This window comes from Taudactylus pleione, unplaced genomic scaffold (assembly GCF_031769625.1).
Source record: "Taudactylus pleione unplaced genomic scaffold, aTauple2 ptg000253l, whole genome shotgun sequence".
In the NCBI taxonomy this organism is placed as follows: domain Eukaryota; kingdom Metazoa; phylum Chordata; class Amphibia; order Anura; family Myobatrachidae; genus Taudactylus; species Taudactylus pleione.
In genome coordinates, this window is record NW_028284655.1 from 5724831 (window position 1) to 5796919 (window position 72089).

The window sequence follows — 72089 nt, forward strand, 5'->3', positions numbered from 1 at the left end:
GCGAACGAGCGGCCGCTTACGAGCACCTCTGAATCAGGCCCTAAGTACTAAGCCTTCTGGGTAATATACCCCAAGAACATATTATTTTACAATTTTAATAATAATGAATTGCTGCAGTAATTTAAATGTACTTAAGCAAGTTTTTTTTTTTTTTTTTGCAGAGTATGGTGTGAACAGAGATTAATTAAATGGCTTAGTACATTAGAGTCTGCCCAAAAAAACAGTCTAAATTTGAAGGGCTTTGTGGCTGTATGGAGGATGACCCATTCATAAAAAACATTTGCCGAATTTAGATCTGCTGGCTCAATGGGCCAATCTGTTAGTGCTTGTAATTCAGGACAGCTGTCATTTATACTGATTATATATTCCCCATAGCTACAGTACACTGAAGTAAGGGTCCTCCTTGGGGTGTCTTGTAATCTGTGGTCCTTAATTATGCATGGCAAGTGCACCAAAGACATTTCCATGTTAAGCATTCTCAATTTTCAAATGTCACTAGATGCTCTGTCTGTGCATCTGTAGGCAATTTAACATATACCTTAAACTACAGCCACTTGGAGTTCCCAAAGCACCCAGATGGGCGGAGGCACACTGTGACGTTGTGCCAAACATTCACAGAGACTTTGCTGGACTACTGCAGCAGCGTTATGCCAGAAGTCCCAGTTGGTGCAGACAACACATTTGCTGACAAAGACTACATTCTGTAGGATTAAAATGCAGCAAGGCTCGAGGTGCCCTTATGGTTAATGTGACTTACATTCCCTTAGATGGTTGCTCATCTTGCTGTCCATCTTGAGAGGGGGGAGGGGGGCGGCATATCGGGCGGTCAGGCACCGGATCAATTTGTGTGTGGGGACTGCCCGATATGTCTGCCGTCAGATGGTGGATCACATCGCTGGGTTCGCATCGTACCGTCTGTACCCAGCTTAAGTCGCAAAGTCATTGATGCGCTAAAAAGTGTTATTAGATGTGATTTGAGGATAGATGTACGTGGAGACATCTCTATGTTGCACCTGGACTCTTCTGAGGGTAACGGCTCCTGTTAGACTGATCATGGAAGACTCTGATGACTTGGTCACATTGTGAGCATGCCAGCAGAGAGTAACCATTGGGCTATCTCCGTACCAGTACCAGTCCACCGAGTGGACGATTGGAGCTTAGCAGCCAGGACAGCACCATAGGTGAGCATGAATGTTGTATAACCGTTTTGGTCCATTAATCCTGTAAATTACAATTAAATGCAAGACACAGAATTATGCAAAGAGCTTTACTTTTCCCACTATTTTCCTAGGTGATTTTGTACCCAGTAGAGGTACCGGGTACATTCAGGCTACCTCCGGGTAAGGTAAGCCATCCAGCTGGGCACTGCAAAGGAGCTAAACAGAAACCTGGTGTCCTCACAGAGGTGTATAATAGTGCTGACAGATGGAGTTTTGCTCTAAAGCTGGGTAGACGTGTACTGTACTGAGCCAACGGTGTAATGCGATGTAACGATACTGTACATCGGGCGCACCGAGCACACTGCATGATCTGGTGTATGACAGTGTGATGTTTCGTTACATGCTGCATTTAACAGCACCTGGTTAAATGTTTAAAGTTATAGAATATATGTGGTTAATAATTGCTGTGGTGTGAATTTATTGATGATGTAAAGCTTTGGTAACTCTTCATTCCTTACCTTTGCCTTCCGGAGACTGCTCTTCCTGCTTCTGGGCCTCTCCACTCCCTTGATCTTTTACTCAAAAGGTATTTAAGCATATTGTGGGTGCTCACCTCAGTATTTGCCACCCTCCCTCACCACTTACATTAGAGCTGGATGTTGGTGCTGTGGCCATGGATCTGGGTTCTCCTTCTGTCCTAAGTTGTCCTTTCACCATTCGTTGGTGTCAGATGTGAGTATGCACACAGTGGTCTGCTGCCGGGTGTATTATGTCCAGGACGTTGCTCGCTGGCTTCCTTGGGTGCTCTGTAATATGTTCAAAAGGTTTTGGTATGTTTTGTCAACAATCATGTCAACAGTAATTATATAGAAGCCATAATGTCAACATGTTCAGAATGTCAAGTGTCGACTTGAAAAATAATTACACTGACAAATGTCAACACCCAATTTTAAGCCTGTTCCTAGCTCTAAAATTTCTGTTGCTGACATTTTGGTTAGTAAGATTTCATATGTCAACATGGGTGTCAACTTTTCAACGGGATGCTGACGCTCGAGATCTCTGTGGTCAAAATCACGACGCTGGCATCCTGACAGGGTTAGGATACCGATAGCTGTCGGTCTGTATCCTAACCCTCCCCCTCTCCCTCCCCGGTGCCTGACCCTAACCGCCCCTTAGTGCCTAACCCTCACCCCAACTCCGCTACTTACCTTCGGGATGCCGGTGCCAGGATTTTGATAGGTGACTGGATTCCGGCGTCGGTATTTTAAGTGCCGTCATCCCCTGTGCCGGGATACCGAACGTATCCCATTTTAACCATTGCAACATATGAAGTCAAATTTGCCCCGGAACTAACCATGTTGCAATGGAAGGGAGCTTCTGCGTATAGTAAACAAATACATAAATAGCTGCCGACGTCTAAGCTGCATAACAACCATAATGAGATTGTGTAAACCACTAAGCCGCGTGGACTGTCCACTTCACTCAGCAGTGACCAGCATGTGGCCTCCTCTCCCCAGAGTCCGGGAGAGACACAGATTGAAGCTAGGATACCCATCTGTCCAGGTATAAATCTCTGCACATTGTAAATCAGACTCTCCTGCACTGCAACATGATTTTGCCAAAGTGCAAATTGCTTCTATTTTTGATTTGCTCCCAACTCTGAATCACCCTACACTGTGTACTGTTACAATAAAGTCAAATTCATTTATATTATTCTTCACATAACCGGTCACGGACTTCTAAATGTAATATAACACCAATTTTAGATCTCATTATATTAGTCATCTCTCATTGTAAACAAATTAACATAAGCATTGAATGCTGTCAAAAGAATAGATGAGACTAGGGCAGGTGCACTCACCTAGAGCACACAATATTAGTGCTTTGACAATTTTGATGAACATCCACAAGTAACTCCTCATTGTCATGTGTGAGGTTCTCCGGGATATATCAAACAGAAATAGATGTAAACACCAAACAGTGCAAAGTGGGTAGGAAATAAATGTTGCAACATTACTCACCTTAAATAGGTGCGATCAGTGCCTTGAACATTCAGATGATGGAATAAATGTATGTCCCATTTTATTGCAGTGGAATAAAGACATACTTGACTGTAAAAATAGACATAGAAGGACATTGGGGGGTCATTCAGACCCACTCGCGAGCGGCAGTACGCTCGCAAGTGGGTCGATGGTCCCCACTGCGCATGCGCGAGACCCGGCGAGCGAAGGACTTTCCATCGCTCCGGGTCTCGCACCAAAGGGGGCGTGCTGTCGATGTTGATTGACAGCACGCCCCCTTTGGTGGGCGTGCCTGCCAGACGGAGGCGTTCCCACTAGTGATGTCAGTGGGAGTGATTTTGGCTCTGATAGAGCCAAAATCACTCCTGGGCTTGTATTTGAGAAACCCGACCACAGGGTTTCACTCGCAAGTCTGATGGTCAAGACCATCACGACCATCTTGTTGGACGCTCGTATATGCTGTGGGTGGTGACCCACAGCTATACGTGCGTCCAGCAGGACGCTCCATTTTAATGGAGGAGGGCCCTGATTCAGAGCGAGCGCTCTGAATCAAGGCCATTGTGTGGTATTCTCTGTAGATGTATGCTGTATTGCTTTAACGTGGATGGAGGAAGTAGCATCACTGCCATTCACTTGTTATTTAGGAAGTATCTCTCCAGCAATTGTTCAGCATGACTGCAGGTAGTAAAGTCACACTTCTGCATCTCTCCAGATTTAAGGTGGTGATTTGCACACAGACCACTACTGTACATGTTGACAGAAGTCTGGCTGTGATGGCACAAGGTTCTGCTGGTTTTCGACAACACCATTGCATATACTTGGCTCAAGTCCAAGAAGAAATGGTGTGTATACTGTTCTGCAGAACTCCAGGTTGTGTCTCAAAGCCACGCATAATAAGATTTCCCATCGCTTAAAACCGCTGTCCCCTGGACAGATCATCCGCATCCAATCCCATGTCAGGTTGGACAGAGTTGGGACTGTGCAGGGATCTTCCAACAGGACCAACAGCTATGTGGCGCAATCTGACAGTACCTTGTATGACGCAACAGTTGCCACCTCCTAGGGGTTTGTGAACCTTCACCTCAACTGACACCCTGACTGAGGGTGTCAGAGCACCCATAATAATTAGGTACAGGACCATTCTATGCCCTTGCCCAATCGTGAGCCCATTAAGACACCTGCTACACCACTAGCCCCGTTCTTTGTCTGAGGTCTGGGAGAATTTTCCAGGACTATGTTACTAAGGGGTCTATGTGCTATGAGGTCTATTTACTAAGCCTTGGATGGAGATAAAGTACCAACCAATCAGCTCCTAACTGCCATGTCACAGGTTGTGTTTGAAAAATGACAGGAGCTGATTGGTTGGTACTTTATGTCCATTCACTTTCTTTCTCCAAGGCTTAGTACCTAGGGGCTCTATTTACTACGCCTTGGATGGAGATGAAGTGAATGGAGCTAGAGGGCCTGATTCAGAGCTGAACGCTTTGACCAGAGAGCTCGCTGTGAATCAGGGCCCTCCTACCTGAAAATGGAGCGGCCTCTTGGACGCTCGCATAGCTGTGGGTTACCACCCACAGCTTATGCGAGCGTCCATGATGATGGTCGCGATGGTCAAGACCATCGTGACCATCGGGCTTGCGACGAGACCCTGCGGTAGGGTCTCGGTGACCGCAAGCCCTGGAGTGATTTTGGCTCTCTGAGAGCCAAAATCACTCCCACTGACGTCACTAGTGATGTCAGTGGGGCCGGACCCAGACGGTAGGCGTTCCCATGGGAACGCCTCCGTCTGGCAGCCACGCCCCCGGCACGCCCACCAAAGGGGGCGTACTGTCAGTCACCATCGACAGCACGCCCCCTTTGGTGCGAGACCCCGAGCGACGTATTTCTCGTTGCTTGCCGGGTCTCGCGCATGCGCACGACGGAGCTCCCTCCATCGTGCGCATTCGCCCAACATCGACCCGCTTGCGAGCGACCTTCACTCGCGTGCGGGTCTGAATGACCCCCAGAGTCCCAACCAATCAGCTCCTAACTGCCATGTCACAGGCTGTGTTTGAAAAATGACAGTTTAATAGCTGGTTGGGACTTTATCTCCGTTCACGCTATCTCCATCCAAAGCTTAGCAAATAGATTCCATAGTCCTCTTAATCTCCCATTTTTCAGCTTGTTTGTTCTTTGTTGCACTGTCCCAGCATCCAGCACCTGTTACACTGTCTTACCCCCAGACACCTGTCTATTGTTTCTTTGTTTGAAATGGGGAATGTAGATGTATGCTGTATTGCTTTAATGTGGATTGTGGAAGTTGCATCACTGCCATCCACTTGTTGTTCAGGAAGTGTCCCTGTAGCCATTGTTCAGCATGACTGCAGCTCTCCATAGTCATGTGGTGATTTGCACACAGACCACTTTTGCTTGCACAATACCTCATATAAAACTAATAGGGAATAGGGGACTCATAAACTTGGTTTGGAATCAGAGCCTTAAGGCGCATATCCATTAGACGAGAAAACTGAGCAATTGAACGATTACAACATCGTTATCGTTCAATCGCTCATTAATCGTGCAGAAAATGTCGGCAATGACCAGCGATACGCGTTCCCGCTGGTCGTTGTCGGCATCGCTCGTCGCCCGAACATGACGGTTAACCTGACGATATCGGCAGGTTGAGCATGTTCGGGGATGAGGGAGGGTGGTCTGCACTGAATGACATATAGTTCAGTGTGGGCACTGCACAGCATAATGAACGATAACGATATCGTTCAGTCCTTCATTGTTGGCAAGTGTATTCGCGCCTTAAAGGTGCCCACACACATACCGATGTCCTCACGATAAGATTTTATGGCCAATTTCCTCATGAACTTTCACGGGAGCTCCCTTGCCGTCGTGATCACGATTTTGGAAAAAAGACACCCAATCTGTCTTACGATCTCACAATCTATCGGATCGTACGCATCGTGAGATTGGCCATAACAAATCGTGAGTTTAAAAAAAAAATAAAACAGGCTCTTGACTATTGGTGGGAAATTTAAATAGCCATAACAATGGGAGGGGCTATCTAGGGAGTATAAAAAGCAGGCACCCTTTAAACTCTGTGTACATTCTGCTCTGCTACTAGATGAGGCTAGGTGTATTCCTGCTGAATCCTGTACATTGCTACTGTGCTCTTTGTATTTGGTTTGCCTTTTACAAAGTTTATTCTACCTGCAAGTGTGTGCTACCTACCTGCATTCTATCCTGTTCCTGAATTCTGTACTGATGCGTGTCCCTATCAGTATAGAGTGTTGGTCGCGAGGCTGGGGTCCGGGAGATTAGGAAGAGGGCCCAGCGAAGAAGGACTAGGTTGTTCTCCTTGATCTCCATCAGCAGGAGAACAACCCGGAGGACTATCGGAACTACCTGCGCATGGATGACGCCAGCTTCCAAGAATTGCTGCATCTGGTGACCCCCCACATCCAGAGACAGGACACAAGGTGGCGGAGGGCAATCCCTGCTGAAGACAGACTGGTGGCTACCCTAAGGTACCTGGCTACAGGAAAGTCACTGGAAGACCTAAAGTTTGGGACACTCATCTCACCTCAGCAGTCCTTGGGCGTCATCAATCCGGAGACCTGCAAAGCCATTGTAAAAGTGCTACAGTACCATTATTGCAAGGTAAGTAAAAAAAAACACCACACATTGTTTTCTTGTGTAAAGAAAAACATTTTTTTTATTTTTTACTCAACATAAAGCAAAAAATAGCCTTCATTTACTACAATGTGCACTGACCTGCAGGCAACTGAAAGTGTACACTAAACTGTGTGCAATATCCTTTTTTTATAACAATTTTACAAAAGAACATTATCACCAAATTTTATGAATCCCAATAGGTAGCTGGCTGTATGTGATAGGGTGGGTCAGACGCCAGTTTGAACAGGCCAATACACATATGGCACAAGTATACATTGTGGCCCCGGCTTCCAGCAATGTGTACTTGTGCCATGTGCGTAGTGACCTTGTCCAAATGGCGTCATCACCACCCTATCCCATGCAGCAAGCACAGATTGGAATTCATAAAATTTGGTGACATTAAAAGCAAGACAGAAAAAACAACCAAATTAAATATCAAATAAATTTACATCTCTGTATATTGGGGCGACTCATCTGCTGCATCCAGCAGAGCATTATACAAGGTGGTGCTGGTGCTTGGTGGGGGAGTAATATCTAACTGGGCAGGGGACGGACGGACATACCTATTTGGGGCAGGGGAAAATAGCATTGGATCTGCAATGTATGTAGAATTTGTGAGATTTTTGCTCATACAGCGACTCAATAGGTCTTGGGTTAACCTTAGAAAATTTCTTTGGATATCTGTATCCATATTTCTCAATGTGCTGTTCACATGAGCTGTGAAATCATCTATTGCATCTGGGGGTTTCTGCAGCAGCCGTTCTGCGTTTTCTAAAAAATGGTCCTCACGTTCAGTAAGATTCTCCTTTCTCCCTTGTTTTTTTTTTCTTTTTTTGGGGTTGTTGAGAAGATGAGGGTCCAGGTGGAAGTGGAGTTTCGGTGTGGATGCTAAATCCTAACACCGTGGAGGAGTGGACCAGCATCGCGGAAGATTTTGAACAACGTTGGAATTTCCCTAACTGCGGAGGAGCCATCGATGGGAAACACATCCGCATCAACCCACCTGCCAACACCGGATCATACTACTACAACTACAAAGGATTCTTCAGCATCGTTCTCATGGCAGTGGTGAATGCCAACTACGAATTTCTGTTTGTGGATGTCGGCAAGAATGGCCGTGCTTCGGATGGTGGGTCCTTCAAAAAGACGGCTTTCTACCAGAGACTCGCCAACAAAACCCTCAACTTGCCCTCACTGGACCAGACAAAGCATGGCCTAAATTACATTTTCGTTGCAGACGAGGCTTTTGCATTACATGAACATGTGATGAAACCAATTGCACAGAGGGGCCTTACCAGAGAGAAAAGGATCTACAACTACCATCTATCCCGGGCACGGCGCATTGTGGAAAATGCGTTTGGAATAATAAGCAACCGCTTCCGCATTTTCCACACCACCATCAATCTACATGTGGAGAAGATAGACTGGGTCGTAATGGCGTGCTGTGTGCTGCACAACTTTCTGCGAAGAAAATCTACTCAACGAGGACCAGTCCCAGCTAGAGCAGAAGATGTAGGAGGACATTGAACATTTGACATCTGTGTCTGCACCACCAATTACAACAACATCCACCGCACGTGCCAAAGAAGTGAGGGAGGAGTACATGACCTATATCAATGGACCAGGTGCTGTACCATGGCAGGAGGACTGTCTGTGAACTACTGACTAAATTGGACATTTGGGATTTAACAACAAAAACATTAAGGATTTTGGTTTAAACTGTGTCACTACTTACCAAGACTTCTGCAACCTCCTCATCTCCCTCACGCTCAGACATCAAGATGATTGATTCCCTTTGAGGCTCTTGTTCACTGATGAATGACAACATTTGGTAGTACCACAGTGCAGGAGTATATATTTCATCTGTAGCCGCTCCAGATTTTTTGGAGTCATCCACCTTCTTTTTTTCTTTGATGTACACTGTCCTGAGATTTTGAATCTTTTGCCGTACAGTTTTCAGGTCTGCATCAGATATGGATTTTTTCGTATACACCAAAAGTTCCTCTAGTGCGGCCAACTTGTGGGACTTATTGTGGTACTTCCGAGAACTGATCTTCCACAGACACTCTTCCGAGTGCAGAATTTCAATGAATCCTGTAACGAATGCACGTTCAGAATCCATGGACATTATCTATGAATAAGAAGAAAAAGGACATTTAAATATTTGTGTATATAGTTTTGTTAAATGTAATGTTGTTATAGTTCACATTTTTAATGTTTTAATATTATTTTTTTACAGGTTTTTAAAGGTTTGTTATGGTATTCTAATCATGTTTTCTTTTACAGGAATGTCATGTGTTTATTGCTTGGTAATATAATGTTTTTCTTTGTTTGACAGTATGGGTTTTCCACCTTTGGGCCTGTCGTTGTGGTAGAACTACAGATCCCAGGATGCCCTAAAAACAGTTTCAAAGGTGGGTGGCAGGTCATCCTGGGATCTGTAGTTCCACAACAGCTGGAGACCGAAAGGTAGAAGACCCCCAGCTTTAAATAATGTGTTTTTAAATGTAACGTATCGTGATTTTTTTTGTAAAATACGTGTTTATTTATTTTTTTGTTATATTACACACATTGGTGGGCAGTGGGAGCTTAATGCATGACCCAGCCACCGCCCGCCTCAATACGGCGGGCGGTGGCTGGGTCATGCATTTAATACCTGGGGGGCACACATTGGTGGGCAGTGGGAGCTTAATGCATGACCCAGCCACCGCCCGCCTCAATACGGCGGTGCGGTGGCTGGGTCATGCATTTATTACCTGGGGGCACACATTGGTGGGCAGTGGAGAGCACATATTGGTGATCAGTGTGGTTTTATTTAAACTGTACCAACACTCACCAAAACTTGTCCAAAACAAGAATCTAGTGTGCAGGCTCCTCAATGTGCGACTGTCTTGCTCCATACACGATGCTGCACAAGATGGCGATGGGGCGTGTCCAGGCTTCTGTCAGTCAAATTCCGCATTGTGTGATGAATCGTACGATTCATCATGAGGGAAAAAACCCTCACGATCTGCTTCCATCGTGTTCCTGGTTGGCTAATCTGCCGTACAGCACGGCAGATCAGAAAATGCGATGTACGACGAGCGGGGACGCGCATCGGCATCGTGCTCGTGACTATAAACTCACGATTTGTATTTTTTTTTACCCGATTTGTCGTCACGATTCGTCGAAATCGGCCAGATCGTGTAAAATGTCTCTATATATGAGGGCACCTTTAGAAAACACCTATTACAATAATCTTCCAACTGTTCATCATTAGAAATGTATCAAATGCATTGACTTTTGAACAGCTCTTACTAGGAATCACTACATCTCTTGGGCTGGTCCAGGAACTTGCCTGCGGGGGAATTGAAGCCTTTCGTTAAGAATATGCCAAATGGAGGAGGACATTGAGCTCAGTATCATGTGGATAGAGGAGCAAAGAGTGTGACTAAGCAGCTGGGATTCCACATAGAAGTGACTGGACAAAGACGCCCTGAGACATATTTATCCAGTTTCCCAGAAGGTCTTGGAAACCCCTGATTTTTCAGGTAGACCCCTGGTTCCCGGGAAGAGTGGATGATATCCCACTTCCTAGTGTAGTTTGCAGGATGGGGAGTGTAACAGGAACTAAGGATCTGTGGGGAGGGGACCGTGTTTACATGATGCATGTTGCCGTGGTCAATGTTGACATGCTACATGTCAACACTACGATCATGTCAATATTCTCATGTTGACACAATATACCACACCCCATAGTAAGAATGTGTCTTGCACCCACTATTTGGTAGGTGATTTACTTAAACCACACAAAAGTATTGGGAAGGCCAGGGGTGACGCATAAGGCTGAGCTACAGGCAAAGCTGTCAGCAGTCAGGGTGCGCACACTAATAAATGAATGACCACTGATCTGATCATTATTAATGTTACTACATTTTAAATATTTATTACCAGTTATTTATATAGCGCGCACATATTCCGCAGCGCTTTACAGAGAATATCTTATCATTAACATCTATCCCTGCCCCAGTGGAGCTTACAATCTATATTCCCTACCACATGCTCACATACATACACACTATGGTCAATTTTGTGGGGAGCCAATTAACCTACCAGTATTTTTTTCTAGTGTGGGATGAAACCCATGCAAGCACAGGGAGAACATACAAACTCCACACAGGGCCGTAGTGGGAATACATAACTGTAACAAGCTATATGCAGTATACCTATTAAATACACTTACTGAGAACTTAAACTGGCAGTCAAAACAAGGAATATTGTTTTTCACTAAGCACTTGTATAAAATAAGACAGAACATTCACCTTTCCAGTGCTGCAACTGGATATCAGATAATGTAGACATTAGGCTATTTATAAATAATACCCAGATAACTATATGTGTCTGCTATTTCCTCAGTATCTGTTTGTGTGAATGAGGGCTTTCTACTTTATAAGCTTCCTGTTGCTGTGTGACAGTGTGGGTTACTGCCTCTCCTGACTATGCTTTGTAAAATAAAGCGTGTTTAGTTCCTTATTCTCCTAATGATAACCCCTCCTAGTGACGACAGAGACAATCTGCTTCCTGAATGTATTTCCAGAATACAGTAATGAAAACATAGGAGATCAGTCTCATGAAGGTAAACCTTTTTACTATCTTCAAACAAGTTTCACTCTTATATAAGCAATTTTCTGCCACATTTAGGGGTCTATTTACTAAGCAGTGTTAGGAGACAGAGTGAAAAGTGATAAGGTGCCAGCCAATCAGCTCCCAACTGTCATCTTACAGGCTGTGTTTTGAAAAATGACAGTTGTTGGGAGCTGATTGGCTGGCACCTTATCACTTTTCACTCTGTCTCCTAACACTGCTTAGTAAATAGACCCCTTAGTCTTAGTGCCTACAAACATCCAAAGAATGCAATGGACTGTAGTTAACTATTGAGACATTTGAGACATTTAATAAGTGACCCTTTCTCAACCAACCCCAATATTACATTATACATTTACTTTCAATAAACAGGCCTTCTTTCCCTCAACTCTATCTTTAAATAATTTGCACCCACATTTAATAGAAATCCCACATTGTATGATAGCCCTGAGAATTCGTTAAAATCCCCCACCAAGAATATTTAAAATAGCCCCCACATATGAAGAAAAAGTAGCCCCACCAGTGGTCACAAATACCCTGACAGTCTTATATTAATAGCCCCCACATTACTTTAATACTCCCCACTTCTTTACATTAATACCCCACCACACTTCTCTGATCTGCAGAGCTTGACAGTTGTGGCAGACACTTTTCTGTCTGCTCTCTGTATGATTTTTGCAGGAGTGGGGAGCAGGGGTGTATCTAAGGGTCTGTGCGCCCCTGGCAAAGTGATGGATTGGCACCCCCCTCCCTCCATATTTTCTGAATAATTACATTCTGCCTCCCCAGCCATCCCCCTCTGTCTCCCCAGTCATTAGCCTTTCCCTTTCTGTGTCCCCAGTCAACTCTTTTCTGTGTCCCCTGCCATCCCCCTTCTTTGTCCCTAGGCAGGGGAAACAGGATTTTTAGAGGGGGGGTCCAAATATCTCTCTCCCTTCTATATACACACACAAATACAGTGTGTGTATGTATGTGTATTAGGGGTGAGCGGGTTCGGATTTCTGAAATCCGAGCCCCCCCGATTCGAGGCCGATCCGAGTCAGGCTCGACTTTTCCCGCCTGACTCGGATCTGAAATCGAGGCAAAACGTCATCATCCCGCCTTCCGGGTCTCGCGGGTTTTGGATCCTATATAAGGTACCCGCAGGGCTGGCCCTAGCCCCAATTTTTTGGTAAGCGAGTAGGTTTTTTGGCGCCCCCCCTATGCAGTGCCCGCGGTAGTGGTCCCCCCTGTGCAGTGCCCCTTGTGCCCCCATTAGTAAGCTTATACAGTGCCCCCAGTAGTAGTCCCCCCTCTTGTAGTGCCCCTAGTAGTCCCCCCCTTGTAGTAGTCCCCCCATTGTTGTGCCCCAAGTGGAGGTTTCCCCCCCATGTAGTGCCCCCAGTAGTAGTCCCCCCCCCCAGTAGTAATCCTCCCTTCAAGTGCCCCCAGTAGTAGCCCCCCTTCAAGTGCCCCCAGTAGTAGTGCCCCCAATAGTAATCCCCCCTTCTAGTGCCCCCAGTAGTAATCCCCCCTTCATGTGCCCCAGTAGTAATCCTCCCTTCTAGTGCCCCCTGTAATCCCCCCTTCAAGTGCCCCAGTAGTAATCCCCCCCTTCAAGTGCCCCCAGTAGTAATCCCCCCCTTCAAGTGCCCCCCAGTAGTAATCCCCCCCTTCAAGTGCCCCCAGTAGTAATCCCCCCCTTCAAGTGCCCCCAGTAGTAATCCCCCCCTTCAAGTGCCCCCAGTAGTAATCCCCCCCTTCAAGTGCCCCCAGTAGTAATCCCCCCCTTCAAGTGCCCCCAGTAGTAATCCCCCCCCTTCAAGTGCCCCCAGTAGTAATCCCCCCTTCAAGTGCCCTCAGTAGTAATCCCCCCTTCAAGTGCCACAGTAGTAATCCTCCCTTCTAGTGCCCCCTGTAATCCCCCCTTCAAATTCCCCCAGTAGTAATCCCCCCTTCAAGTACCCCCAGTAGTAATCCCCCCCTTCAAGTGCCCCCAGTAGTAATCCCCCCCTTCAAGTGCCCCCAGTAGTAATCCCCCCCTTCAAGTGCCCCCAGTAGTAATCCCCCCTTCAAGTGCCCCAGTAGTAATCCTCCCTTCTAGTGCCCGGCGGCTGTGTGTTTGGCACTGTGTAGCGCTGACCAAACTCCGTCCGGTCAGCGCTACACGCGCGGTGCAGACTGTGTCACAGAGACACAGTCTGCACCACTGTAAGCCACTGAAATCTGCATGGTCGCGGCCGCGGCGCCCTTCACTACGTGGCACCTTACGCGGCCGCGTACCATGCGTAACCATAGAACCGGCACTGGGTACCCGCGTTGGCGCCATTTTCTCACTCGGCTGTGGACAGTGAAGAGGGAGGGTGGGAGTTAGGGCTGGCTGTGTAGTGTAGTGTAGTGCAGAGTAGTGTTGTGCTGTGCTGTGCTGCGCTGCTGTTGTCCATAGGGGCTGTGTCCACTACTTCAAAGTCCATAGGGACTGGCTGGACTGTGTTGTGCAGTCAGTTGTCCATAGGAGCTGTGTCCACTCCAAAGTCCTGTGCAGTGTCCCAGTCCTAAAGGGGTGCTGTAGTGTTGTCCAGGGGGTGCTCTGTCCGTCAGGGGTGCTCCCCCCAAGTGCTAAAAAAATATATATTTTTTCTGTGTTTGTGAATTGTGTGCGCAGTAGCCGCACGTGCATCAACAAAGTAGTGCCAAGCGTGCGCCTGTGTCATAAGTAAAGGGCCGGCTGGCTTGACCGTTAAAGGGTGCTGTAACCCCCAAAGTACACTGCAAACCAAATAAAAAAATATTTTCTGTGTTTGTGAATTGTGTGCGCAGTAGCCGCACGTGCATCAACAAAGTAGTGCCAAGCGTGCGCCTGTGTCATAAGTAAAGGGCCGGCTGGCTTGACCGTTAAAGGGTGCTGTAACCCCCAAAGTACACTCCAAACCAAATATCAAAATATTTTCTGTGTTTGTGAATTGTGTGCACTGTGGCTGCACATGCATCAACAAAGGAGCAGCGCCAAGCATGCGCCTATGTCCCATAAGTAAAGAGCCGGCTGGCTCATTTCTTAAAGGGTGGTGTAACCCACAAAGTGCACTACTCTCCAGCAAAAATAAAAAAAATATTTTCTGTGTTTGTGTGCGCCTTTGCCGCACGTATATATCAATATAACATAAATGGAGGACCAAACTTTCTCCGATAAAAATAAAATAGGGAAAGATCAAGAACCACTTCCTCCTAGTGCTGTTGCTGCTGCTGGGAGTTGTTCATCATCCCAGAGAGGAAGTAGGAACACCACTACTTTTACTAAACAATTGACCCTCCAACAGTCCCTAGCGATGAAGATGAAGTACACGACAGCAGTCATCCTGAAGCAAAACATATAACTGAGGCCTTGACTGCTATGTTGGTGTTAGACGTGCATCCGGTATCCGCCATTAGTGCAGTGGGATTTAGACAATTGATGGAGGTAGTGTGTCCCCGGTTCCAAATCCCGTCTAGATTCCACCTGCATCCTCAAAGCAGCAGCGACAAGCGTGCGTCTGTCTGTTAAAGGGTGGTGTAACCCTCAAAGTGCGCTCCACAAACAATAAAAATATTCTTCTTTTTTTTCTGTCTTTGTGAATTGTGTGGGCTGTAGCCGCACTTGCATCCTCAAAGCAGCAGCGACAAGCGTGCGTCTGTCTGTTAAAGGGTGGTGTAACCCTCAAAGTGCTCCAAAAAATAAAAAACTATTTTTTTTATGTGTTTGTGACTTGTGTGCGATGTAGCCGCACGTGCATCAACACAGTAGCAGCGCCAAGCGTGCACCTCTGTCATAAGTCAAGGGCCGGTTTGGACATCTGGTCCGGACTGAAGGACGTGCCAACAGTTTCTGACAAGTCTACTGTCACTGCATATGATACTGTCCTCAAAGCAGCAGCGACAAGCATGCGTCTGTCTTTTAAAGGGTGGTGTAACCCTCAAAGTGCGCTCCACAAACATTAAAAAAATTATTCTTTTTTTTTTCTGTCTTTGTGAAATGTGTGGGCTGTAGCCGCACCTGCATCCTTAAAGCAGCAGCGACAAGCGTGCGTCTGTCTGTTAAAGGATTACATCGGTGACAGCATCCAAGTAGGCATGTCAGACAGTCCGTACCTGTACTGGCAGGAAAAAGAAGCAATTTGGAGGTCCCTGTACAGACTGGCTCTATTTTACCTGAGTTGCCCCCCCTCCAGTGTGTACTCCGAAAGAGTATTTAGTGCAGCCGGGAACCTTGTCAGCGAAAGGCGTAGGAGGTTGCTTCCACAAAATGTGGAGAAGATGATGTTCATAAAATGAATGATCAACTCTTCCAGGGAGACCAGCCTCCAGAACGTACAGGGGGACCTGTGGTTGTGGATTCTAGCGGGGACGAATTAATACTCTGTGAGAATGAGGATGTACACAACACTGAAGATGGCGAGGACGACATCTTGCCTCCGTAGAGCCAGTTTGTGCAGGGACAGATTAATTGCCAGCTTGTTTTGTGGGGGCCCAAACGAACCAATCATTTCAGCCACAGTCGTGTGGCAGACCCTGGCGCTGAAATGTTTGGTTTGTTAAAGTGTGCATGTCCTGGTTATACAACATAAGGGTGGGTGGGAGGGCCCAAGGACAATTCCATCTTGCACCTCTTTTTTTTTCTTTGAATTATGTACTGTTTGGGGCCTAGTTTTTCAAACTGCCATCCTGTCTGCCACTGCAGGGTCACTCCTAGATGGACCACGTGTTTGTGCCGCCCACTCGTATCTCTTAGCATAGTCATCCAGCTACCTCGGTGCAACCTTTTGGATATAAAAACACTATTGTGAGGTGTGATGTGTTCAGAATAGACTGGAAATGAGTGGAAATTAAGGTTATTGAGGTTAATAATAGCATAGGAGCAGAAAAACACACAAATTCTGTGATTTTAGCTGTTTTTATGCTTTTTAAAAAAAAAATACAGATCCAAAACCCAGAACCCAAAACACGGAAGGGTGGTTTTGGCAAAACCAATCCAGATCCAAAACACGAAGAAAGATCCAGATCCAAAACCAAAACACAAAAAAAGTGGCCGGTGCACACCCCTAATGTGTGTATATATGTATATATATATATATATATCAAACAGATGGATGGCACTCGCAGCTTTCCACAACATATGAAAATAACACGCTAGGACCAGCGTTTAATCCGTCAACATTTCGAAGTGTTAACACGTTGACGGAAACGTTGACGGATTAAACGCTGGTCCTAGCGTGTTATTTTCATATGTTGTGGAAAGCTGCGAGTGCCATCCATCCATTTGTTTGATATTACTATTGTCCAGGAAAGGCACCGGGCACGTTGATTATTCTTTATTGGGAGTGCCAGACCGAGTTGATTATATATATATATATATATATATATATATATATATATATATAATGTGTGTGAGATACACCCCCATTTTTAGTTGTGTATCTGTATTGTAACCCTTATGCCGTGCCCCATATGCAGTGTCCCTAAAGTAGTTCCCCTTCTGCAGTGCCCCGAGTAGTTTTGCCCCATATGCAGGTCCCCCTAAAGTAGTGCTCCTTATGCAGTGCCCCATATGCAGGGCCCCTAAAGTGGTGCCCCCAGTAGTTTTGCCCCAAATGCAGCGCCCCATATGCAGCGCCCCTAAAGTGGTGCCCCCTGTAGTTTAGACCCATATGCAGGTTCCCCTAAAGTAGTTCCAATTATGCAGTCTCCCTAAAGTAGTGCCCCCAGTAGTTTTTCCCCATATACAGCGCCCCTTATGCAGTGCCCCGTTGTTTTGACCCATATGCAGGTCCCCCTAAAGTTGTGCCCCCAGTAGTTTTGCCCCATATACAGCGCCCCTTATGCAGTGCCCCCTATCGTTTTGACCCATATGAAGGTCCCCTAAAGTAGTATTGCCCCTTATGCAGTGCCCCACACACATGGCCCCTTAAAGTAGTGCGCATTATGCAGTGCCCCCCACCCACGCCCAGTACTTACCTCATCACCATGCTGGCTCCCTCAGCGCCGCTGTATCTTCCTGCTGTTGTGAGGCTGCAGCAGGCTCCTCAGTAAGAGCAGCAATGCAGCGCACGTGACGTCATGACTTGTGTAAAAAAATCTTTTATGAATCATTTGCTCATACCACTGGCAGCCGCTGGTGATTGCCGTTGGCTGACAGTGGTACGAGCAAATGATTCATAGGGTGGAATTCAACTGATTACGCGGTCCGGATCTCCCGTCTAAAGTGACAGGAGATCGCGGGCCGCTATTCAATTGCCATTTTTCGCACTGACCGCGCACTGATCGCCAAAGTGCTGGGCGCGACTGCGAAAAGTACTGTTTGGGCACCCAAACAGGTCACTTTTCGCACATTTCAGCTCTCACCCCCCTGGGGCTGCAAGCTGAAATGTAGCGCTGGCAGCTGATCGCGCCCGACAGGAGCAAGAATTGAATAGCTCCGTCGGGCGCGAAGGGGGTAGAAACAATTGAATTCCGCCCATAATGGTTTTTTTTTTTTTTACATAAGGCGCGTGTGACGTCAAGACGTCACACGCGTCGTATTGCTGCTCTTACTGAGGAGCCTGCCGCAGCCACACGGTGAGTATCTGTGTGGGCTGCAGGGGCTGGGTGGTGGGGGGGGGAGCAGTACCCTAAACATCTACCCCTTGTCCACGGGTGGCACCACCGGATGGCGCCCCCCCTCGTCCGGCACACCCAGCGAGTGCCATCCTGGCCAATGGGTAGATACGCCCCTGGTGGGGAGCCACTTCCAACAGCCCCATAAGTGCCCAAACATGGAGTGGGAGCTAGCTCACATGGAGGTGAGGAGCAGACATTGAAGGGGAGAGGAATTTATCATCCACTTGCCCTGTATGGCTACGCATCTTGTCTGTAAAACTAAGCATCCTGCCCTAGTCTAATCAACAGTCAGCTGAGTCAGTGCTAAAGCTTGCACCCCTCTGTATATTTTAGCCTCCACGAGGATCATAAATAATTAGATTTCCCCGTGATAACAATGGGACCACAGGCTATGTCTTTAAACAGCGGTGGGCTGGGCTACTAGGAAATTATCGTGTCCCCCTCCCTCACCCAAAAGATAGGTTTGGGAAATGTACAAAAGTCAGCAAGTATGTCCTAATGCAGGGGTCAGGGAACTTTTTTACCTTTTACTATATAAAATATGGAAAAAAGAGAAGATGATCTCCGCACAGAAATTCAATATTCTCATATATTTCATTTACCAGTATTATCACAGATGATGTCCAAAAAAGTATTTTGTATTTTTGGATTTCTAAATCGCTCTTATTGGTGGTGCTCCCCAGAGCCAAGATACAGTTATATCCAGGAAAAAGAAGAGAAAGTAGGCTCTCTTAGTGGGGCACTCTTATGTTATACATATATAAAATATAACTTTTATTTATAGTATTTAAAATAATCCCAAAGTATACGTAAATAACAAACAACACAAAACAACATATATCCAACCAAGAAACCTTGATAAGATGGCTATCATTCCAAATGATTCAATCAAGATTTTTAATTATTTCAATGGTATAGAGACAGGATATATTTACCAGGGATTTTCTGCTTTTCAAAACCCTGAATTTTCAATCACATCATTCAATATAATTTAATGCCATATAGGTGTGTGAATACCACACTATGGAGAAAGGGCGAAAATATTGTTGAAAATAATGATAATGCTCATATATCAAACCCTATATTGGGTGTATTGGGTAAATGATTGCAATATTCCATGTAACACAGTGCAGCTATAGAGTGTATCACATGTGTATGGTTGTTCCTATATCAGAAATCATACATGGACATACTTAGATATTTAGGAGCTAATAATGCTATTCATATGTGGTGTATAGATATTCACACCAGTAATCGCACCTACCACGTTCATTACCATAACCATAAATCTCAGAATGTACATTTCCCCTGCACATATATATATATACACATATAGCACCAGTGTCCGCTTGTGGTCAGCAGTGTATAATTAATATGAGAAAGTAATCGTTAAGTTCTCTCACATTCCCATAAAGACACAGGATGCTGTACCGTATATGCAGAAAGTATATTAGACACAAAGGTCTGAGTGATGAGACACAATATGACAGACACGGAGGTCTGAATGGTAAGATATAGTGTTACCCTTCACCCTAAATTGGGTATATTGGGTAAATGATTGCAATGTAACATATAACACAGTGCAGTTATAAGGTGTATCACATGTATACATTTGTTCCTATATCGAAATATAATACATGGACATCCCTACATGTTTTTGGAACTAGTGGTGCTGTTTACATATGGTGTATAGAAATCCACTCCAATAGTCGCACCTACCATATTCATTATCATAGCCAGGGATCTCAGAATGTGTGTTACCACCTGTACATATATGCACACACATAACACTAGTGTCCGCTTGTGGTCAGCAATGTGTGACTAATATGAGGGAATAATTTTTAAATTCTCTCACAATCCCATGGGAGCATAAGATACTGTGCCATCTATGCAGGCAATATTGTGGACACAATAGGTCTGAGTAGTAAATTATAGGCAATATGACAGACACAGAGGTCTGAATGGTAGGATACAGTGTTACCCTTTAGACGGAATGAACAGTCATGGTTGGCCTGTGCACCCGCCTGACCATCATATTTGATGTCCTTAGACGCGCGTTTCGCCGGTGGTGGGCTTGTTCACCATCACATATTAACATATCGTTAAATACTATAAATAAAAGTTACATTTTATATATGTATAACATAAGAGTGCCCCACTAAGAGAGCCTACTTTCTCTTCTTTTTCCTGGATATAACTATATAAAATATATTTAGATACGCCGACATTATCCCCTTGATTTGAATGGAAGGAAATCATATAGTAGTGCCCCCATATAATGCCCCTGTAGTAGTGCCCCCATATAATGCCCCTGTAGTGCCGCTTGTACAAAAAACCCCACTTACCTTAATCCCCGCTCCTGCATCCGCCGCCGTCCTGTCCGCCCGGCTGCTCCACGGAACTATGAGAGAGACATCATGACGTCTCTCCCATAGTGCGCATGGAGAGAGGCGGAAGCTGGAGTTCAGAAAAGAACTCCAGCCTCAGGCTAACGTGGCGCTGCAGGGAAGGAGCCGGGCGGCCGCTGGTAATAACATCTCAGCGGGCATCCAGCTTAGACCCTCCCTGCGGCACAGCCGGGCATGCATATGAATCATTCTATATTATAGAATCATTCATATGCATGCCCGGCTGTCCATCCATTACCCCCAGGAATTTCATTTTTTCTCCATGTGTGGAAATTTAGCCCTGTTCCCTGGCCACTGTCCTAATGGGATGTACTATAAAATAGCTGAGACTGCACTAAGTTGAGATGCTGCTAGGACTACACCATGGTGAAAGAGATCATGGTGGAAATGTTTAATTCATTAGAAACACTCTTCAGTATATTCAATTCAGAGCTATGTTGGGTTGCGATGTATGAGGTTAAATGAGGGGGTCAAATACATAATGAGCATACAGATTTAGAGTTGGGAAGGGTGCATGTCTCTCCTACCTGGCTCCATTTTAAATTCCACTGTAAGAACAAAGCTGCCCAGTATTTGTGCCCTACATGCCGAAGCAGCCCATATTTTCCCTGCATGCTATAAGTTGGGGGTTGGGGATGACAATATCTGTGTGGTTCTAAAACAATCCACCAATCCTTATTTTATGGCCTGTCTGCAACACATTGCAGTAAGTGTTATTTGTGTAAATTTTCTCATACCTGTACAGAAGTAAGAGCGACCCAGTGATCAGGATGTATCCGCTTGGAGGTTTCCTCTTGTGCCTCTTCCTTCTGGCCTCTGCACTCATCAATATCCAAGTGTTGGGAGAGAATGACAGGCCAATAATAGGTAAGATGGAGAAGTGTGCTGTTTGCTTTACTTGTCACATGTCTCACTTATAAGCAGGAGCAATTTTCAGAACTGTTTTATGAAATAATCACCATGTTCCAGGTTTGCCCTTAATTGTTCCCAGTACTATCTCAGCCATGTCGTACAGCAGGAGGAGTTGAGTATAGTCAGCCCAGCTTCATATAGGCTATATATCCTGTGAAATGAACTTTTGCAAATACAGGTTCTGATGATGAGTTAATCGTAAACTGGCATAATAAGAAATGCTACAGATAAAAGTAGCCTATTTATGGTCACATGTAGGTGGGCACCAGTAGCTCATGGTCACATGTAGGTGGGTACCAGTAGCTCATGGTCACATGTAGGTGGGCACCAGTAGCCCATGGTCACATGTAGGTGGGCAACAGTAGCCCATGGTCACATGTAGGTGGGCACTAGTAGCCAGTACTAAATTTCCCATTAAATACCTGAGACACGTGCATTGGGGCGCCACTTGGATGCTAGTTTTAGTAGTCCGTAATTTATCAGTACGCACCTACAAAATATTTCCACTCTACTGTACTATACGCCATCGTGAGTGGAGTATAAACAGGTAGGACTGCCCCTGAAAGCTGACCTACTTCGTAAATATGTATACATAATTGAATATAACACAAAATATCATAGTCCATGGCTTTTTTTACTATATTAAATTGCAAGTCATCAAATGAGGGCTTATACCCAAAAAAGGGAAATAATTAAATTGGGCAGGGGAGGGCAGCAATTACTTGTGTACCTAGGGGTCGTTCTGAACCCCTAAATACGCCCCTACCAGTAGCGTAGATGCCCGGTTACGCAATGAATGCATCACATAGTTATATAGTGGAAGTAGCTAGGTCCCCTACAAATGTAGAATAGTGATGTGATCTCATTAATTTGTCACCTCTCTGCTTATTCCACCTGGTGTTTTGGATTTTCTGTGCACGGTTCCTCTCTGAACATTGTGCATATCATTCAGAGCAGGGGTTTGCAACCTTTTTTTTTTTTTGCCAGTACCAAATAAACACTTTGATTAGGTAAAGTACCACTTTGCAGGAGGTACTGTATGAATTTATGAACATGTAAATATCTCTCTAAATGCAACATCCTGTTCTATATAATTTTCCCACACCCCCTCATTCGTGTCCAGTATTGTGCCTTTATCACCACTCATTTCTATGTCAATTCCTGTGCTTCCCCTCCCTTGTCTGTATGTCCATTTGCTCTCTCCCCCTCCCCTACCTCATCTGTATGTGCTCTCTCCCCCTCCCCTACCTCATCTGTATGTGCTCTCTCCCTCCCCTACCTCATCTGTATGTGCTCTCCCCCTCCCCTACCTCATCTGTATGTGCTCTCTCCCTCCCCTACCTCATCTGTATGTGCTCTGTCCCCCTCCCCTACCTCATCTGTATGTGCTGTCTCCCCCTCCCCTACCTCATCTGTATGTGCTCTGTCCCCCTCCCCTACCTCATCTGTATGTGCTGTCTCCCCCTCCCCTACCTCATCTGTATGTGCTCTGTCCCCCTCCCCTACCTCATCTGTATGTGCTCTGTCCCCCTCCCCTACCTCATCTGTATGTGCTCTGTGCCCCTCCCCTACCTCATCTGTATGTGCTCTCTCCCCCTCCCCTAATGTGCTGTCTCTCCCTCCCCTCCCTCATCTGTATGTGCTCTCTCCCCTTTCCCTCCCTCATCTGTATGTGCTGTCTCCCCCTCCCCTCCCTCATCTGTATGTGCTCTCTCCCCCACCCCTCCCTCCTCTGTATGTGCTCTCTCCCCCTCATCTGTATGTGCTCTCTCCCCCTCATCTGTATGTGCTCTCTCCCCCTCCCCTCCCTCATCTGTATGTGCTCTCTCCCCCTCCCTCCTCTGTATGTGCTCTCTCCCCCACCCCTCCCTCCTCTGTATGTGCTCTCTCCCCCTCCCCTCCCTCATCTGTATGTGCTCTCTCCCCCTCCCCTCCCTCATCTGTATGTGCTCTCTCCCCCTACCTCATCTGTATGTGCTCTCTCCCCCTCCCCTACCTCATCTGTATGTGCTCTCTCCCCCTCCCCTCCCTCATCTGTATGTGCTCTCTCCCCCTCCCCTCCCTCATCTGTATGTGCTCTCTCCCCTTTCCCTCCCTCATCTGTATGTGCTCTCTCCCCTTTCCCTCCCTCATCTGTATGTGCTCTATCCCCTTTCCCTCCCTCATCTGTATGTGCTCTCTCCCCTTTCCCTCCCTCATCTGTATGTGCTCTCTCCCCTTTCCCTCCCTCATCTGTAACATGAAACCTCCTACCATATTCATTGTGTGATTCATGTGCACCTTGATATTCAGTTACATCCCCTTGAATTTAATACACACATTTTGCAGAAGCCATAACCAGGAGTCGAACTGTAAAACTCAATTTTAACTATATGAAGATAGTTGTAGCTGTCAGTTAAACTATTGCAGCTAAGCAGATCTATGTAGTGTGCAACCACATATCCAGTCCCCTGTAGCCGCACACTACATAGATCTGCTCAACTGTAAGTTGTTTATGCTGACAATTACAACTAACTTCATGCATTTAGATTTTAGGTTGAGAGTTTGAATTTTGGTTATGGCTGCTGAGAATGGGTGTTTTAAATACAGGGGGATGTAACTGACTGCAAAAGCAGATGGCGGCGGGCACTGCCTTAACAGGGCAGGACGTTGCAGAGAGGTGGCAGAGCTGCCAGTCTTGAGAGTGCTTCAAGCGGCTGCACAGATGGCATGGTGTATGACTAGAGCCTCCAAAGGACACTCCGGGCGGCACTGTCGCAGCGATAGTGGCTGCAGGGTTCCGTTCCAGACACCCTTCTATCCAGAAGCAAGGGCCGTGGGGCAGCTTTGATCTCCCTAAAGCCTCAAGAAGTCTGGGATTTGAATCCTGAGACTGGAGGCAGCAATCCTGAGATTTTGAGATTAATAAAAGGGGCCCATCTGCCGGCCGCCGCAGCAGCCCCAAGGGTTAATGGAGCCCGGTAGCTACATGCAGACGATCGGGGCACACTGCAGTGAACTAGAGGGTAAGTCCCATGAGAGTCTGCAGAGGGGCATGTGCTGAGCTCTGATTGGAGGAGCCCATCACTTGCTCCTCTGATTTGTGGAGATGATTAGCAGCAGCCTCATTGGAGTGTTTCATCTGAGAGGCTGTGATTGCTTTGCCAGGTGACTGAGGCTGCAACTTCTTGTGAGTACAGTCCGTGTATACAAATATAATTATCTATTCATTTGACTACTGATCACAATAACAAGTGTGTCCCTAACCTTCTTTAGTCTCCTCCTGTCGGATACTTCAGATCTTCCCTGTGTAGCTGCCCATATGTAGACATCATGTTGTAAGAAGGGTGTAATCTTAAAACGTTCAACTTAGTTTTCCAAGGAAAAAAATAGATACAAAGTCCCATAAAACACCAACCTGATGCACTTTGGGGACAACAGAATAAATATAGTACAATCCAATCCCTAATCCTGGGATTACAAAAAATGGGTTGGGATTGATTTCCCTAGGACTAAAGATGAGCACACTAGACCTCCAGGCACACACAGTTCCAGCCATGACCATTGTAATTATACTATGCAGTTAGCACTCCATCTATCACAAACAGACAAATGAGTATTAAATAGTATTAATAGTACTGAAAGGTAGAAGTTGTTGATTGGGAAGAATTAAGTACTGATTATCCTCCAGGCATATATCGTAAAATACATAATACAGGCATGGTACAATATACATTTTCTTTATCTCTGTTTAACTCAGGAATCATAACTCAGGAGGTCTCTGATGAAGTTTTTTTCCAGTATGGTAAAACCTATATTGCAGATTCATATGTCAAATTCCTGGAGTCGGCTGGTAGCAGAGTTGTCCCTATCCGGTGAGTATGGTCAGAATATGAGCATCTGCAGGATGTGTGTGCCCAGTGTGCCATGTGGTCTCCCATTCATGCTTTATTATGAGGATCTGCAGAATGTGTGTGCCCTGTGTGCCATATGGTCTCCCATTCATGCTTTATTATAGTATGAGGATCTGCAGGATGTGTGTGCCCAGTGTGCCATATGGTCTCTCATTCATGCTTTATTATAGTATGAGGCAGGGGCGTTTTAAGAGAGGAGGGGCCCGTGTGCGCTCCTCGTGCGGGGCCCCCTCCTCTCTTCCTGGTGGCTGGCAGCCGACTGACAAGGCTGGCCAGCCACTGGAGCATTAGTAGACGTGGCGTCCTTGCGGGGCTACCCTGGACCTGGGGGCCTGTGTGTCCCGCACACACTGCACCCATTATAGATACGCCACTGGTATGAGGATCTGCAGGATGTGTGTGCCCAGTGTGCCATGTGGTTTCCCATTCATGCTTTATTATAGTATGAGGATCAGCAGGATGTGTGTGCCCAGTGTGCCATGTGGTCTCCTATTCATGCTTTATTATAGTATGAGGCTCTGCAGGATGTGTGTGCCCAGTCTACCATGTGGTCTCCCATTCATGCTTTATTATAGTATGAGGATCTGCAGGATGTGTGTGCCCAGTGTGCCATATGGTCTCTCATTCATGCTTTATTATAGTATGAGGCAGGGGCGTTTTAAGAGAGGAGGGGCCCGTGTGCGCTCCTCGTGCGGGGCCCCCTCCTCTCTTCTTGGTGGCTGGCAGCCGACTGACAAGGCTGGCCAGCCACTGGAGCATTAGTAGACGTGGCGTCCTTGCGGGGCTACCCTGGACCTGGGGGCCTGTGTGTCCCGCACACACTGCACCCATTATAGATACGCCACTGGTATGAGGATCTGCAGGATGTGTGTGCCCAGTGTGCCATGTGGTTTCCCATTCATGCTTTATTATAGTATGAGGATCAGCAGGATGTGTGTGCCCAGTGTGCCATGTGGTCTCCTATTCATGCTTTATTATAGTATGAGGCTCTGCAGGATGTGTGTGCCCAGTCTACCATGTGGTCTCCCATTCATGCTTTATTATAGTATGAGGATCTGCAGGATGTGTGTGCCCAGTGTACCATTTGGTCTCCCATTCATGCTTTATTATAGTATGGGAATCTGCAGGATGTGTGTGCCCAGTGTGCCATGTGCTCTCCCATTCATGCTTTATTATAGTATGAGGATCTGCAGGATGTGTGTGCCCAGTGTACCATGTGGTCTCCCATTCATGCTTTATTATAGTATGAGGTTCTGCAGGATGTGTGTACCATGTGGTCTCCCATTCATGCTTTATTATAGTATGAGGATCAGCAGGATGTGTGTGCCCAGTGTACCATGTGGTCTCCCATTCATGCTTTATTATAGTATGAGGCTCTGCAGGATGTGTGCCCCCAGTGTACCATTTGGTCTCCCATTCATGCTTTATTATAGTATGGGAATCTGCAGGATGTGTGTGCCCTATGTACCATGTGGTCTTTCATTCATGCTTTATTATAGTATGGGAATCTGCAGGATGTGTGTGCCCAGTGTACCATGTGGTCTCCCATTCATGCTTTATTATAGTATGAGGATCAGCAGGATGTGTGTGCCCAGTGTGCCATGTGGTCTCCTATTCATGCTTTATTATAGTATGAGGCTCTGCAGGATGTGTGTGCCCAGTCTACCATGTGGTCTCCCATTCATACTTTATTATAGTATGAGGATCTGCAGGATGTGTGTGCCCAGTGTACCATGTGGTCTCCCATTCATGCTTTATTATAGTATGGGAATCTGCAGGATGTGTGTGCCCAGTGTGCCATGTGCTCTCCCATTCATGCTTTATTATAGTATGAGGATCTGCAGGATGTGTGTGCCCAGTGTACCATGTGGTCTCCCATTCATGCTTTATTATAGTATGAGGATCTGCAGGATGTGTGTACCATGTTGTCTCCCATTCATGCTTTATTATAGTATGAGGATCAGCAGGATGTGTGTGCCCAGTGTACCATGTGGTCTCCCATTCATGCTTTATTATAGTATGAGGCTCTGCAGGATGTGTGCCCCCAGTGTACCATTTGGTCTCCCATTCATGCTTTATTATAGTATGGGAATCTGCAGGATGTGTGTGCCCTGTATACCATGTGGTCTCCCATTCATGCTTTATTATAGTATGGGAATCTGCAGGATGTGTGTGCCCAGTGTGCCATGTGGTCTCCCATTCATGCTTTATTATAGTTCGGGAATCTGCAGGATGTCTGTGCCCAGTGTACCATGTGGTCTCCCATGCATGCTTTAATATAGTATGAGGATCTGCAGGATGTGTGTGCCCAGTGTACCATGTGGTTTCCCATTCATGCTTTATTATAGTATGAGGATCTGCAGGATGTGTGTGCCCTGTGTACCATGTGGTCTCCCATTCATGCTTTATTATAGTTTGGGAATCTGCAGGATGTGTGTGCCCAGTGTACCATGTAGTCTCCCATTCATGCTTTATTATTGTATGAGGATCTGCAGGATGTGTATGCCCAGTGTACCATGTGGTCTCCCATTCATGCTTTATTATAGTATGAGGCTCTGCAGGATGTGTGCCCCCAGTGTACCATGTGGTCTCCCATTCATGCTTTATTATAGTATGGGAATCTGCAGGATGTGTGCCCAGTGTGCCATGTGGTCTCCCATTCATGCTTTATTATAGTATGAGGATCTGCAGGATGTGTGTGCCCAGTGTACCATGTGGTCTCCAATTCATGCTTTATTATAGTATGAGGATCTGCAGGATGTGTGTGCCCAGTGTGCCATGTGGTCTCTCATTCATGCTTTATTATAGTATGAGGCAGGGGCGTTTTAAGAGAGGAGGGGCCCGTGTGCGCTCCTTGTGCGGGGCCCCCTCCTCTCTCCCTGGTGGCTGGCAGCCGACTGACACGGCTGGCCAGCCACTGGAGCATTAGTCGACGTGGCGTCCATTTTTCCGGTGTTCTGAGCAGCAGTGACACACGACGCGGGACCTCGGACAGGTAAGTTTAAAAAAAATATTGGTGCGGGGCTACCCTGGACCCGGGGGCCTGTGTGTCCCGCACACACTGCACCCATTATAGATACGCCACTGGTATGAGGATCAGCAGGATGTGTGTGTGCCCAGTGTGCCGTGTGGTCTCCCATTCATGCTTTATTATAGTATGAGGCTCTGCAGGATGTGTGTGCCCAGTCTACCATGTGGTCTCCCATTCATGCTTTATTATAGTATGGGAATCTGCAGGATGTGTGTGCCCAGTGTGCCATGTGCTCTCCCATTCATGCTTTATTATAGTATGAGGCTCTGCAGGATGTGTGTGCCCAGTGTAACATGTGGTCTCCTATTCATGCTTTATTATAGTATGAGGATCTGCAGGATGTGTGCGCCCAGTGCACCATGTGGTCTCCCATTCATGCTTTATTATAGTATGAGGCTCTGCAGGATGTGTGTGCCCAGTGTGCCATGTGGTCTCCCATTCATGCTTTATTATAGTTCGGGAATCTGCAGGATGTGTGTGCCCAGTGTGCCATGTGGTCTCCCATTCATGCTTTATTATAGTATGAGGATCTGCAGGATGTGTGTGCCCTGTGTACCATGTGGTCTCCCATTCATGCTTTATTACAGTATGAGGCTCTGCAGGATGTGTGTGCCAAGTGTACCATGTGGTTTCCCATTCATGCTTTATTATAGTATGGGGATCTGCAGGATGTGTGTGCCCAGTGTACCATGTGGTCTCCCTTTCATGCTTTATTATAGTATGGGGATCTGCAGGATGTGTGTGCCCAGTGTACCATGTGGTCTCCCATTCATGCTTTATTATAGTATGGGAATCTGCATGATGTGTGTGCCCAGTGTGCCATGTGGTCTCCCATTCATTCTTTATTATAGTATGAGGATCTGCAGGATGTGTGTGCCCTGTGTACCATGTGGTCTCCCATTCATGCTTTATTATAGTATGAGGCTCTGCAGGATGTGTGTGCCCAGTGTGCCATGTGGTCTCCCATTCATGCTTTATTATAGTATGGGAATCTGCAGGATATGTGTGCCCAGTGGTCTCCCATTCATGCTTTATTATAGTATGGGAATCTGCAGGATGTGTGTGCCCAGTGTGCCATGTGGTCTCCCATTCATGCTTTATTATAGTATGGGAATCTGCAGGATGTGTGTGCCCAGTGTACCATGTGGTCTCACATTCATGCTTTATTACAGTATGGGGCTCTGCAGGATGTGTTCCCCAGTGTACCATGTGGTTTCCCATTCATGCTTTATTACAGTATGAGGCTCTGCAGGATGTGTGTGCCCAGTGTACCATGTGGTCTCTCTTTCATGCTTTAGTATAGTATTGGAATCTGCAGGATGTGTGTGCCCAGTGTACCATGTGGTCTCCCATTCATGCTTTATTATAGTATGGGAATCTGCAGGATGTGTGTGCCCAGTGTGCCATGTGGTCTCCCATTCATGCTTTATTATAGTATGAGGCTCTGCAGGATGTGTGTGCCCAGTATGCCATGTGGTCTCCCATTCATGCTTTATTATAGTATGGGAATCTGCAGGATATGTGTGCCCAGTGGTCTCCCATTCATGCTTTATTACAGTATGAGGCTCTGCAGGATGTGTGTGCCAAGTGTACCATGTAGTCTCCCATTCATGCTTTATTATAGTATGAGGCTTTGCAGGATGTGTGTGCCAAGTGTACCATGTGGTTTCCCATTCATGCTTTATTATAGTATGGGGATCTGCAGGATGTGTGTGCCCAGTGTACCATGTGGTCTCCCATTCATGCTTTATTATAGTATGGGAATCTGCATGATGTGTGTGCCCAGTGTGCCATGTGGTCTCCCATTCATTCTTTATTATAGTATGAGGCTCTGCAGGATGTGTGTGCCCTGTGTACCATGTGGTCTCCCATTCATGCTTTATTATAGTATGAGGCTCTGCAGGATGTGTGTGCCCAGTGTGCCATGTGGTCTCCCATTCATGCTTTATTATAGTATGGGAATCTGCAGGATATGTGTGCCCAGTGGTCTCCCATTCATGCTTTATTATAGTTTGGGAATCTGCAGGATGTGTGTGCCCAGTGTGCCATGTGGTCTCCCATTCATGCTTTATTATAGTATGGGAATCTGCAGGATGTGTGTGCCCAGTGTACCATGTGGTCTCACATTCATGCTTTATTACAGTATGAGGCTCTGCAGGATGTGTTCCCCAGTGTACCATGTGGTTTCCCATTCATGCTTTATTACAGTATGAGGCTCTGCAGGATGTGTGTGCCCAGTGTACCATGTGGTCTCTCATTCATGCTTTAGTATAGTATGGGAATCTGCAGGATGTGTGTGCCCAGTGTACCATGTGGTCTTCCATTCATGCTTTATTATAGTATGGGAATCTGCAGGATGTGTGTGCCCAGTGTGCCATGTGGTCTCCCATTCATGCTTTATTATAGTATGAGGCTCTGCAGGATGTGTGTGCCCAGTATGCCATGTGGTCTCCCATTCATGCTTTATTATAGTATGGGAATCTGCAGGATATGTGTGCCCAGTGGTCTCCCATTCATGCTTTATTATAGTATGGGAATCTGCAGGATGTGTGTGCCCAGTGTGCCATGTGGTCTCCCATTCATGCTTTATTATAGTATGGGAATCTGCAGGATGTGTGTGCCATGTGGTCTCCCATTCATTGGAATCTGCAGTAACTCAACCCATCTGACTATCTCCCATTTCTACTTCAGGGTCCATAGGGGGTCCACAGGGTTGACCTTGGGGTATAGGTTGGGAACCAAATCCGGGCACCACGCAGTTAAAGCTTTTAGCTCCCAGGATGCACTGGGTCCACTCTCCCTATAACCCCACCCCCAAGCCAGAGGCACCTCAGTTTCAGTTGGTGCCCGGCCGGAGTCGGGTCACCGTTAGCGCAGGGGGAGCTGATTAGCAGCCCCTAAGCTTATTTTATTTTTTTAGGGACAAAGTTTTTTCCATGGACTTTGGACTCTTCAGAGCGGCAGCGTCGGACTGTCCATAGGACGTCTAAGCTGCTGCTCCGTCACCCCGCTGGCGCTGAGACGCCAGTACAGATCTGGGGATCTCAGCGGGACCCCAGAGTCTGTACTAGCCGGACTCTGTGGGTGCCCAGGACTGCTGCCGGATCCACGGGGAGCAGGTAAGGTCGCGGATCACCGCTTGCGGTGATCCGCGCATTTCAAATGCAGTCCTGTGCCTCCGGTCTCAGGGGACAGACCGGAGGCGCCGGCAGTGGCGGCGGGCCCCCCATACCCCGTGTGTCCACTAGACCACCAGGGACTTAACGATCGGTGCAGGGAGCCGGCGTCCCGGGGGTTAATAGCCGGCCAGGGGAGGCAGCCTTCCCTGTTACAGCGGCTCCTCCCCTCAGCTCAGCGCGCCTTTCAGTATCCATAGTCTGGCGTCGCTGAGCTGCTTCCTCCGCGGGCCACGCTTCCTCTGAGGTCTCCAGCGGCCATTTTATCTCTGTGGTGCAGCAGAAATCTCTCAGGATGGCAGTTGGTCCAGTCCCCCTGCGTACCTCACCATCAGGTCAGTGTACACAGCGCTGTAGCCTTCCCAGACACTGAATCTGGGCAGTTGAATGCAGTGTAATAGTGCAGTATATTATATGACATGTTTATGTATATATGTATATATCTGCATTGTATGTGACTTATGCTAGTGCTGACTGTCTGTACTTTATTCTCTCACCTGTCAGTGTATATCTATCCCTTTTCTTTATCTGCCCTAATACAGCTGTACTTAGGGTGGTTCTGAGACCTCACATTTATATACTTGTTAATATTTGTGTGGTTTGTCACATACTGTTGCGTGCTGCACGTTGCCATATTTTAGATGGAACTGTGTGTTGCATACGCTGAAAATGGGTCCCTGCAGCTAATTTTTGGCATCAGTCAGGACCAGTATAGCGCTGCTTAATATTTCCACCAAGATTGGTCAGATATGTCTGACCAGGAGATAGAGCGTTATACTGCACCCATTTTTACTATCCTGCAAGTCATGTGCTGCAGGTGTTAGTGCGGAGGATTTGACTCATAAAGGGCTCTGTATGTGGCGTCATCTGGTGCTGGCCTCTTTCACGACCCCCTTGGGCGGTTTGTTTTCTCGGGATCCTCTCAATTGCGGATCGCCGGGCGGGCCCCATTGTTGTACCTCACTTGGGGTTACTTCACCATACTGCCCTTTTCATCTCAGGGTATCTCGCAGCTTCTTGCACTCTTCCCCTGTGACACAGACTACCGCTCCCTGCAGGGGTTTTTCGCAGTATATGAATTCCCCCTGGTGCCACAATAGTCTGTCATTCCCCTTGCAGGGATTACCACAACAGCCACCCTGGGTGGATGTCGTTTTCTACGAAACGCTAATTGGCGTGGTTGACGCCCTGTGGTTACTTCCCAGTTGGCTCTGCCGTGAACTGGATACTGTTTGGGGCTCTTTCCCTCTTACACGGGGGGAAGCCTATTTCAGGTATTATTATCCCTGCTTTAGGGCTGGTAGCAGGTCCATTCTGGTTAGAGTGAATGTTGACCTGCACCTGTATCATACACCCTCAGTATTGCGTGCCTTCGGGTTCCCTGTTGCTGACTAGCGGGTGGATCGCATAGCGGGACTCTGGCTGTTGCCAGATAGGAGGTGTTACAACAGTGTTTGGCCTCCTGTCCCAAATTCCCTGAGGGTCATCACGAGCCCCTCCTGGGGTGGATGGGCGTGTTACTCGTCTGATTACAGACGTTACTACGCCTCCCATTCCTGCATGGTCGGATTCTTTGGATCCGTAGGTGGTAACTCTGCCTGAAATCAGTATACTTGCTTTCAGGAGTTGTTACCCATCCTACCATGGCTATAGCATGGTTGGTTAATACTATTGCATATTGGGTTGATGCATTTGTAACGTTTTTTCCCCTCCAACACGTCGGGGGTTCAAATGTATTTGGTCGCTCACGTAATATATGCAGTTGTCATAGGTGGAAATGCCTATATTGGATACCAGTCTCCTAACTTTCAGAGTTCCGGCTGCGACTGTATCCTCCGTAATACCCTATGGCTGCGCTCTGGGAATGCAGAGGTGCAGATACCATCTTTAGGGTTGATATTGTTTGGTCCTGACCTTGACAAGATTGTAGTAACATTGGCAGTATTACTAACGACAAGTTTACCGCTTTCAGCTATGCCCACTACAAGGCCTCAGACTAAGTCTGTTAAGTCTTTTTTGTCCTCTGGGTCAGCCTAAAGGTCTGTTTCTTCGTAGACTGTCGGCATCTACAAGGGCCGACATATCCAGTACCGAGCAGGCCTGGACTGCCAGCCGATCCTGCTTCTGAACCTACGGATATCTCTTCAGCCTGACGGGACAGGCCTACAACTGGGAGATACCGATTTTCTCAGTTCGCCCGGTACTAGTGTCAAGTTGCCGCGGCTACGTGGGTAGGAGGGTACGCCCTCTTTGCTCAGGCGGCCTCTTTACAAGGGCCTTACAGATCCAGAAAGCTATGCAGTTGTTGCGGTAAGCGGAGCTAATTAGGCCATCCCCACTATCTCAGTGAGGGACTGGTTGTTCTGCTTTCTTTCTGGTGCGGTGGCTGAATGGTCCTCTTTGGCCTATTCTCTGTCTCAATTCCCTGAACCAGTTCCTAAAGCTACCTGGGCTCAGGAGGAAATCCCTATGCTCCATCATACGATGTTTGGAACCTGGGGACTTTATGGTATCACTGGATATACAGGACGCGTGCCTACGGGTACTTACAGAGACCTTTCCTCAGCATGGGCTGAGGTTTGCTGTATCACAGCAACACTTACAATTTTTCGGGCTCTGCCTGTTGGGACTGTCCTCAGCCCCACAGGGGTTTACCAGCGTTTTGGATTTCTGACAGTTCTTCTGTTCAGTATATCCCAATGCTCCTGTACCTGGACGGCCTCCTGCTCTTAGCGGGATCACCGGGGTACTTTACGGCCAGGTCAGGATGACTGTGGCTTCTTCAGGGTGCAGACTGTTAATCAACGGGGAAAAAGTCCTCCCTGCATCCCTCTCTGGGTATTCTTCATCTAGGATCCCTGCTGGATTCTCAGAATCTGAGAATTCTTCTGGCGTAAGACGGAATCTCCACTCTTCCATTAGGAGTACATGGTTGTCTGCGCAGTCGACAGATGTCTTTACACTCTGGGATGCATGGTGGAATGGGCTCAGTTCCATTCCAGGCCTTTCCATAATTGGCTCATCTCCAGATGGAACGAGTTTTTTCTGTCGGATAACTGTTCAAACGATGATGCTCTCTCCGGAGGCAAGTCGGTCCCTGTCCGGGTGGCTATGGCCATCTCGTCCAGGGTTTTCTTTGCTATGGACAGTGTCTGGATCGAATCCTTTTCAGTGCAGTTGGATGTCTGTCGATTCCACCCTGTCAATTAACTTACTCTGGCATAACTCTTGTTTCCCGGTGAACCTGAAAAGGTTCAGTCCGACAGGGTCAGGACAGTGGCTTCCTTTTTAGCAACACTGTTCGTTGGGTGGCAATGACAGGTATGTCACATATTCGGACATAGTCCGAGGGTCTCCTCCCGACCATCTCGGCAGCGTTCATTTCAGGAGCTCTCCATTGGGAGGCGGGAGTCCTCAGCCGTCACGACGTGCATCCCGGGGACTAGTCTCTTCCCCAAGAGAGGTTTCATCTCCTGGTGAGCAGGGGGGGCCCCCCTGAGGTGACCCTCATGGCCTTCTGACTTTATCACACTATGGTGTTACAGTCCAGCTCTGGGGATTCTGAAGCAACCTTCAGCGACTCTTTGTCGGTGAAGTGGTCCTTCCACTTTGTGTACCTGTGTTCTCCGGTCTCCCTTCTTCCTCGAGGTCTTTGGAAGTGTTTTCAATCGAGACGGAGATGCTTTCCTGCTGGTGGCTCCTGATTGCCCCAGATGTCAGGGGTACTTGGATCTTCGGAGTCTCTACATCGATACTCCATCCCTGATGCTTCACTGCCCGGACCTGTTGTCTCAGGGTCCTTGGTTTTGCCTTGGACCTGGGTCGTTTGTCTTTGACTGTGTCCTTACAGTGGTCTTACAGCTTCCCTGGCTTTGTCATCGTTGGAATGATTAGAGCACATGGATCAGCTTTTGCTGGGACCTACCACAAACTGTGGCAGCCATAAATCTTATGGTATTGTACCTGTCGATACAATCCTCCGGTGTCCAGGATTTCCAGATATTCTGGCATTCCTTCCGGCTGGCTTGGGTTTCACACTTGGCCTGGTCTTCCTGACAGTGCGGATCTCTACACTGTCAGTATGGTTAAGATATGGAATTGCTCCACTCTGGTATCCAGTTCATCCTTTGGAGTGTTTTCTTGATTATGCCTCCATTTGTCCTCCCTAGGGACTCCTTGGGAGTAAGTAGTGGTTCTTCGTTACCTCCGGGGACAGTCAATGGAACCGCTGGTTGTGATAGCCATTACATGGTCTATTGCTTAGGCTCTCTCTTTCTCTCAGGGTGTTTATATCAACCAGGAGAGTGTCTGAATTGGGAGCGTTCTCATGTGGCTCCCTCTTCTGGAGGGCATCATGTCAGGGTGTGAGTTGCTCTCGCCCTGTTTCTTCTTAGTGGTTTTCAGGTTCCATATTATTCTGGAACTTATGGTACGGCCATTCTGTCCCCAGTCCTCTCGGCTGGTGTGGCCTCATTGACTGTGGTCTGGCCTCTTTGGATTTATGTGATCCGTTCAGGTTCCTTACGGAAATCGGACTCCTTATTGGTGGTCTGAGATTTCTGGTTTTCACAGGAAAGGATGGCCGGCCTATAACCAAATGTTGGCTGGATGGCCTCGTAGGTCTTCCTCAGGGGCCTACCCATGGGTAGGCCTTCCTGTTGTTGATGCTTGTTTTTTCTCGGGCCATGTGACCCTCGTGTGCGGCTCGCTGTGGCGCCTCGGCTGTTTTGCCTTACTAGGTGGCCACGTGGTCTTCTGTCCACACCTTTTTAAGGTTCTAGGCATTGGTTTCCTTTGCCTCTCAGGATGCTTCCTTTTTGGCGACGGATTCTCCTCTCAGCACAGGAGCGTCCCCACCCTTGGTTGAACTGCTTTGGGACATCCCCAAGGTCAACCCTGTGGACCCCCTATGGACCCTGAAGTAGAAAACAAGAGATATGGTAAGAACTTACCTTTGTTATCTCTGTTTCTACGAAGTCCATAGGGTCCACAGGGCGCCCGCCCTGACGCACCTGGCTTCATATGGGCTGTGTGGCTGGTCACCGGTTTTCCGTCTCCCATTTCTGTGAGTATGGTTATTGAGTGTTCCAGTTTTCTCTCTCTTTTTCTCTCCTCCTCCGGCCTTTGGCTACTTACAAACTGAGGTGCCTCTGGCTTGGGGGTGGGGTTATAGGGAGAGTGGACCCAGTGCATCCTGGGAGCTAAAAGCTTTAACTGCGTGGTGCCCGGATTTGGTTCCCAACCTATACCCCAAGGTCAACCCTGTGGACCCTATGGACTTCGTAGAAACAGAGATAACAAAGGTAAGTTCTTACCATATCTCTTGTTTTTTGCATCCTTCAAACATTCCCTTAAGGTCCATCTCCTTATGGGACTCTAATCCTTCTTAATTTTTTTTTAATCTTCTTCCCAGTGGCAGAAATGGGTGTAGGGTGTCTATATGGGTCTAGGGGGCCCTCGCACTCCACATCCTGCACTCAGGAAAGATCTACCACTGTGCCCGTGCCGCGGCCTCCCTCTACACCTGCTGATGGTGTAGCTATCTTTCCAGGCTATGGGCGGATGCAGCAAAGTATATTTTGCGGTCTAACCTCCAAAAATGCAATTTTCGTAGGTTTAGTCGCTTATACACCAAGCTCTGGATTGCGATACATTCCGGGGCTTGGATACGGTGGACAATGCCATCTTTAGATGTGGCGTTAGTATGCACTGTTATGCTTCTGATGAGTGGCAGGATGGATCACATTCAAAATGCGATGCTTCATGCATCCCGTCCTATATTTCCAAAAAGATGGTTGAACTCTGCACATGTGCTTTTGTTTTGAAGGCATCACTGGAAAGATGGTGCCGTTAGCAACAAGTATAAGCCAATTGCAGAGAGGTGAAAGCTCCGGCTATGTATTTATTATCTCCCCCTGTTCTGCTTCTTGTCCTGAAGCCTCTGGTTCCCCCTATCGGCACTGAGCAGAAAAGGAAAGTGGGGTGGGCAAGACTGTACACCGCGCACTTAGATAAAGCAGCTATAAAACTATTATTATGAGGATGTTTATTAGTTTACAGTTGCACATTATTTACAGTATATCCTTACAGGACTGTATAATTCTTCTATTTCAGTTTAAATTTGACTGAAGAAGAATATCTGCATCTGTTCCATTCCATCAATGGGTGAGTTCTGAGCTGAGGTCTATGAAGTACAACCTAGCAACTTAGTTGTAGGCTATTGCATTCTAAACTATGTATTATAATATACAGTACATCCATGCAGCAGCTATTTTTTTTATCATGGTTTTTTGTTTTGCTTAATGCCACTGTAGATGTAAATTAATAAACAACCTCGTAATTTAACCTTTGAAATGTCTCTGTAGTTCAAAGATAAACCTTAATTGTTTCCAGTTATCCCTTACTGAGGACTTGTATGTAATTATTTATTACCATAACTATTAGTTTGGTTGCTAAGGATGAGTGAGACTTGGGGCCTGATTCAGACCCGCTCGCAAGCGGGTCGATGGCCGGACAGTGCGCACGCGTGAGCCCTGGAGTGAGCGAGAAATCACTAACTCCGGGGCTCGCAGCAAAACGGGGCGGCTGTCGATGTTGATCGACAGCTCGCCCCGTTTTGTAGGCGGGTCGGGGGGGTGGCTTGCCAAACGGAGGCGTTCCCAAAGGAATGCCTGCCGTTTGGGAGCGGCCCCACTGACATCACGAGTGATGTCAGTGGTGAGCTTCCGGCTCTATTAGAGCCGGCAGCTCACTGGGGCTTGCGGCAGACGAGACCCTATCACAAGGGTCTCTTTGCAAGCCCCGATGGTCGGGACCATCGCGACCATCACCTGGCCACTTGCTAAAGCTGTGGGTGGTCACTCACAGCTTAGCGAGTGGCCTGAAGGCCGGGTCAAAAAAAAAAAAATGCCGCCCTGATTCAGAGCGTGCGCTCTGAAAGAGCGTCTGGCTCTGAATCGGGGCCTTGGTCCTGGACTGCTGCACCACTTTACTTATACCCCTTTTTCACCAAAAACCTGGCTCCAACCCAGGACACTGCGCAGGGAGTATGCATGGGTCAGAGCTGGGCTTTACTACTTTTAACCTGGTGGCTGGACCCAGGTTATTTCCTGGGTCCAGCCGTTCACACAAGACCTGGGTCTTCCGGCGTTACAGTAAACGCTTAGAGATTATGTCATCTCCGAGCGCTACTGATGCGAGCCAATCCACTGTTCTGAGGAATGACCCGGGTCATGCCGTTTTACACTGGACTATTACCCAGGTCCTTACCGGGTTCAACCCTGGTCACTACCAGGGTTGGATTCCCGGGTCACTCAAGGGACCCTTTTCCACTGAGCTGCGATCCGGGTAGGTCCGACAATAACCGGATTATTGCGCCAATGGAAAAGGGGTATTAGTGACACTTAATATCCTACAGCATTAGTAGCACTCACATTCTGTATTATAAATACATACTAAAATTTAGAGTTGTTTCTGCAGAAAATGTTTGTTGATCTGAGCGAAAATAATGACACTTCTGATGCTTACATTTAGTCATACTTGTTAGAGCCCCTTATTGGATTGGTTTCCGAAACTGGTGTAGATTCTTCAATCTAGGGCACAGGTTCTCAAACTCTGTCCTCAGGACCCCAAACAGTGCATGTTTTCCAGGTCTCTTTACAGAATCACAAGTGAAATAATTAGCTCCATCGGTGGATCTTTTAAAATGTGTTGGTGAGTAATGAATACACCTGTGCATCTGCTGGTGACCTGGAAAACGTGACCTGTGTGGGGTCCAGAGGACCGAGTTTCAGAACATCTGATCTAGGGTCCTGATTGAGGACTACAAGAAAATCCACTTTCAATGCACAACCTCAAAAAATGTAACACTGCAATCACATTAGCAGGGTGCCCTCTCCATAGAGTGCTTCATACGAAGCAGGAATTGTGTTATATATGTGCAATTCTGTCTTCCATAGAGTCCTGTTACCCGGTGGAGCAGTTAATCTCCTGACATCCAGCTTTTCTCGGACAGCTGGAATATTTTATAAACTAGCTATCCAGGTGAGGAGTCAGGGGAAAGAGTGCTGGACTATGTGGTCCTACTAATTGTTACCCCATCATGTATTTCCCATCGTACTTGGAATTGCCTAGACTTGGAAGCCTTATTTGATTAATTTTCCTTATTATTTTATTTTGTTTTCTCTTTACCATTTGCTGTGTTTATTTCCTTAAAACCATTCCCAGGCCAACTCCAACGGTGTTTATTTCCCTGTCTGGGGGACGTGTATGGGTTTCCAGGTCCTCACAGCCCTGACATCTGGGGAGGATTTACTAAATCTGACGTCTGCTAACAACATATCTCTGCCTCTCACCCTCTCTGACGGTAATATGCGCATTGCAGCAGATTAGTTCTGCTCTACTCGGTTACACAACTATTTTACAATGGAAAGCTGCCAAAAAACTTTTTTTCTGTTGTATACACTAGTGTGCAACTTTTCTTTATTGTGTTAATTTACTGACACATTTATATCATCGGGCACAGTTGTTTATTTTTGCTGATCTGGTATAGAGACAATCCTGCTTTCTGGATACATGGAGTTATCCAAATTATAGGCAGCACCCCTAGCCAACAAGATACCCCTTGCCCTAACATTTTAAAATAATAATGCTTCAAGAATTGAATGACTAAAGGGGCATGGCTATACCTCGTCAGTTGCTTTTTGAATACAGTGGGCCTGATTCAGAGACGGGTGGATTTACACAGCCGCAAACAAGCAACTGTGCAAATCTGTCCATCTCACATGCAAATGTAGAAGGAGGTGTCAGACACCTCGTTGCTGCATTTGCGATCCCTGTACTGCGACCGTTGCTCTTTTGGTCAGGCTGTGGGAGCTGAAGCCTCCCGCAGCTTGGCTGGTGCCTGGTCACTCAGGAGGCTAGGGATGGCCAGCCACCAAATATCAATGGTTTATCACAAATGGTCAATGGTTTCGCCATCGAGAGCCAATGCTTTCCTGCCATTGATGGCAAAGTGGATCCCAGTATTTTGTGTTTCCGACACAGAGATGATCCCAGCACCACCCCTGTTTTTGAGCCTCGTCCCCCGTTTTTTTATTAGCCCGCGGCTTGCCAGGCACCTGGCAGCGGTGGCCATCGAGCGGTGCAAACCATCGATGGTTCACCATAGAGGGTTATTGTACCATTGATGGTTATTACCGATGGCACAATCGATGGTGACCACCGATGGCCATCCCTAGTGTTCACTGATGCAGACCCTGGCCTTAACCCACTCGGAAAACAGAGGTGACGCGTCTCTGTTTCAGGGAACAACGCCCAGGCACACCCCGCTTAGCCCCCCAAACGCTGCAGCATGTCAATCATGCTGCGGTTTGCAGGATCTGCGAGCGAGATCGCAGGATCCATTCTGCACATGCGCAGAAAGGGTCCTGCACAGACCCTTCAACATCGGAGATGTGCATTCATCCTCGGAACGTACATCTCTGAATCAAGCCTAGTATGTACAGCAGAACATGCAAAGGGGACATGGTTACATTTCCCCAGCAACTCTGCGTTCCTTGTACTTGCCACCACCACACACACACACACCGCCCCACTCCTTAGTGGTCTTTCAATATACCATGCCTCTCTCTTTCCCAGACTTTTTGTCAGACTCAGGCCCTGATTCAGAGCCGGACGCTCTGACAGAGCGCTCGCTCTGAATCAGGGCCGTCCTTCCTAATTTTAGAGCGTCGTCCTGGCCGCTCGTATTGCTGTGGGTGACCACCCACAGCTATAGCGAGCAGCCAGGAAGATGGTCGCGATGGTCAAGACCATCGCGACCATCGGGCTTGCAATGAGACCTTTGTGGTAGGGTCTCGTTGTCGCAAGCCCTGGAGTGCTTTTGGCTCTATCAGAGCCAAAAGCACTCCCACTGACATCACTTGTGATGTCAGTGGGGCCGGCCCCAGATGGTAGGCGTTCCCATGGGAACCCCTCCATCTGGCCAGCCAAGCCCCCGGCACGCCCACCAAAGGGGGCGTGCTGTCACTCACCATCGACAGCACGCCCCCTTTGTAGCGAGACCCATACCGACTATCCGGGTCTCGCACATGCGCACGATGGAGCCAGGTCCGTCGTGCGCATGCGCACTGGGCCAACATCGACCCGCTTGCGAGCGCTTAGCGCTCGCGAGTGGGTCTGAATTAGGCCCTCAGGGTCTGATTCAGAGCCGCTCGTAAAGGGCCGCTCGTTCGCTCCGAGCAATGTTCGCACATCTGCGCATGCGTATGGGTTGTAATGCGCATGCGCCAACCAGTCAGTGCAGTCGGAAATCGTGTGCTTGCAAAATAGCGAATGCCTGCTAATTTGAGTGACAGGATGAGGCGTTTGTGGGTGGTAACAGGGGAAGGTGCTTGAAAACGGGGAGTGGAGATCCGAACGCAGGCGTGCCAAATGGTCAAAATGGGCGTTTTAAGGGTGTGCATAATTAACAAAGCAGCGTCATCGACCACGTCACTTGGTTGTCTTTTAGTCTGAACTGCTCGCATGATTGCGGTAGGAAAATGCTACCACAAGAATAGCGAGCAGTTTATACGCCTTTTCGATGTACTCGATTAATCTAATAAATAGCGGAGATGACGTATGATGCGAGCGGCCAAGAGGCGTCTTTACAAAATAGCGAGCACATGTTTTGTTCGCTTGCTCAGACATAGAGGCATCAACAGACCGCAAAGAGCGAGCGCTCAATTTAATAGCCAGCCCCTTTTTCTGAACGAGCATCCGCAAATAGCGTCCGGCTCTGAATCAGGCCCTCAGTCCACTAATAAAATAATTACATTTAAAAAAAAAAAAAATCAAACAAAATAAAAATAAATATATATGTCATTTAACATTTATATAATGCTTTATAGAGAATAAAACATTTTTTAAACATTTCATCTTGTTCTGAATGGTGCAAGTACCACTACATTACTCGTTATATAGACTTTCCCATGGAAGGCTGTAACACTTTTGATGAGAGAAAATGTTCTATCACCACCGTAACTTCTGATTTTCATTGTATAACAAGTCACAATTTCTATTATAGACAATTGCTACTGGCAACTTTCCAACTAAACATTTTATTCATTTTTACTATCACGTAGAAATATAGTATCACCTACTGACCTGACCCTGTTATCTCTGCTAATCTGTTGGCTATTCAGAGTCACACGGAAGTCAGCCTCATCTCCACTTATAGCTAAATGGGTGTAAATGGCAGCAACCAGGTGATCACATAAGTGAGCCTTGGGCGTGTAGATGGAATTGCGGCTATGAATTGGTATGCGTACGTCCAGATCCAGCTGATGTCCGATGAATCTGCTGCACCGAGGATAGGGGCAGTGCAGCCACATAGATGCTGCCGAGTCTGAATACAGGAGGACATCCTCATGCAATGCGACAGCAGATATGTACAGCCACTGTGCATGCAACTTCAGTTATTGCAAATGCAAAGTATAAGATGTGTGGGGTTTAAAATGTGATATAAATAATCAGGTCTGCATCAGTCATGTGTATAGTTCACTCCAGAGTTTATTAAGGTTTAATCTCATACTTCTACCTATAGAGCAGTAGCCAAATCCAACATGCAAATTAATTGTGAAGCAAAACTGGTCACCGACTAAGCACTAACTTGGGCTGCTTGTACCATCTGTCTCCTTGTGGCACAGATGTCGCTGCCAGCAGAATGTTCCGCCATGCACCCATAGAGTTACTGCACGCAGTCACACGTGAGAACATAACTGCAAATTTTCATCACTTTGGTATTACCCCTGAGGTGAGGAAATTCCAGCACAGTTCCCGTCATTCTATCTATTATCATACCTGTAGGTCACATGGATATATCCTTATTTTCCCTGTCTTCTGTGTCTATTATTTGTTTTATTTATCAGGCCTTCCAAGCCAACAAGAAGCTGTCTACGTTTTACCGGATCCTGTCCACAAACCGAGATAAAAATGGTGTGGAGTTTATATCTACCATGGAGGGTGAGCTGACGTTCTCAGTACCAGAGGGGGTGGCTAGGTGCTTAATACATATCGTTTCAATAAGGGATGATACAGCGAAAAAAATCCATCCCTGTTTTGAATGTTTATATCAATATTATTCTCCATTCAGCATAATCGGACACACACAGGGTTATGTTTTACCCCTAAGAGTTAGGACAATGGAAATATAATTGATTTCTCCTCATCTGTCTACTCTAAGTCCCCATTCCCACCTCCATTCTCCACTCCTCATCCTCTATCCTGCCTCAGTCCCTATACCACTCCACCCTCAGGGCCTGATTCAGACCCGGTCGCAAGCGCTGAGCGCTCGCAACCAGGTCGATGGTGGCCCACAGCGCATGCGCACGACGGAGCTGGCTCCGTCGTGCGCATGCGCGAGACCCGGCTAGAGACGGGCAATCCGTTGCTCCGGGTCTCGCACCAAAGGGGGCGAGCTGTCGATGTTGAGTGACAGCTCGCCCCCTTTGGTGGGCGGGCTGGGGGAGTGGCTGCCCAAATGGGGGCATTCCCATGAGAACGCCTGCCATTTGGGGGCGGCCCGACTGACATCACGAGTGATGTCAGTGGAGAGATTCCAGCTCTGTTAGAGCTGAAATCTCTCTGGGGCTTGCGGCCACGAGACTGTACCACAAGGGTCTCGTCGCAAGCCCGACGGTCGCGATGGTCTTGACCATCGCGACCATCATCATGGCCACTCGCAATAGCTGTGGGTGGTCACCCACAGCTATGCGAGCAGCCAAGAGGCCGATCCCAAAAAAAAAAAAAAAGCCCAGCCCTGATTCAGAGTGAGTGCTCTGTCAGAGCGAGTGGCTCTGAATCAGGCCCTCTTTCCCATCTTCATTCCAACTCCTGTGTTTCTCTGTCCTCTTTTCTGCCACTGTCCCGGCTTAACCTACACCCCCCTCCTCCTTGTAAAACATAGCACCAATTCAGATGGATGGACTCTATCTTTAAAGCCTTGTCCAGTTCCCATTGTGGTGTGGCTTCGGGGAGGCTGAGCTTAGATAGTGATTCCTCGATTGGGCACCTGCATAATTGAGGGTGGTCACTGAGCCTCCACCCAAATTTGAGTTGCAGCAAGCACCTGACAGGGATTAGCACCAAGGAGTCTAACTGGAGAAGAGAGCAAAGTATAACAATTTGTCAGTATGGCATACCAGAATTAACCCATAAGTATATTTTTTGATTAAAGTGGTGTCGACTATTCACTGACCCTTCTGGCACAATATGGGGGAATGCTAGTGGACTAAGCTCCACAAAGTTTTTAGTTAAAAGCCTGCACAGCTTCCCCTGATGCCTTCTAGGAGACTAGCTGCCCTAACAAACCCAGGTAACATAGCTCTCTTAGGGGACCTGTTGGAGAAACTAGTGGAACCTACAGAACCCACGAGGCAACACTGAAGAACATGATAAACATCACATATCAGAATACATTAATAGGAGACATAATACACAGCAGACAGTACATTACTGAGCAAGAGGGAATGCCAGGCATACTTACTGTAACCTTTATTTTTAATATGCTCAGCACCCTGTTCAAGGTCCTAGAAAGGGATGCTGTACCTAGTCCCCTTGTATCTCCTGCTGGATCATGATGCAAATATAAAGTTCCTTTTCTTTAGCAGGTGTACTTGTTCTCTTTAGATGAATGCCATACTTAATGAGGGCAGTTGGTCCATCTTGGCAGTACTGTATGTCATGGAATGTTGGCATACCAGATTTGTAAAGTGGCCATCATCTTGACAATTATAATGGACATTGGTAGGAGATGTGTCTATATGCCATACAGCGCCAGACACGCAACTGAGACACCCTAAGAGTAGTAGTGGACCATATTTTATTTAAAATTTTGCGCATTGCAGATGTAGCGCAACACCACTGGCAGTGTACTAGAGAGGCGGCAGTGTACTAGAGAGGCGGCAGTGTACTAGAGAGGCGGCAGTGTACTAGAGAGGCGGCAGTGTACTAGAGAGGCGGCAGTGTACTAGAGAGGCGGCAGTGTACTAGAGAGGCGGCAGTGCACTAGAGACGTGGCAGTACACTAGAGACGTGGCAGTGTATTAGAGACGTGGCAGTGCACTAGAGACGTTGGGCTGCAACTTTAACCACACAAGAATTCGTTTTAAAAAATGTAAAAAATTGCAGATAAATGAACTTGGCATGAAAAAAAGCTGCGGCCGCTGCGTCAGAGCATCTATTACACAGATCCAGACTCACACAGATGTACAAATGTCACATCAAAGTGTCATTGTGTTGCTTCGTTATTTTATTTAAGTGAATAAGATGCTTGTTTTGAGCAAGAAAGATGCGCAACGTGGCCGAGCCGCCTAGACCTGGTGCTATTTGCTATAACTTGAGCAAAAGGACATATCTGTGGAGAACACAGGCTAACCCACCCATTGATATCTGTTCTGCTTGTCTCCATCTCTTGTCCCCTTGCTGGGCAACATGTAAGCTGAGTAGCAGTAAGGAGTATAGGAATGACACAGAATTTTTTGCCAGTGCCATATCTCCTAGTAATAGAAAATATCTAACCGTGACCCACTGAAACCTCGAACAAACAGATTTAACTGCCTATGCCAAGATCCCTCCTTCATTATGAATTATCGTGCAGTAATTACAATTGATGATGACTTGTCCTGTTTTCATAGCTCGGGATTATCCAATCTATGGAGTGCAATGGCATCCGGAAGTGAATCGGTTCCAGTGGCGTAGTGACTTATCTTATCCACACTCTGTCAATGCAATCTGGATATCACAGTATATCGCAAACTTCTTCGTAAATGAAGGTAATTTTCTGGAATGTTACCAACCAAACACTAACAACTGTTTTTTCTGGATATAAGACAGTTCCAGATGTTGTGCATTTGCAGCTATGGGCCTGATTGAGAGTTGGACGCTGTGCCGATTTTCACGGTTGAGCGATTATCGGTGGTCTGCGCATGCGTCACAGCGGATGAATTGCGATTGTGCCTGCTGTAAGGAATAACTCGCAATTGATTGACAGAAAGAGACCATTTTGCGGGTGGTTCCGCCAAAACGCGGGCATGTTGGGGCTGTTTCCTGGGCGTGTACCAGCTAGCGTCTGCGATTGTGCATGCAGAGACAAAGCTCCAGCGTCTCCGTTACCACGGCCATTCTGAGTAACCATAGACTCACTCGAGGTGTCGATGTTTTGAGGATCTGCGTTAACGCTGTGTTTGTGTATGCAGTTGCGGGCAGCTGTGAGGGCACCGGTGGGCATTTAAATTCAAATTTTGCCGGCTGATGCATTAGAATATTATAATGGCTAAGTGCAAAATGTGCAAATGTGTTTGCATTAGCGTACAACTCTGAGTCAGGCCCAATATCTGCAGGTATGCAATCGGGAAGCCGGCTGCCTTAATACCGGCAGCCGGCTTCCCGACTGTCATATCCCGGTGAGGGTGAAATGCCGGGCGTCTAGATGTAGACCTTAGGAGGGTTAGGGTTAGGGGGGTTAGGTTAGAGAATACTTACCTATCCACGATCGGGATTTCCAGCGCTGTCGGCGGTATTTCATACCGATTCCATATCTGCACACCTGTCACCTGCCCAAATCACACTGCTTTCTTGTAGAAGTAGGGTCCTTAGAATAGAGTGATTTGTACAGTAGGTCCCAGTGCTAGGAATGCAGGGGAGAGATTGTATATGGTAATTTATTATGATCGTGTCCTAGAACACAGAAGCGCTCTCATATACAATTAGTCAGATTTCTACAGATTGGTGTTTTCAAATTCTTAAACTTCAATACTCATCTGCTAAATGTGAGAGGGGGGGAGGGGAAGTCTTTCTAAAATGTTGGGAGCGCTGACACATTATCACAAACCTTGGAAAGGAGTATTCTATGTGACTAATTGCTTATTTGCCCCCCCCCCCCCCCCCCTTCCCCTTAATCTTTACGAGGGAGATTTATCAAAGCTTGGAGAGTGATGAATTGGAGAAAAATAAACAGGGGTGTTTTAAAAGAGGAGAGGGCCCATGTGTAGACTCAGTGCAGGTCCCTCCTCTCCAGGCAGCGCATTAGATTTTGGCTTGGTCCAGGGACATTTCTAGAGAGGAGGGGGCCCGTGTGCAGTATACGACACGGGCCCCCTCCTCTCCACCCGGCGGCTGGCAGCGCACTGAGCTATGCGCGGCCAATGCCGGAGTTATAGACTCTGGGCACTAGAGTGTGCCCAGAGTCTATAGTGTCTGCACAGGTCACTGGGAAAATGGCCGCGGCGGCCATTTTCCTTGTACTGCGCATGAGAAAACGACGGGAAAGTGGCCACCGCGGCCATTTTCCAGGAGTTTTACAGTGCCGAACCCCCGCACCGACTTGGGACTCCGGAGAGGTAAGTAAGATTATGGGTGCAGGGTCCCCCTGGGCCCAGGGGCCCGTGTTCCCCGCACAGATTATAGATACGCCCCTGGCTTGGTCCCAGAATCTACTGCACATGCGTGGGTCTCCGGGAAAATGTTGCCTGCCTTATTCCCGGGGACATCTTTACAGTGCATGCGCAAGTCACCGAGAAAATGGCCGTCGCGATTTTCCCTGTGATTTTTGGCTTAGCACTGCAGTACAGCCCTCTGGAGACTGCAGAGAGGTAAGTATAACTAATATGGGTGTGGAGTGGGCTTATGTGAACCGCACATCATGAACCTATTATAGATACGCCATTGGTGATAAAGAACTAACCAATCAGCTCCACTGTAATTTTTCTAGTCTTTGAAATGACAGGATCTGATTGGTTGGTATTTTATCTCTCTCCACATTATTTCTGTCTAAGCTTTTGATACATCTCCCCCTTAGTCACTTAATACTTCCCCTCCCCGGTACCCTTAATGTTTATGTCATGATCCATACCGCTCCATCTTGATGAATGCCATTAGATCTAGTGTATCAGTATATAAAGTATATATGTAAAATGAAAAGGGCTGACCGGTGGGGACATTCCGTCAGACACCGGGAGCTCCTGGAAGTGTCGTCGGCGCGTTTATATGCACTTACTGTATGTAATTGAACTGCAAAGGAAAAAAGTGGGGGTCCCTATGTCTCCTCCACCATTTGAGATAGAAACACTGGGGCATCCTTGTTTCAAAGAGGGGGGTCCCCTCTTTTAAACAATGTACTCCCATAGAAAATTGTGCCTGATGATCAGTGTGATCCAGGGATGGGGAGGAACTACCCCAACCTGGCATTCATATATGAACGAGGGGAGTCCAGTCTTTCAAATGATGTGGCCCCCTACTAGTTATCGTCTGGTGATCACTGGACAATGTATCTCTGCGCTACAGAAAATGCCATTTTTTCATATATAGGGGATGGGCACTAACCCCGATAATGACACCAGCAACTGTGTGGGCACTCAGATTCCAAAGAGGGGAGTCCGATCTTTCAATTTATGTGGCCCTCTTTTAGTTATTATTGTCACCAGACAATATTACCCTGCACTACGGAAAATAGACGTTTTTCATATATGGGTGGACGGATACTACATGCCCTATCATGGCCATAATAAAACCTGTAAATCTGAAGTCACCCACATATAGGGGAGTCCCCACTTTCAAATGATGTGGCCCCCTTAGCAGCTATTGTCTGTTGAACACCAGGCCATATCGCCCAAATAATAATAATTTACAATAGATAGGGGAGATAAGGGATGGGCGCATTGTGTCCTATCTAGGCCCGCATACACATGGGGGACACCCTGTCTTGAAGGAGGGGAGTCTCCTCTTTCCAACTATGTGCCCCCTTAATAGCAATTGTCTGGTTGTGAATGCTTTGACAGGGGAACTCCGTCAAGTCTGTCACCCTGCTGTGGCATTTCAACTCCTGCTAGTTAGAGTCCAGTACTCATTGTGGATAATATATGGGACCCCTACTCATTTTGTTCCCCATATTTACACAACCAGGACCGGCTCACAGAACTCTGTGCTGGTTATGCTTTTGTGGAGGACCCCACATTGTTTTTTTTCCTTTTTTTTTAACACTTTCATTCACTGATCTGTGCAGGCTTCTCCTAATCACGTTGTTGCTGAGGCTAAACTCGCTAGCGTTATATAAGTTTATTTGTACTAGTTTTGTCCGAGTTTCACCCTATGATATTGTGCGAGTTGTATATTTACCATGGGCAACATCTGGATGGTGTGTTTTGCGGGGGCGAGAAGGTTGGATGCGAGTTTGCATGGTCCCCACTCTATTACATACCACGACTGCAAACTTGCATGTTTGTAGCAGCAAACTCACACATTTTTAGAACTTGGACTTTATTACATTCTGCCTTTATAGTGTATCTATTTAATGACGAATGAATCATACTTATATTAATAAAAAAAATCTATACATTCATATATTCCTTTCCTTTCACCTTACAGCCCGAAGGAATACAAATCACTTTTCAAGCACAACAGAAGAGGAATCAGCTGTGATCTATCGATGGCCGATCACATACACAGCTAATATCAGTGGATATGAGCAGGTGTATTTCTTTTAGTCATCATCTGTGAAAGACTTTATAGAGCACTGCTAAACAGACCTAAGGACTGATTCATCTCTACTACTACTCTACTCCCATCATTTCCATTTCAGTCAATGGAACAGAGCATTTACGTCAGCTGATCTAGAGGGAGTGACATTTTATGGAAAGGCTTTGCTTAACAAATTATTGAATACACTGAATATAGGGTATGTACACTAGTCACAATGTCGACACTGACATAGGAGTCTATGTCCTACGGAGAAAAAGGACCAACCAATCAGCTCCTAGCTGTAATTTTTCAAACACAACCTGTAAAGTGACCCAAGCTGATTGGTTGGTACTTTATCCCCATCCACTTGATCTCTCTCCAAGGCTTAGTACATAGACCCCATAATGCCAACATGTCCAAACTGTAAGGTTAGGGTTAGGCCGCAATTGGGGTTAGAGTCAGGTTAAAATATGACTGTCACCATGCAGACCATGGTAACATTGTGGTGTCAGCCCTCTGAGCAGCATCATGTTATACCAAACCCGAATATACATCTATCTATGAATAACACATTTGAGGTATTATCAGAGATGCTAAGTGATGATAAAGTGATAGCGATTGCTACAGCGAACAGAATGCTACTGCGACTATACAGTATACACCCATATTCTGAGTCGTGTGCTTCTATGTGATTGGATAGCCCCACTCCTGCATCCACATGGGCAGCCGTCCACTATCATCGGCCCTTACACCTGTGCCCCGTGCTAGGTGTGGGAGATGCGAATGAATTTAGAAAGCACTCTGCATATGCATGACTCAGAATAGGTAGTAACCCTGACTATGCACCCATGGAACACTTCTCTGTGCCCTGTGGCTGCCAGCCACCCAACAATGCCCATTTAGCTGTCTCAGAGAAAAGACTTAGGCCCACATTTACTAACGAGTTTTACCATCAAAACGAGTGATAAATGTCTCTGTGTATGATAATGGTGCTCCAGCCAATCAGCTGCCAACTGTCTTTTTTCTAACAGTTGACAGTTGGGAGCTGATTGGCTGGAGCAGCATTATCACACACACTGACATTTATCACTCGTTTTGATGGTAAAACTCGTTCGTAAATGAGGCCCATAGATGTCTATGACTCAGAATCTGTTGCAATTTCATAAGATGCATTTGCAGCTCCGCAAGATTCGAGTCAAGCACACGGTCTGCAGGGGTCAGTGATCTATAGCAGTCTATGAATGATTTCAGAGGCCAAATACTGTAAGTTCTATTAGGCATCATTTACTAGTGTTAGTTGCAGTCATTCTCATAGACAGGAAGTGGGTGGAGTTAGAATAACCAATAGCATATTGTGTATTGCAGTTCAGTTATCTCCACCATGCCCATTTGTTTATGCCAGTCTGAAGTGAGGGGGGTCTAGGCTCTGATGTGGCCAGTTTGAGCATCTAAATATTAACAAAGCAGAGTGTACATACAGCTCCTGTACATAACTGCTATGGGAAGGCTGTCATATCAATAAAATAAGACATAAGCTCCAGCTTTTTGCTTGCAAGGGCGATTAACACTTCATATCATCGACTGTGTTTTTTTTGTTAATTCTTTATTTTAAATGGTCAACATAGACAATGGGGACAACAAGCTTAAACATAGTAAAGGAGACCATGTTTATAAGTACCATTAAATGTGGGAAAAACTGTTTAAAGCTGATTGTACATTCATTATTTTGGAGATCTTACCATGCATCTTCATCTGGGGGAGGACCCAGGTCTCTCTCAGGTTCCAGTTCATGCTGGTTTTGCCGAGGGACAGGTGTGACCAGGAATACTCCATAAAGATGGAAAATCATGGCTTTGCATATAGAATAGCTACAGCATAGGGGCATATTCAATTGGGGGCGAGAAAAGCAAAAATCCCGCACCAGCAAGGTTTTTCCCGCTGGCTATTCAATTAGGTGCGTGTTTTTTCTTTCATTGCGCAATGGGAGCTTTTTATTCTCACACCTCCAGGGCAAGTGTGATTTTTTTTTTTTCTTCTAAAATCGATAATTTTAAAAACAATCAGTGGGACTTGCTCTGGTACCACGGCGCTCCCCCCCGAGGACTAATTGAGCAATTGGAAGTTTCCAATTACCTTAATTAGTCCTTATTTACTTACCTTGTGCAGCACTGTCTTCTGCATCCAGCGTCGGAAGCCGGGTCTTCTGCAGCAGGATGAGTATGTCTTTGTGTATGAGTGTTGTGCGTGTGTGTGTGTGTGAGACCCCCGGTGTGTGTGCCCCCCCAGTGTCTGTGTGCCCCCCATAATGGGCGCTGGGAGAACTACATCTCCCAGCAGCCCTTGCCCCTCCCACTAGCCCCTGGAGCCTCCCAGCAGCCCCCGGGACTCCCAGCAGCCCCCTCTCCAGTGAGAAGATAGAAGGGAGGCCACCGGGAGCCGCGGAGACCCCCGGACAGGTAAGTGGTTTTTTTTTTTATTTTTACTCAGCATGGGGTTTTCAGAGCTGAAAACCCCGCAGCCACATTTTTGTTTAATTGGATACTGCGGGTACCCGCAGGAATCCAAAATTGGGTGCGAGGGACGCAAGGTTTTTCTCTAGCTAAACCATCATTGCTCTGGTGAGGGGACAACTGCTCCGAAAAGCAGTTGTCCCCGTGGAAAGTATCGCAGCTACGTCTGTAGCTGTGTTACTTACCTACTCCCCATCGTCCCTGCAATGCATGCGTGACCTCGGGTTACTCATGTGCAAAGCCGCCGGGAGGGAGTGAGGAGGCAGCGGAGGGATCCGCTCGGATCCCTCTTCGCATCCCCGGAACTTCTTCCCATAGGAAGGAGCGGGGATCCGAGAACACGCTCTGTCGGAAGATGGCGCTTGTTTTCGGAGTTTGCTGAATACCGGATGGGTCCTATCGGACCCCTAATGATGAATGGCCCGGTAACTTAAAAATGCGTAAACTAGCGTTTCCGCATGGATACCGGGCCATTTATCAGTTGATGAATAGGCCCCTCAGTGTTGTACGCTATTCTGGTGTTTACGCAGTTGGGCGATAATCAGCAATTTGCATATGCGTCTGAGTCGCTCATAGTGACTTTTTACTTCCAGTGTGATTGATAGTCAGGGAGTGTTTGTGGGAGGGAATGGCGGCAAAGAACGCAGGCGTGTCACGACCATTTCGGGGCATGTCGCACCCTGCATCTGCAATTCTGAACGCAATAATAATGTCTCTGGCATCTCTGTTCCCGCGGCCATTCTACGTGACCATAGGGTTACTCAGAAGACCGGTAATCGGAGATTCTGTGACCAATGCTGCGTCTTTGTACACAGATGTCTGGATTTGTAAAGCCGAAGGTGGGCATCTCAATACATTCCTCTGCGACATTTGCAGAGCAGCTGCGTGCAAGATCGTATGATGGCATGAGCGTAACAGTACCCCAGGCCCATAGAGCATTTGGGTAAAATAGTAATTTTGACAGCAATGATCCTACCCAGCCACAAAATGATAACCTACTCTAAGCAGCTAAGTCTTTTTGGATATTGGTAAACAAGTTGGGAAAGTTTTCTTGAAAAAATTAATTCATAGCTAGAGGTTATAAAGACACCTATCTTTTTTCCTGCCATTTGAAATTACTGGGAAGTTACATGGAGAAGCAGTGCCTCCAGTTTTGAATATTCAGTGGAACTACTAGATTTCACTGTAACAACCTATACAAGGGCAGTTCAAGGGGACGTGCTGGTAGGTCTATAGCCTGGGCACTGCGGCCTGTGGGTGCAGCCGCTGTCACCACGCCAGTGCCAATGCCGTCTCTGACTATTGCCAGCCAACAGCCACCGGGCCACTAGGACCCACTATCTCTCCAAAGAGATGCATCCTCTGTCATGCTCCTGTGCATGCGCGGCTCACTTCTGCTGCTTTTCTTCACACTGCACCGCTGAGAAGGAGGAGCAGGCAGTCAGTCCAAGAAGAAGGTAAGTTGAAGGGGCCAGGAAGGGGGTTGAAGTAATGGGAGGAAGGAGGATGGACTAACAGAAGCTTGGAGTGATGTAGCAGTAGCTTGGAGTGACAGGGGACAGGAGGCTGGAGTGACGGGGATGGACACTGGAGCAACACAAAGGACAAAAGGCTGGAGGGGACATGGGGTATGAGTCTGGTTGAACCTCTGGATATACAGGAGGCTGAAGTGTCAGGGGCCAGGAGACTGGAGAGTACACAGGGCAGGAGGTGACATGGGGCATGAGTCTGGTTGAACCTCTGTGGAAAGATAGGAGCAGAGGCGTATCTATAATAGGTGCCGTGTGTGCGGGGCACACGGGCCCCTGGGTCCAGGGGTGCCCACACCGCACACCCTGCTCCCACACTTCCTAATACTTACCTCTCCAAAGTCCCACGTCAGCTAGACAGGTGCTACACAGAATGCCTGGAAAATGGCTGTAGCGGCCACTTTACCAGCGTTCTATGGCTGGCGTGACATTTTCACGGTGTCCTGCGCATGCGCAGTAGACTGCCCCGGATGGTGAGTGAACATGGGCCCCCTCCTCACTAAATATGCCCATGGACAGGAGGATGTAGTGACAGGGGGGAGGAGGCTGGTTAGACAGGAGGCTGGAGTTACAAGGGGCAGGAGGTTGAAGCGACCAGGTCCAAGAGGCTGGAGTGTCAAGGGGAAGAAGACTGGAGAGACACAAGGGGCAGAAGGCTGGAGGTGACACATGGGGCTCAATTCTGGCTAATCAAATTTGAAAGCACTATAGAAGAGGTGTTAGATACTCTTCTCTTGTGTGGGGCTAACTGATGTTTAGATTTAGCATAGTAATTATATTTGCAAAATAAAACCTGTTCTTCACACATAACAGGAAAAGTCCACAAAGGTTTCCTATAAGCAGATACATAGTGAGCCAAAATAAAGAAATTTCTTGGCAAATTCTAGAAATCTGTCAGTAATTATGTAGCATCAAACATGTATTATTATTATTTATCATTTACTGCCAGTGGAAAATGAAACCGCACTAAAGTTGTTATTCTACAGACTGTCAACATTCTTCTCTCTTGTGACCAATATGCCAAATTCAGCCTCTGAGGTAACCTGTTTAATGTGCAATTACAATGTGGATAGAATGCTAATTAATGAGAGGTTTCTTATTTGCCTCATGAGACCGTAAAACCCCTAAGGACAGATGGAGAAAAACAATACATTGTAAGAAATACATGAATACTATTTTTAATTCAGCTCAGTTTGTTACATTCACAAACACGTGTTTGTATATGTGTATACATATATATATATATATATATATATATATATATATATACACACACACACACACACAGGAAATTATATTCGACTGGAATGGTCCGGACATCCCGGCAACTGAATCTCTGGCTGGATGCCAGACCCTACATAATCCTGTTACTTGTACCCCGGAACCAAAGGGAGAAATCAGGAAGCAGCAATATTTGGAGCCTGAGTACCAAGCATTGGCTGCTACTAGACTAGCATCGCTTTCCAGAAGACATAAGGAAGAAGTCCTGGTCATAGAAGGAAGGGAGGAGACAGAAACTTTGCTTTTTCTCCTGTGTCCAAGACTGTGTCACTCCAAGATTTTGCTCGAGACCAATTAAATGATTGTACATTGGAGAATGCCTACAGATATGTTGTGAAAATAAATGGAGTGTGGAAGGCTGAGTTGCCGGCCGAGGGAGAACCCTACTTTATAGCAGAAAGATACCTGCTATATAAGGTAGCGGTGGTTCAGGAGAAAATAGTTAGCAAGCTCTTGGTGCCACAAGTACATGTCCATTTCATCATAGCGGTGGCCCATACTCATCTTATGGGGTGGGGCATTTGGGAGAGGAGAAAACTCTAAATTGGGTGCTCCAGAGGTTTTACTGGCCAGGAATCTACATGGTGGTCAAGTGATACTGCTAAGCCTGCGCAGTCTGTCAGCGGATTGCCCCTAAACCAGATTATCGAGTTCCCCTGGTACCTCTTCCTATGATCCTAGTGCCGTTCGAGCAGATTGCCATGGACCTAGTGGGCCCATTAGAGAAATCTGCCCGAGCACATCAGTTTGTTCTGGTAGTACTTGACTATGTGACGCGATACCCTGAGGCAATACCACTTCGGAATATTAAGTCTAGTATAATAGCAAAAGAGCTACTACTATTGTACACTTGTCTGGGAATCCCAAAAGATATCCTAATGGATCAGGACACTCCCTTCATGTTGGGCTTAATGAAGGAGTTGTGTAAATTGCTAGGGGTACGGAGGCTACAGACCTCGGTCTATTAACCGTAAACCAAAGGATTAGTTGAGCAGTTCAATAGGACCCTTAAGCAAATTATTAGGTGAGCCATGGCTCATGAGAAAAGACTGAGATACCCTGTTGACTTACCTCATGTTTGCAGTACGGGAGGTGTCCCAAGCATCAACAGGGTTCAGTCCCTTGAACTTCTATTTGGCAGACAATCCCATGGAATTTTGTATATTCTCAAAGAAGGGAGGCTACAGCAGGGACCCAGGGAACCAAATATGGTACAATTTGTGGCCCAATTGTATAACCAATTACAACGGATCGTCCATTGGTTAAGCAATGCCTAAAGGGAAGCACAGGGGCGGCAAAATAAGAGTTAAAATACCCAAACCACCATACACACCACTGATCCAGTGGCAAGGTGATTGTCCTGGTGCCCACCCAAGAGAGTAAATTGTATGCACATTGGCAAGGCCCTTATGAAGTGATAGAGGCTGTAGAACCTGTGAATTATCAAGTACGGCGGGTGGAGGAAACTCAGATGCTAATGCTGGGAGCAGTTAAAGCTAAGGACTGCTTAGTTCCCATAGACTAGAGCAGGTGTGGCCAACCAGTCAGATGCAAAAAGCCCCAAAACATCTGTATGTATGTCAAAGAGCCGAGATCATACGCGCGCCGAAGGCGCACGTGCAAAAAGGGCCGTGGTCAGCTATGTCACGCCCCTGGTATGATGTTTGTAGGAGCATGTAAAAGCGCATGCACACAATCACCATAGAGGTAACTATAAATGGGAAAGAAAAAGCCAGAATATAAAAAAAATTTTTTTTTTTTTAAAAACAGGTCCACATAAGATGCACTGAAACAAGCCACATCCACATAAAATACACTGATAAAGCCATATTCACTAAACAAAAAAAAACATTCACATAATACTATCCAACACCCACTGGTGTCATTCCAGGCCCTCCACGTGTCACTGTGTCACTACAGCAGACCCTCATGTGCCGCTCCAGCCCCCCTCTCTCTCCCTGGGCCAATCCAGTCCAGTCAACTTCTCCTACACACCATCCCACTCCACGGGCCACTTCAGCCCCCCACATGTCACAAAAATAATGAAAAAATAGGTAGGCTCTGGCATCTGTAACCGCATCCTCCTTGTGGCTGCAGGTTCAGTTGAGCACCGCCTCCTGTTTGCAGCGTGACATCACCAAATCACCTATACTGTACATGCCTCCGAAGTGGAAAAGACTGCTGCAACAAAGGATGAGCTTCCTGTGAACAGTTGTCAGTGTCAGTCAGGGGAGCCGCATCAGAACAATGGAAGAGCTGCATGTGGCTCAAGAGCCACAGGCTGGCCACCGCTGGACTAGAGTCTTTCCTGGCACTGGCACAAAGAAAACAAGTGTTGGATATGGTAGTTTGGAATAAGGATGTGTTTTTGCTATTCCATGGCATACCAAGATAACTGAGCATGATATTGTTACTCCACCAGGAGTTATAGTTTAGCAATGGCCACCGTATAGAATACCTGAGGCAAGAAGGGCTGCAGTGAAGTGAGAGGTGGAGGACATGTTGCAACTCAGGGTAGTAGAAGAATCTCATAGTCTTCGTACCAAAACCCTCTGGAGCCATTCGCTTCAGCAACGACTTTAGGAAATTGAATAAGGTGTCCAGATTCAATGCCTACCCAGTGCCACATGTGGATGAGCTGGTGGAGAATCTGGCCAGTAGTCAGTATTTGACTACTCTGGATTCAACAAAAGGGTACTGGCAGCAGGGCCGGATTAAGAGGGGGGAGGTGACAGGGGCGGTCATCCCAGGGGCTCCACACACAAAGGGCCCCCCACCACTAGCATACGCAGCTCTATGTTGGCCGAAATGCAGGTGCAGTGTAGCTGCTTGCCGGGCAGTCATCAAGGCTGTGACTGACCTGGCCGGCAGCTACACGCAGAGATTGGAGCACGGTAATGGAGCACAGTGCAGTCAGGCTCAGCACTGCAGTGCACTAATGGGTAATAAATCCCAGTAGTCTCTGCAGTGGGGTCAGAGGAGCATGTGCTGAGCTCTGATTGGAAGAGCCCATCACATGCTCCTCTGACCCAGCAGCAGCGCAACCTCATGGGTGTGACATTATGAGGCTGTGACTGCTGCTCCGACTGCTGTCTGAGGTTGCTGCTGGTGAATACACTATGTGGGCTCTACAGGTGGCATAATGTGTGGGCACTACAGTGTAGCATAATTTGTGGGGACTACAGTGTGGTATAATGTGGGGGCATTGTATAATATAGATGCACTACACTACAGGTGGCATAATGTGTGGGCACTACAGGTGGCATAATGTGTGAGCACTATAGGTGGCATAATGTGTGAGCACTATAGGTGGCATAATGTGTGGGCACTACAGTGTAGCATAATGTGTGAGGGACTACAGGTGGCATAATGTGAGGGCACTACAGTGTGACATAATGTGGGAGGCACTGGTGTGGTATAATGTGGGGGGCATTACAGTGTGATATAATGTGGGGGGCACTATAGCATGTATAATGTAGATGCACTACACTGTGGCATAATATGGGGGCACAGTGTGGCATAATGTCAGTATATGTGTAGTGGTCTCATTTACCCACAACTGACAAGAATTGCAAACGTTACTGGGTGGCTCACCACTACCTCCCTAACCCCTCCATACTCGCCACTACCTATGTCCACAACCCTCCTGACCCCTGCATACTCGCCACTACCTATATGCACTACCCCCTGATCCCTCCATACTCACTACTACCTATCTGCACTACCCCCTGATCCCTCCATACTCACTACTACCTATCTGCACTACCCCCTGATCCCTCCATACTCACTACTACCTATCTGCATTACCCCCTGATCCCTCCATACTCACTACTACCTATCTGCATTACCGCGATCCCTCCATACTCACTACAACCTATCTGCATTACCCCCTGATCCCTCCATACTCACTACTACCTATCTGTATTACCCCATGACCCCTCCATACTCACCACTACCTATCTGCCATATCCCCTGCATCCTCCATACTCACCACTACCTATCTGCATTACCCCGATCCCTCCATACTCACTACTACCTATCTGCATTACCCCCTGATCCCTCCATACTCACTACTACCTATCTGCATTACCCCCTGATCCCTCCATACTCACTACTACCTATCTGTATTACCCCCTGACCCCTCCATACTCACTACTACCTATCTGCATTATGCCATGATCCCTCCATACTCAACTCTACCTATCTGCATTACCCTCTGATCCCTCCATACTCACCTCTACCTATCTGCATTACCCCTTGACCCCTCCATACTTACTACTACCTATCTGCATTACCCCCTGATCCCTCCATACTCACCTCTACCTATCTGTATTACCCCCTGATCCCTCCATTACTCATCCACTACCTATCTGTATTACCCCCTGACCCCTCCATACTCATCCTCTACCTATCTGTATTACCCCCTGACCCATCCATACTCACCCTCTACCTATCTGTATTACCCCTGACCCATCCATACTCACCTCTACCTATCTGCATTATCCCCTGACCCATCCAAACTCACCTCTACCTATCTGCATTATCCCCTGACCCCTCCATACTCACTACTACCTATCTGCATTACCTCCTGATCCCTCCATACTCACTTACTACCTATCTGCATTACCCCCTGATCCCTCCATACTCACTACTACCTATCTGCATTACCCCCTCATCCCTCCATACTCACTACTACCTATCTGCACTACCCCCTGCTCCCTCCATACTCACTACTACCTATATGCACTACCCCCTGCTCCCTCCATACTCACTACTACCTATCTGCACTACCCCCTGATCCCTCCATACTCACTACTACCTATCTGCACTACCCCCTGATCCCTACATACTCACTACTACCTATCTGCATTACCCCCTGATCCCTCCATACTCACCTCTACCTATCTGCATTATCCCCTGACCCATCCATACTCACCTCTACCTATCTGCATTACCCCCTGATCCCTCCATACTCACTACTACCTATCTGCATTACCCCCTGATCCCTCCATACTCACTACTACCTATCTGCATTATCCCCTGACCCCTCCATACTCACTACTACCTATCTGCATTACCCCCTGATCCCTCCATACTCACTACTACCTATCTGCATTACCCCCTCATCCCTCCATACTCACTACTACCTATCTGCATTACCCCCTGATCCCTCCATACTCACTACTACCTATCTGAATTACCCCCTGATCCCTCCATACTCACCTCTACCTATCTGCATTACCCCCTGACCCCTCCATACTCATTACTAGCTATCTGCATTACCCCCTGACCCCTCCATACTCACCACTACCTATCTGCATTACCCCCTGACCCCTCCATACTCACTACTACCTATCTGCATTACCCCCTGATCCCTCCATACTCACCACTACCTATCTGTATTACCCCCTGACCCCTCCATACTCACTACTACCTATCTGCATTACCCCCTGACCCCTCCATACTCACTACTACTTATTTGTATTACCCCCTGATCCCTCCATACTCACTACTACCTATCTGTATTACCCCCTGACCCCAACATACTCACTACTACCTATCTGTATCACCCCCTGACCCCTCAATACTCACTACTACCTATCTGTATCACCACCTGATCCCTCCATACTCACTACTACCTATCTGCATTACCCCCTGATCCCTCCATACTCACTACTACCTATCTGCATTATCCCCTGACCCCTCCATACTCACTACTACCTATCTGCATTACCTCCTGATCCCTCCATACTCACTACTACCTATCTGCATTACCCCCTGATCCCTCCATACTCACCACTACCTATCTGTATTACCCCCTGACCCCTCCATACTCACTACTACCTATCTGCATTACCCCCTGACCCCTCCATACTCACTACTACTTATTTGTATTACCCCCTGATCCCTCCATACTCACTACTACCTATCTGTATTACCCCCTGACCCCAACATACTCACTACTACTTATTTGTATTACCCCCTGATCCCTCCATACTCACTACTACCTATCTGTATCACCCCCTGACCCCTCAATACTTACTACTACCTATCTGTATCACCACCTGATCCCTCCATACTCACTACTACCTATCTGCATTACCCCCTGACCCATCCATACTCACCTCTACCTATCTGTATTACCCCCTGATCCCTCCATACTCACCTCTACCTATCTGCACTACCCCCTGATCCCTCCATACTCACTATTACCTATCTGCATTAGCCCCTGATCCATCCATACTCTCTACTACCTATCTGCATTACCCCCTGACCCATCCATACTCACTTCTACCAATCTGAACTACCCCCTGATCCCTCCATACTCACTACTACCTATCTGCATTATCCCCTGACAGTGGCAAACACAGGATTTTTAAGGGGGGGTTTCCACATATAACACACATACAGTATACATACAAACATACACATACGGCATTCATACAAACATATACTCATACGGCATACATACTGTACATACACACATACAGCATACATACATACACATGCAAGCATGCATACACGCACATAGCAAACATACACACGCACATAGCAAGCATACATTCACACATACAGTAGCATATATACATTCACACATACTGTAGCATACCTACACACACATAACAAACATACACACAGCATATAGTACTTACATAAACCAGGGCGGAGGAGGAGGCTCACCGCCACGGCTACCCTAGCAGATGGTATGTCCCCACAGGTGATGATTAAAATCAGCTCCCTTAACTTCATCAAACCTAGTCACAGGGTCATTTGCCATTCTGCACTCCCTTAATTATTGGAGTTCAGTGAGTTGATTACTGCTTCTACGCAGTGTGGCCAGGGCCAGTTCTAGACCAAGTAAGCTAAACTTCCCTTTGGTGAGTCCCCCTCATCATAGAACAGTTCGGCAACCAGATTTGTGTCCCCTCCAGCCCCCGGGTTCCTCCAGCCTCCTGGGTACCCTCCAGCCTCCTAGGTCCCTACAGTCTCCTGGATCCCCTGCAGCTGCCAAGGGTCCCTTCCAGCCCCCTTTGTCCCTTCCAGCCGCCTGTGTCACTTGAAGACCGCCTACCTGCTCCTCTTCCTCCTCGGGTGATTCAGTGTCTGGTCCTCCTGTTCCTGGCCACATGATTTCTGGTGTGCCTGTCTGCTCCTCTAGGCTTGGTTCTTCTCATACATGGCCACACAGAGTGCGCGCAGCGTGACGTCGTCACGTCGTGCATGTAAACAGGAGGCACAGTCCGGGACTAGACCAGTCTGGAAGCTGCTGCTGCTAGCAGCTACTAACCTTCTTCCTCCCGGTCCTGGCCGGGCAGGCGGCAGCTACAGTCACAGCCGCGGGTCACGGCCCGCTGACTCTGCAGAGACAAGGTTGTCTCTGTCACTAAAAAAAAACAAAAAACTGGTACGTCTGGGGGGGGGGTTTCTGTGTGCTCGGAAACCCCCCTGCGTGCGCTACAGCCTGATCCCTCCATACTTACTACTACCTATCTGCATTACCCCCTGATCCCTCCATACTCACTACTACCTATCTGCACTGCCCCCTGATCCCTCCATACTCACTACTACCTATCTGCATTACCCCCTGATCCCTCCATACTCACCTCTACCCATCTGCATTATCCCCTGACCCATCCATACACACCTCTACCTATCTGCATTACCCCCTGATCCCTCCATACTCACTACTACCTATCTGCATTACCCCCTGATCCCTCCATACTCACTACTACCTATCTGCACTACCCCCTGATCCCTCCATACTCACTACTACCTATCTGCACTACCCCCTGATCCCTCCATACTCACTACTACCTATCTGCATTATCCCCTGACCCATCCATACTCACCTCTACCTATCTGCATTACCCCCTGATCCCTCCATACTCACTACTACCTATCTGCATTACCCCCTGATCCCTCCATACTCACCTCTACCTATCTGCATTACCCCCTGATCTACCTTACTCACCACTACCTTTCTGCATTACCCCCTGATCCCTCCATACTCACCACTACTTATCTGCATTACCCCCTGACCCCTCCATACTCACCTCTATCTATCTGCATTACCCCCTGACCCCTCCATACTCACCTCTACCTATCTTCATTACCCCCTGATCCCTCCATACTCACCTCTACCTATCTGCACTACCCCCTGATCCCTCCATACTCACTATTACCTATCTGCATTAGCCCCTGATCCATCCATACTCTCTACTACCTATCTGCATTACCCCCTGACCCATCCATACTCACTTCTACCAATCTGAACTACCCCCTGATCCCTCCATACTCACTACTACCTATCTGCATTATCCCCTGACAGTGGCAAACACAGGATTTTTAAGGGGGGGTTTCCACATATATATAACACACATACAGTATACATACAAACATACACATACGGCATTCATACAAACATATACTCATACGGCATACATACTGTACATACACACATACAGCATACATACATACACATGCAAGCATGCATACACGCACATAGCAAACATACACACGCACATAGCAAGCATACATTCACACATACAGTAGCATATATACATTCACACATACTGTAGCATACCTACACACACATAACAAACATACACACAGCATATAGTACTTACATAAACCAGGGCGGAGGAGGAGGCTCACCGCCACGGCTACCCTAGCAGATGGTATGTCCCCACAGGTGATGATTAAAATCAGCTCCCTTAACTTCATCAAACCTAGTCACAGGGTCATTTGCCATTCTGCACTCCCTTAATTATTGGAGTTCAGTGAGTTGATTACTGCTTCTACGCAGTGTGGCCAGGGCCAGTTCTAGACCAAGTAAGCTAAACTTCCCTTTGGTGAGTCCCCCTCATCATAGAACAGTTCGGCAACCAGATTTGTGTCCCCTCCAGCCCCCGGGTTCCTCCAGCCTCCTGGGTACCCTCCAGCCTCCTAGGTCCCTACAGTCTCCTGGATCCCCTGCAGCTGCCAAGGGTCCCTTCCAGCCCCCTTTGTCCCTTCCAGCCGCCTGTGTCACTTGAAGACCGCCTACCTGCTCCTCTTCCTCCTCGGGTGATTCAGTGTCTGGTCCTCCTGTTCCTGGCCACATGATTTCTGGTGTGCCTGTCTGCTCCTCTAGGCTTGGTTCTTCTCATACATGGCCACACAGAGTGCGCGCAGCGTGACGTCGTCACGTCGTGCATGTAAACAGGAGGCACAGTCCGGGACTAGACCAGTCTGGAAGCTGCTGCTGCTAGCAGCTACTAACCTTCTTCCTCCCGGTCCTGGCCGGGCAGGCGGCAGCTACAGTCACAGCCGCGGGTCATGGCCCGCTGACTCTGCAGAGACAAGGTTGTCTCTGTCACTAAAAAAAAACAAAAAACTGGTACGTCTGGGGGGGGTTTCTGTGTGCTCGGAAACCCCCCTGCGTGCGCTACAGCCTGATCCCTCCATACTTACTACTACCTATCTGCATTACCCCCTGATCCCTCCATACTCACTACTACCTATCTGCACTGCCCCCTGATCCCTCCATACTCACTACTACCTATCTGCATTACCCCCTGATCCCTCCATACTCACCTCTACCTATCTGCATTATCCCCTGACCCATCCATACACACCTCTACCTATCTGCATTACCCCCTGATCCCTCCATACTCACTACTACCTATCTGCATTACCCCCTGATCCCTCCATACTCACTACTACCTATCTGCATTATCCCCTGATACCTCCATACTCACTACTACCTATCTGCATTATCCCCTGATCCCTCCATACTCACTACTTCCTATTTGCATTACCCTGTGATCCCTCTATACTCACCTCTACCTATCTGCATTACCCCGATCCCTCTATACTCACCTCTACCTATCTGCATTACCCCCTGATCCTTCCATACTCACTACTACCTATCTGCATTATCCCCTGATCCCTCCATACTTTCTAGTACCTATCTACATTATCCCCTGATCCCTCCATACTCACTACTACCTATCTGCATTACCCCCTGATCCCTCCATACTCACTACTACCTATCTGCATTATTCCCTGATCCCTCCATACTCACTAGTACCTATCTGTATTTCCCCCTGATCTCTCCTTACTCACCACTACCTTTCTGCATTACCCCCTGATCCCTCCATACTCACCTCTATCTATCTGCATTACCCCCTGATCCCTCCATACTCACTACTACCTATCTGCATTACCCCCTGATCCCTCCATACTCACCTCTACCTATCTGCATTACCCCCTGATCCCTCCATACTTTCTAGTACCTATCTGCACTACCCCCTGATCCCTCCATACTCACTACTACCTATCTGCATTATCCCCTGACCCATCCATACTCACCTCTACCTATCTGCATTACCCCCTGATCCCTCCATACTCACTACTACCTATCTGCATTATCCCCTGATCCCTCCATACTCACTACTACCTATCTGCACTATCCCCTGATCCCTCCATACTCACTACTACCTATCTGCATTACCCCCTGATCCCTCCATACTCACTACTACCTATCTGTATTTCCCCCTGATCTCTCCTTACTCACCACTACCTTTCTGCATTACCCCCTGATCCCTCCATACTCTCTACTACCTATCTGCATTATCCCCTGACCCCTCCATACTCACTACTACCTATCTACATTACCCCCTGATCCCGCCATACTCACTACTACCTATCTGCATTACCCCTGACCCCTCCATTCTCACTACAACCTATCTGCATTACCCCCTGATCCCTCCATACTCACTACTACCTATCTGCATTACCCCCTGATCCCTCCATAGTCACTATTACCTATCTGCATTACCCCCTGATCCCTCCATACTCACTACTACCTATCTGCATTACCCCCTGACCCCTCCATACTCACCTCTATCTATCTGCATTACCCCCTGACCCCTCCATACTCACCTCTACCTATCTTCATTACCCCCTGATCCCTCCATACTCACTATTACCTATCTGCATTAGCCCCTGATCCATCCATACTCTCTACTACCTATCTGCATTATCCCCTGACCCCTCCATACTCACTACTACCTATCTGCATTACCCCCTGATCCCGCCATACTCACTACTACCAATCTGCATTACCCCCTGACCCCTCCATTCTCACTACTACCTATCTGCATTACCCCCTGATCCCTCCATACTCACTACTACCTATCTGCATTACCCCCTGATCCCTCCATAGTCACTATTACCTATCTGCATTACCCCCTGATCCCTCCATACTCACTACTACCTATATGCATTACCCCCTGACCCATCCATACTCACTTCTACCTATCTGAACTACCCCCTGATCCCTCCATACTCACTACTACCTATCTGCATTATCCCCTGACAGTGCAAACGCAGGATTTTTAAGGGGGGGTTTCCACATATATATAACACACATACAGCATACATACAAACATACACATACGGCATTCATACAAACATATACTCATATGGCATACATACTGCACATACACACATACAGCATACATACATACACATGCAAGCATGCATACACGCACATAGCAAACATACACACGCACATAGCAAGCATACATTCACACATACAGTAGCATATATACATTCACACATACTGTAGCATACCTACACACACATAACAAACATACACACAGCATATAGTACTTACATAAACCAGGGCGGAGGAGGAGGCTCACCGCCACGGCTACCCTAGCAGATGGTATGTCCCCACAGGTGATGATTAAAATCAGCTCCCTTAACTTCATCAAACCTAGTCACAGGGTCATTTGCCATTCTGCACTCCCTTAATTATTGGAGTTCAGTGAGTTGATTACTGCTTCTACGCAGTGTGGCCAGGGCCAGTTCTAGACCAAGTAAGCTAAACTTCCCTTTGGTGAGTCCCCCTCATCATAGAACAGTTCGGCAACCAGATTTGTGTCCCCTCCAGCCCCCGGGTTCCTCCAGCCTCCTGGGTACCCTCCAGCCTCCTAGGTCCCTACAGTCTCCTGGATCCCCTGCAGCTGCCAAGGGTCCCTTCCAGCCCCCTTTGTCCCTCCCAGCCCCCTTTGTCCCTTCCAGCCGCCTGTGTCACTTGAAGACCGCCTACCTGCTCCTCTTCCTCCTCGGGTGATTCAGTGTCCGGTCCTCCTGTTCCTGGCCACATGATTTCTGGTGTGCCTGTCTGCTCCTCTAGGCTTGGTTCGTCTCATACATGGCCACACAGAGTGCGCGCAGCGTGACGTCGCGTATGTAAACAGGAGGCACAGCCCGTGACTAGACCAGTCTGGAAGCTGCTGCTGCTAGCAGCTACTAACCTTCTTCCTCCCGGTCCTGGCCGGGCAGGCGGCAGCCAGTCACAGCCGCGGGTCACGGCCCGCTGACTCTGCAGAGACAAGGTTGTCTCTGTCACTAAAAAAAAAAAAAAATAGTACGTCTGGGGGGGGGGGGGGGGGGGCGGTTCTGTGCGCTCGGAAACCCCCCTGCGTGCGCTACAGCCTGATCCCTCCATACTTACTACTACCTATCTGCACTACCCCCTGATCCCTCCATACTCACTACTACCTATCTGCACTACCCCCTGATCCCTCCATACTCACCTCTACCTATCTGCATTATCCCCTGACCCATCCATACTCACCTCTACCTATCTGCATTATCCCCTGATCCAGTCCATACTCTGAGTTTTCATTCTAAGATGCCTTGAGTGCCACAGCTTTGTACTGTACATTTCTTTATTGGGAGTTCCAGACCAAATGTATGTATGTGTATATAGATAGATAGATAGATAGATAGATAGATAGATAGATAGATACACCCCCTCCAGTGGCTGGCCATACCCCTTTGTGGGCCTCTATTATAGCATTCCCCTGTGGGCCCTTCATGGTCCGGGTCCGCCACTGGTTATTGTATCTCTATAGGTGTAAGACAATCAATCAACAATATTATAACAGTATTGCACATTTTCAATCGAATCAGTACAAATGTAAAAAAAAATATCTGTCAGCAAGCCGTCAGTTGATTAGCGGCAAAGCACAGGTTAATAGTCAGCAGGGCATTTGTTAGTCTCTAAATAAAGCATAGGCAACTACATACCCTAGATACTTTGCCTCCTGCTTGGCCAAGGCACATTTCTCAGGGTGGGGAATAAGGCCAAATTTCCTCAAAGACGCCAACACCCGACGACATGCTGTGAAAGTCCATGCACAGAGCTGCTAAATCACACGTATCTGCAAGACGGGCCCTGACATGAGCGGGATGTCGGCTAACAGTTCAGCTGTTTCTCCTCTCTAGGAGCAATGTAACTATTGGTCCACACTTGGGCTGGAGTCCGTGTGTGCAGCGACGGGCCACTAACATACCGACCGGCTACTCAATAGGAGCTGCACGTGCGAATTAGTGTATACTGCAATTTTACCACATGCTTGAAACCTGCACCATAGGAATGTGACTGTTACCGTATTACCACAGGTCTAAGTGGTGCAATACTTTACAAAGGCATATGGGATCAATTCCCACACTGCATGCATATCAAATAGCAGGTTTTCAGGATTTCCACGGAGACTGGTGTACTGACATTTGTGCTTGGGTATTTTCTATGTAGAATATATATCCATAACGGCTCTAGTGAAGAGGATTTTTGGAATCGTTTTATTTCATTTTTAATGCATATTTCTTCAGTCGGACGCAGCTGAGATTTACACACATATATATATATTCTAATAAGAAGCACCCAGCTCTATCAGAGCGTACAGTTACGGGACTTTTAGCTGTTCAGTTTTTACTGATCTTTTTAGCATTGCTACTCAACAAAAGAAACCAAGTTTCATTTTTTATGTTTGATTGAATGTGTGCTATTTCAAGTATATGTCCATTGCTGTGAGCTTTTATGACTAGCTCTTGATTATGAAATTATTATATTTTTCATTACACACCTAGATTGAATGTACTTTTTATTAGAGATTATATACATTTGTTTTATATGGCGAATAGAATATAAATGTAATTATACTGGATACAGGTTAAAGCGCAGTTACTTCTTTGTCCTGAAGGTGTGGTAGTGAATTGATTCACACACAGGATTTGCAAATTACTTGCTGAACTTTTATTGCAGGTTGTCAAAAGACGGTAAGATATGCAGAAAACTGCAAACTCTTTTAGAGCAATTCAAAATCTCCACAGACTTGTCACTGTCTATACACTGGTCACCTACTTAGTTCACCATTGGAACTCTAAAGTCTATTTATCCTCCTCCCCAAGCACTAATTAAATAAACTGGCAGACACCAATTACACCCATGTCTTGTGTATAGGAAAATGTGAAAATTCAACCCTATCCGCAGCATGAGGTTGCAGACTCCCTGACATCTTATTAGTCTCTCTATCATGTACTGATGAGGTAAAAAGCAACACCCTGAGCTTGTCCAAAAAAAAATATATCTGAATAGATGATCAATATTCAATAATCACTTGGGACCTGATATAATGATATGAAATTGTGCGCAATTTTTCTGTAAATCCACATAAATATCCAGCATTTGGATGTATATTACCCGCTTGGAAGATGGAATCCGTACAGTCTATTAGCAAGAGCTCTTGCAGTATGTTGAAAGCTGACAGTTGTTGCAGGCTGAAGAGCTAACATCCACAGGAAAACTTGTCCGGATAAATGAACGCGTTTCGTTGTGGAATACATGTACTGTACATGCTTCTGAAGAAGGTGTGGGGGTATTCCACAATGAAATGCATTAAACCCACCACTATTGAACCCCGAGATTGACACACATCGGCGTCCGGACCAGTTTTCATGTGTAAAACTGAGAGTAGGCTCTCTGTGCAATGAAATCCTTGTATTATTATCTGTATTCATATGCCTGTGTGGTACATATATAGAGCATATTTTGTGATACAGAATAAATGTGACATACTTTTGCATCTTTCCAGTAGTTTTTACTGAATACCCTTAGCTGGCACATAGGACTCCTTCAATAGACCAGGTATGCTGTGTGGGCAGAAGGGCTACATATAAACCCAGTATTCCAAAAGTGAATAATAACAGATTTAAGGGGAATATATATCACATTTTTGAAAGCGATAAAGTGGAGAGTGAAAAAGTACCAATCAATCAGCTCCTGTCATTTTACAGTATGTGCTAGAAAAATGGCAGAAACTGATTGGTTGGTACTCTATCTCACTCCACTTTACCCCTCTCCAAGATTTGATAATCTCCCCCATAGTCACAAATTTGGTGTAAATGAGTAAACAAATACAACACATATACCAAGTTCCGCAAAAGACATGCCCCTCTCCTCCAAAGGAGGCTTCTGTCCTCAGAGCATGCCTGGTTGTAAGCGCAACATGGACAGTGGGTAGACATGACAAAACTTAGAGTGTACCTTTTATGTGAGAGATTACATTCTATAGGGAGGGTGTGATAAGAAACCGTAGGAGCAAAAGGAACACTATCAAAGTGGTGGATAGACAACATATATAATCAGTGGATGTTAGGTTTGTAGGGGGTAGGGTTGGCAATCATAAAGAGTTGGGATTGGAAGGAGATTTGAGGCATTGTTATTTGGAGAGTCTGCTAGGCTACATAAAGCAGGAGGTAGTTTCCACAGTTGGAACGTAAAAGCGAAAGTACTTACATACGGCTTCCAGAAGTTGGCTAAAGGAAGCCGACAGTGAGTATAGGAAGCATGCGTTCCATGCTTGGAACGCAATTATTCTATTAGAGGGATATTCGTTCAATGCTTTACATTATAAATAGTCCCCTTTTTTTATATAACAGGTGCTATGCATTCTAAAGATATTCTGTTGTATTTAATGTATACAGATTGTATATTTTTGGGTTTAATTGAAGAGCCCTAACCCTCCACCTGTTTCTACCAATGGGATTATTCCTGGGGGATAAAAAGGACACCTTACCACCTTCAGTATACACCTTGACAAAGACTCAGGAGGAGCTGTAACGTGTTGGTGGAGGAGAGCAATAGACCGGTTGCCTGCCTAGCTGGGTGGATACTTACACACCAGAAGCATCTTTTCCAGGTCCCTAATCCCGGGAGGTACTTGGGGTATTGTGCTCATGCGTTGTTTGGTGTGGTATATTCATCACCGTATCCAGGGGACTGCTCTTGTTTATTGGTAGTGGATTCAGTAGGAGATTATTTGTGTTTTGTCCACTCATAATAAAAACAGTATTTTAATATCTTTGGAATTCCATTTCTCCCTTTTATCTATCTTTTGTGAATAGTAACTGCTGGGAGATAAAAGAAACCAGGAAATTACCGTATACAAGTGGAATATATGAAATATGATATGATACACAGGAATGTCAGATGGAAAGCCTGTGACTTAAGGCCCCCATACATCAGCGATGGATTGCTGCTATCCCGCGATGCTGCAATCCGGCATCGCAGGATTGCAGAAATCCAACATGTTGGATTTTCCCGATTTGACGATAGCGAACAAAAAATTATCGTGATTGTCTGATCGGGGACATTTAACATGTCAAAATTCAGCGATCCTGCGACGGATCGCTGAACATTGATGGTGGGCGGTCGGCGTTTCCACCCGGAAACGCAGGCATTTCCCATCGCATCGCCGGATCGCGACAATAAGTCGCAGATGTATGGGAAGCTTAAGAAAGATTCCATTCTTTATCACATCTAGGACTATATTGATTCACTGTACATGTGGAACATTATTAAGTTGTAAGCCATTTATAAGGATATATCCTAGAAGGTCGCACCAGAACCCAAATTAAACATTGGGAGGATTTTC

The 72089-nt window shown here is 47.0% G+C and overlaps 1 protein-coding gene across 1 annotated transcript; it reads left to right on the plus strand.

Moving 5' to 3' along the window:
- The first annotated feature begins 11405 nt into the window (after nucleotides 1–11405).
- Nucleotides 11406–50952, plus strand: LOC148515138 (gamma-glutamyl hydrolase-like). The gene is made up of 10 exons (XM_088480396.1): nucleotides 11406–11459; nucleotides 21230–21351; nucleotides 25136–25250; nucleotides 37611–37661; nucleotides 39455–39539; nucleotides 39723–39861; nucleotides 43187–43293; nucleotides 43409–43502; nucleotides 46175–46312; nucleotides 49902–50952. The coding sequence occupies exons 2-10, from the start codon at nucleotides 21255–21257 to the stop codon at nucleotides 50018–50020; spliced, it is 945 nt and encodes a 314-aa protein (XP_088336522.1). The 5' UTR covers nucleotides 11406–11459; nucleotides 21230–21254; the 3' UTR covers nucleotides 50021–50952.
- The last annotated feature ends 21137 nt before the right edge of the window (nucleotides 50953–72089 follow it).

Excerpts from the sequence above, each read along its gene's own strand:
- LOC148515138 (XM_088480396.1), top strand. The coding sequence starts at position 21,255 with ATGTATCCGCTTGGAGGTTTCCTCTTGTGCCTCTTCCTTCTGGCCTCT. Across the intron at positions 21,352-25,135 it reads GAATGACAGGCCAATAATAG|GAATCATAACTCAGGAGGTC; the intron begins GTAAGATGGAGA and ends TGTTTAACTCAG. Across the intron at positions 39,540-39,722 it reads TTTATAAACTAGCTATCCAG|GCCAACTCCAACGGTGTTTA; the intron begins GTGAGGAGTCAG and ends AACCATTCCCAG.